Source organism: Ptychodera flava, chromosome 1 (genome assembly GCF_041260155.1).
Source record: "Ptychodera flava strain L36383 chromosome 1, AS_Pfla_20210202, whole genome shotgun sequence".
Lineage (NCBI taxonomy): Eukaryota > Metazoa > Hemichordata > Enteropneusta > Ptychoderidae > Ptychodera > Ptychodera flava.
In genome coordinates, this window is record NC_091928.1 from 35,572,398 (window position 1) to 35,644,486 (window position 72,089).

Consider the following 72,089-nt stretch of genomic DNA (forward strand, 5'->3'; position numbering starts at 1 on the left):
GTAACCAGGGCAGCCTGTTGCTGACTGCATATCAACGCATTATATCATCGATATCAAGACATCAACTGTCAACCAAACGCTTGAACAAACTAACTGCGCATCGACGTAATGTTTATCAGATATTTATCAAATTTCCGGTAACGTTGTATTAGATTTGTCGCTTTGGGTAAATTTTGATGGGGGCAGCTAGCTGGCAGGGTACGCGTACCCATTCCGGTCAAGTGGTACCAAAAGTATTTCGTGGTTCAAGATTACCCCATTGCTTTTGTCATTTTTTGATATATCCCTTGGACCTGGTAAATTTCTTAGTTACCTTGAATGATAATGATTATTGGACCTATTTTGATGTCTGTTGTTTAGTAAATTAAAAATAAACTTTCAGAACCACTTCATCTCCTAACGGAAGCCTGAGTGGTAAATGGACAGACTAAATACACAATTTTTTCTGTTACCTAAAATGTGGCCAGATGTCACGCCCTGCTGTCAAAAGTCAGTGGAGAACTCTGAACAATAATAGTCCTGTTATTCAGATTCTGGATAAAAATCCTAGCGTTAGTAATGTGCCCAAAAATAAAGACAGCTAGGGTGTTTTTTTTACTATTGTCCTGGGACATATACTATTTTGAGATGAGAAATAATGCCTACATTTTAAAGAACAAAAAAAGAAAACTTCGGCGTACTTTTTAAAGAAAACTTGGCAGAAACGTAAAACGACATATATAGCGAAGGAAGGAAATATTTTCTTCTTGGGCGAATCTTCGTCAGAACATATTCGACGGGTTTGGAAATGACGTGAATGGCTCCAGCGGAATCAGATTCACTGACAGCTGAACGATAACGACCTAACGTCATGTGGACGGCAATGAACGACTCTGGACATTTACGACAATACAATCGAATTCCATTTTCCAAATATTTTGTTGCACGGTATCGGCTCTTTCCTTGACCAATTTTCTTTCCTTGACCAATTTTCATTTATGTGGGGAAAAATTACTGAACTCTACAAGTATCTCCATCACAGCGCTGTATCTGAACTGAACTCCATCTTGTCACTTGTTTACGCCCCTGGCTGTCCTTCAGTCTTACAAGATGTGTTCATATTAGCCATGATATCGAATATTTGTCGAATATTATAACAACGAAGCATAAGCTACGACAAATTTTCCAGCTGCTGTCGCCAATCACGACAAGGTAATGTTGGTAAAGGTATGCCAGCTATCAAACACAAGCTCAGACTGTGCATTCTGTAAAATCAAGGGTTTTTGTAGCAGACCAAGGAAAGCCTATGCGAGCCTGAGCTGGCCTGGGGCAAGCCTGTGGCCTGCCTGAGGCTTGCCTTTTGTTGCGTTAGTTCTGTCGGGTACGTATAGCAGCTGCGGTGGCAGTGTGCTTCTGCTGCTACAATACCCCTAGACGTTATAGCCATCATCCTTTCTATAGCATTTTCCCAAAGAATTATGTTTGGCCTAAAGTCTACTGCTTGATGTAGGGGTTCTCGTGTTTAGCCCCTTTATTACATATTTTGTTCTTTCACAAATTATACATCTTTTTCTGATAGACTCCAGTTTTTACACTTGTAGCATCCCTTTGTGACACCCTAGACTCAGATTGCAGTTAATAGTAGATTGAACTGAATTTTCACAGTCAAGTCTACTAAGTGTTTTCTTGTGGGAACACTTTTTCTCCGCAGTCTAGATTATACAATATGTAATACAGTTTCAAATTTGCGAATTTTGGTTGCTTTGAACAAACCTTTCCAAAAGTTGAGTTCCCCGAGCTTATTAAGATGTGAGCCATAGCACCTTAAATGATACGTGGACGTAATATTTGCACATTTTTCGCCCCGCTTGTTTTGATTAACATCTTCTGAAACATCCATTACGTTAGATTTAACAAAATTTTTCACAAACTCAATCGAGACAATGATATTGCGTGAAAAAAGAAATGCCACTTAATCTTTTTTACTTTATTGAAATATATATTAAATTAAAGATTATTTAGGAGGTGGCTAATTGTATTTTAATCACCAAAGGTTAAGTGAATTTCCATGTCTGAAAAAATAAGTGAGTATATGACCGCAAAACCAATAGGATGTACAACAAATGAATCACTCCCTTGGAGTACTAGTGAAGTTAAGTTTCAAGATGTTTGATTTTATTACTTACACAACTCACTTTTCAGTTTAATAAGAAACATCGCATGAAGCTGAATTATTTATATGTTGATGATTTCTTTGTTACTTAATTACTCGGATATTGTATGCGCATGATATGTGTATTTTACATGCCTAGACAAAATTCAAAACTTTCAACAAAAGGCGAATAGATAGATTCAAAAAAGGCGAACTGAAGTTGCAATTCTACTTGCTGTAGCAACATGTGTAACATTGAAACTGACAGTCATTAAATCAGCGCAACTATCTGGACCAAGATATTCACGACACAGCGATCACTTTGCAGGAATTAAGGAGGTTACGCAGTTTTTACCTCCGCTGTCAGTGACGTGGAGAGGTGGATTGTCCGTCGTCATCCGTCATCTATCAACAATTGTTTAATTCTCTGAAACTGCTGGTCTAATTGCTTTCAATGGTATGCAACTCATTTGGCTGAGTTCATTTAGATTTGTTCAAATTATGGTGAAATTTACATCTTATATTTTGGGGCATTCTTCCTTTTTATCAACTTTGAAATGTGTCATGTGGGTTTCTAGGGACAACCTGAGTGAGGTTTATTCAAGTTGAGAAGAAAAGTTTCGTACTTGAAATTGTTGGGCCTTTTTTTCGTTTTTGTTTGAAAAACACAATTTTCTCACAATTATCTTTAAAGGTTCCTAGGTATTACTTCAGTTTCTTCAAATTTTGCTAATACTTGCATATTTATGGTAGAGATGAAAAACAAGAGCCCATTATTATATAATAGTAATACATGCATTTGCAAGGATGTCCTTGTTCAGTGTTCCTAAAATCAACATAAGCAGATGTATCAGTATTACAAAGTTTATTTACAAACAAAACCTGACCTTTTTATTTTTAAGCAATACATAACAGCAGAAGTCTATCGGCTGCTAGGCTTCTTGTTAAAGCTTTTCCCATGTGACCTAAGCTCCGCCCCAATGGAAAATAACAACCAAAAGCATTTATCTGGAGATACAGGGTAGCTCAACATGAAATCCGAAAAAGTGATAGTAAAAAATTGGCCGACTAGCGGGAAATACAGTACTCGTTAAAATAAAGAGCAAAGTTAAAACAAATACAGTAAAATACTAACCGACCAGCGGGAGATAAAACACTTGCAAAGCAGAGAATAAAAAGCGCAGACGTTTCGGGTGCAACCCTTCGTCAGTACTAAAAACTCGCTAGAGAAACGTGAAAACACAAGAAAGAAAAACAGCCAATCAAACAAGGGAACGATCAAACGCGTTAAAATATGCATTCATACCGGCTGGTGCCAGAGTACCGAGTTTAAAAATAGTGGCCTGTTCGAGTTTATGGCGGGTAGAGTCTGTGGTGGAGATTATAGCAGACACTGCCATGTCGGACCGACCGCGGTGGGTGGTGTACAAAAATGCTTGGCCACCGGTATGCGAGCTTGTTGTCGGTCACAGTGCGAAGATGTTCAGCAAAGCGATCGCCTAGGCGACGCTTTGTTTCGCCAAATATAGCATGCTGCAGCGTCTGCATTTGATACAATAGATGATATTAGCCGACGTGCATGTGAACACGCCGGAAACATTGACTCTACCACGCGGGCCCTGAATGAAATTGGTTGTAAAAGTATGTGGGCAGGTGTTACATACTCGACGGCCACATGATGATGTTCCAGTAGCACAATCGTGATTAGGTAAACTGGAACGCACCAGCCGGTCTTTGATGTTCGTGTCACGTCGAAATGCCATGATGGGAGGTACGGAAAAAATATTCTGTGTATTGGGGGAGTTGGTTAAGATGGAAAACTCCTCAAAGATGATTTTACGGATTCTATGATTAAAAGGATGGTATGTTAATACAAGAGGAATGCGATCGCATTGAGAACGGGTAGTTGACTTTAACGCATCCTCCTGCGTTAGTGGTTCAATGCGCTCTTTGGCTTTGTCCACTCCAGAGCGGGGATAACCCCAAGCCGAGAACCAAGTTCTAATAGTGTCAAGCTGCTGCTCAAAATCCTTTTGGTTAGAGCAAATGCGCAGAACGCGTAGAAACTGTGAAAATGGAATGGATTCCTTGCACCGACGGGGTGAGATGAGCTGTATAGAACATATGCATGAGAGTCTGTGGATTTGTAATGTATGGAGATAGACAGCGAGTCCCCATTGATATAAACTGATATGTCAAGAAATGCAACCGATATGTCTGAAATAGTGGAAGTAAATTCCAGTGCGGGGTGAAGAATGTGAAACGAAATCAATAAAATTATCTAATTCTGTGCGTGAACAAGATGCTGCACCAAAGCAGTCATCAATATACGTTTAAAGAGCTCGGGAATGTGACCGGTATATGTTTGTATTATCTGTTTTTCGATGTAACCAACGAATAAACAAGCGTAAGAAGGTCCCATGCGTGTACCCATGGCAACACCGCGAACTTGTGTGTAGAATTCACTATTAAAGGTGAAGCAATTTAAAGTTAATACTAATTCAGCTAAGCGAATTAAAACGTTTGTGGGTGGATCCATAACGTCGCGTCGGTCAAGAAAATATGCGAGGGCCTGGAGACCATCCTTATGAGGGATGGAAGTATAGAGGGCCTTAACATCAAGTGTGAATATATATCTATGGGTACCCGTAAACTTAAAGCTGTTGAAGATCTTGATGGCATGAGATGTGTCTTTGACAAAAGTGGGGAGTGTATTAACGATGCCGGCGAAAATATTGTCGAGGAATGTTGAGATGAGTTCGGTAGGGCAGGAACATGCAGAGACAATGGGGCGGCCAGGATTACCGGTTTTATGGATTTTGGGTAGTAAGTAAAAGCGAGACGTGCGTGGATGTGAGATGATCAATGATTTTGCATCGTCGGGCAGTACTGCTGAACATTTCGACTGTGACCGACAACAAGCTCGCATATCCGGTGGCCAAGCATTTTGTACACCACCCCACCGCGGTCGGTCCGACATGGCAGTGTCTGCTATAATCTCCACCACAGACTCTACCCGCCATAAACTCGAACAGGCCACTATTTTTAAACTCGGTACTCTGGCACCAGCCGGTATGAATGCATATTTTAACGCGTTTGATCGTTCCCTTGTTTGATTGGCTGTTTTTCTTGTGTTTTCACGTTTCTCTAGCGAGTTTTTAGTACTGACGAAGGGTTGCACCCGAAACGTCTGCGCTTTTTATTCTCTGCTTTGCAAGTGTTTTATCTCCCGCTGGTCGGTTAGTATTTTACTGTATTTGTTTTAACTTTGCTCTTTATTTTAACGAGTACTGTATTTCCCGCTAGTCGGCCAATTTTTTACTGTATTCCTTCACACTTGCTGCAGTTTTATCCCTCTTTTGAGGTCATTGTAACAGTTATAGTATATCGGTATCTCTTGAGATCAGACTACTTGTCCACTCGTTGACAAGCTTATAATCATCTCCCACTAACTACGTTGGTCCGACACAGATACTCATTTTTGATAAGTGAACATGTTACTTCAATCATGAAAACAAAAACATAAAACTTTGCCAAATTTTGTTTTTAAACAATCAAACACACTTACGTATATTTGCCTTTTGACCTCTTTTACTGTCGATATGACTTTAGTTGACATTGCTGTGTACTTAGCACACAAAAGTTATGATTTTATAACCATTAATATACATGCAAAAGTATGTCCAATGTCGCTCTATTACTGTGTCTGAAAATGCATTGATGGTTGCTATGATGATTGCCGCCCTGTCAACAAGGTATATGATAAAAAATACTAGTATTTCAAAGAGATCGCATTAGCTCTTATAGCTGACTATAGGTTTTCATGTTTGTATACTTTTTGGTTTGGTAAAGATGTTGCAAAGCTATTTGCAAAAAAATCCCACCTTAAACAATTTCTAAGTTGCTGAAGGCAATGCCTATTGACCTTGACCTACAAATCTAAAGGTCATGGGGTCAATTAAGAAGCAATGCGAACTATTGATATGCATCCTTAAATCAATCAAATATCTTTTGTCTTGTATTTGATAATCTATTTTACATAGTATGCTTAATTTTAATGTTTTTGAATGCTGATTCCACGACAACAATATTTACAATGAAAGCGTATTCAGCAAACTGTCCAATGAAGATTTTCTCAAAATTCAGATTTTCAGGTTTAAAAGGCTGCTTTGTTCCCCACTCGAGTCAAATGGAAGCAAATTGACAAAATTTGGGGTCTGGCTCATAGGCTACATGCATAACTGAAAACACACATATGGTTGCCTTGGTAATTACTCACTAATGACATCATCCCTGATACAAAACATACAAATTTCAAAGAGCACACATCCGTGGCTATTGTTGAGCAAGTTTTTGAGTTTCTATTATATGTTATGTAAACGTAGCAGAAAGTATTTGTGAAAAATGCTTTATTTTACAGAAATTCTGAGATGTTATGGGCATGACCTATTGACCTTGACCTAGAATGTTCAAGGTCATGGGGTCAACTGAAAGGCCATAATGTGAGGTACCAGTATGTGTCATGAAATCATGTAAATATCTTTTGCTGTTCACTAAATAGTCAGTTTTGTATAGTATTCTTAACTTTTAAGATTTTTAGTATGGTTGCTATGACAACAACTTTGAGACAGAAAGCTACTTCTGAGACATGTCCACCAAAGATTTTCAGAAAGTTCAGATTTCGGGCTTTCAGAAAATGTATGGGGGAATTTGCCCACCAAATGGTACCATCGACCAATTTTGGGGGTCTGGCTCATGGACTATATATGTAATATGTCATTGATGGCTACTCATATGCAAATTACTATGACTTCCTACTGAAGACTGACACAAACTGGATGTACAGAAGCGCTATCTTTTGTTACACAACCTGTTTCACCTGTCTATCTTTTATTTCGCATCTTGTATACTTGAAGGAAATATTACAATAAGCAGAAAAATGTCTGTAAAACCATGTACAGTTGCTAGTTTTTCCAGTTTGCTTGTCTTGCTGGACTAGTAAGCTGTACAAAGAGAACAAATATGTAAACTATAGACATAAACATAAGCTTGTTAAACATCTTCATGTACAATACCAAACATTCAACACACCGACAAAAACAGAGAGAAACAGTTGCAAAGAAAGTTTAACTTAATCATACAATAAAAATAACAACGAACATAGAAGAAAAGTAAAAGAAATTAACTTAAACTTTCACGGAAGACTCATGATAATTCATAAAGAAGTCATGAAAAGAAGATTCAAGATTGCACATTCAAAAGAAACAAATCATAGCTGAAAAAATTGCTCGTTACTGAGTAAACATTCTGTGTACCGAGTCCTCACAGCAAAACTTGCACAATCCGTATACAACAGAAGGAAACTGGGTGAGCTTTTCTCCCCTTGTAATGGCACCCTCCCTGGAGAAGACACCATTCTCACAAAGAAGACACCTTCAAAAGGTGAAATACTGGTACATTCCTTTAAATTACTCAAAACATATCCAGATTCCAAAGGTCTTACTAACATTAACATGTATACTAGCACATCTTATTCACCTATCTGCTTAAATTAGATTTTCATACAAATTTCACCACCATACATGAAATACTGTTGCTCATTCCTGGAAATGCTGAATACAGGAATGAACAAATGAGAGGCTAGGAAGAATGAAATGGTCTCCTACTCCATACCAGATTATGATTTGAACAGAGCAGATTATCATTGGGACCACAACGTTCATTGATTCACAGAGGGGTTGCTTTTCATTCAAGAGTTTGAAGCAGGACTATGACAGCTGTTCTTACCTGATATTTCAATTTTACAATCAGAAATGTTTTCAAGAATGTAGTTATATTGCTGTACAATGGATGTTATGTTTGAATTTCACAGACTAAAGCCCAATTAGCTGTATCTGTTTCCATTTTTTTCCACATAAGATAGTTTGAAATCAAATTCAACTTAAATGCTTACCTACGTGTGATCACAGAATGTTTTCCAAACATTGGCAATAATTACAACAACAAAAGTTGTAATACAGATAGTCAACAGGACTCACTAACATGATACAAAGACATCTCTCTCAAAATTGGACGGTATTTTGGAGGTAGGTAAAATGCAAATAGATACAGATAATGGGGTTTTAACAGTAAAAATCCAGATTACATTGGAAAGTCATCTGTATTTCACAGATCAAAAATATGAACTGATGATGTTTACATTTCAACATCTTTATATCATTTTCTCAGAAAAATATGAACATGGTCAAGTCGACGTCTGATACTTATTTAGCAGTAGTAAACCATAAACAATGGTTGCAATATTACAACATGAATGAAATGAAAAGAATGAAATCGCAGTGCCATTCTTTGCGCTATTATATACGGATCTGTATGATACAGGTTTGAAGTTCAATTTGTCATTTGAAAACATGTACCAGTAATAACTTGTTTGATGGCAATCATAAACTCTGTCACATGCATGACTGAACCTCTGTTTCAATAAAATGGAAGGATTACGCTTTTACAGGTTGGTGTCCATGTCATAGTGATTTTTATGAAATACAAGTACACTTGTAGCAGTCTGCAGAAGCAGTGATGTTTTTCACAACTTTGCATTGGTGCACCTTATTGCTACTAATTATGCACACTCCATAAATTAAAATTTGGCCTGTTTTTGACTCTTGTGTATCAATATAAATTTTCTTCTACTTTCGGAAAATTGAAGAGAAAAAATTAAATTCAGCTGCAAGATGCTGCATCAATGTAGAAATAAAGACCACACAACTGTACACAACGGAAACAACTTCTTGGGAACTTTTCAAGTTTTATTTTTGTGCGAGTACAAATTGATGCATGCCAGCCACAGCATGTAGTTGATCAGGTGCAACTATCACTCAAGCCAAAAGCCAGATCTTGTGTACGTTCGACAATTAAATACGGTGTAACCTTTGACCTCAAGTTGGTAGTGCACAAGCAATACATAAGAGTTAGCCTCTATGAACAGATGTGAAAAGGGAAGCCGTTTGCTTCCGACAAAGAAGAAAATGAAAATATTTATCTGGGAAAATAACACTGTGCTTGGAGCAATGTGAAACATTCAAACAGGTTCAGTCATTACGGGTCATGCTGGCTATTTTGCCTTGCACATAAACTTGACTGTTTGTACACTGATGAAAACCGAACATGACAACAAACCACATGCTTTAACTTTACAAAGATGAGCATGTCTGCAGTTGCAAATTGTATAAAAAAAAATAATGACACTTGGCATGTGAATAAGTGAACAAAATGCCCTGTGTCTTTGATTGTTTACTCCATACATAACGTATTGACAAAGAGCATGTCATACTTGTAATACAAATTAGCTCTGGAATGTTTTCATTGAATGGCAGAAACATACTACAGACTATTACAGAATTCCTTAGGTTAACATTTGATGGTTCCTCAATATACCAGTATACTGACCCACTATGGATGATAACAGATACAAAAAGGAGATCAACCTCTATCATACACTGATTATTTTACCAAAAAAAAACAACGGTGATTCTTAATACTGTTAATGTGAATAAAGAAAGACTTCATAAAGTTTCACATTTCATTTCCATTGACATACAAAACATCAAAACTGACTTTGCCCTCTCTCAAACCTGACAATCAAAAACATCTTACAATGTGTTTTTATTGTCTGTAATATTGAAATGCTCATAAAAAATCCAAAGCAAAGTGTTACACCCACTTTTTTCCTGTTTTAATACGGTTTTCCGTACACTCTGTCTTTCTGTAATCTTCATATACATCGTCATCCAAATCACAATATTCTCATATACTCTTGAAGAGTCCTTTACATACAGTTTATTCCATAGAATAACAGGGAACACAAGTCTCTAACAGAAAATCTCCATTATGTCATATCTTGGCTATAGTGTACTGTACATGTAGATAATTCACCTGCATATAACCGATTGTGCTTTCGACTACGTCATCAACACTGGATTGGCACTTGTGGCATTTCAATAATTTTTGCCCAGTTTTGTTGCTTTAGAGATTTTGATGACAACTACCGACAAATTATTACTCTCAAGAACACTGCATTCCTCTTCCGCGATTTAAATATTGTGCGAGTATCATTACTTAATGGGCTATACCACATGAATAACTGCGCAATAAAAATGTCTAAAATATATCTGATTCACTGTTTATGTACAAGAGGTCAATATAAGAAAATAAGTACAACTGGAGATCTATATTGACCTATCAGTATCATGCAACAATATTGCTCTGTTATAAATTGTTCTTGCATATCATAAATGAAAGAGAGTATTGAATTTGTAAGTCTTGAAATTGCTTTGAAAATTTGTGTAAAATTAGCCGATTTGAACTGGAGTACTTGTAATGTTATGTTGGTGTAATATTGAACAATTTTGAGGCCATATATGATAATATTTATTCTATACAACAAAATGTATACTTTCCCTACTGAAGCTACTATTTTCTGTGTAGCAGCTGGAAGTCTTCCTTACCATTTAGTTTCCATGATGTGGTAACATCCACAAAGATTCAAATGACGGGGTTGAATCTATTTACATATATGTATACCACTGTATATGGAGATATGATTTCATTTAAGGCACTGAACTTGAAGCAAATTTACTGTCAATACTGTACATGTGGTTGCAGTGAATGAAAACAAAAATAGTAACTGTTGTTGAGCTGTTGGTAGAAATCCCGGTAAGTATCATCACCACAATGTAGAACACTTGTTGTATTGTGTGCTTGAGCTGAAAGAACTGATAACATCCATCTTCTCTTCCTTGTGAATTGTGACCTTGATAGCAATTTACAATTAGTAATCATTGGTTCATTGTAAAGACAAACAAATGATTGCGTGAATTTTTACAATTTAACAGGTCACAGTGACTTAATGGCAAGATTATCTTACGATGAATAGGATCATCCCTATTTACAAATGGAAGAGCCCATTAGCAATTGAAATTGAAATGGAATTTACCATTAAATAACACAGATATGTGTCCACCTTTTGACCATGATATTGGTGTGCCATTTGCCTTACTTGCTTGCAACAAGATGATTGAAAGAACAATATGATATGTTTTCTTTGATGACTTTCCGACATATCCGCAAGACTTACATGTATCATGGTTACAGGCTAATATGATATCAGCAATGAACTTGGCTGTTGTTGTTGGAAAAAAGCCCTTAATGTCTGATGAGAAGGCACTTTGACCATGGTGATACTTTGATGTGGTTTACGCTACTAGCGAATGTAGTCCACTTTGTTGTGTTGATGAGAGATGAGATGTAGTGTACTGTGTGACAACACAAAAATGGAATGGTGGTTCCTCATTTCTTCAACTTAGCATTAGCAGCCTCCACAACACGGTTACCTTGGAAATGAGGAAAGATGGAAACATTAGCCTATGACGAAATGAAAACAATGAAATATCAACCATGATTAATTACTTGCAAAGCATTTCACAGTGGGTATGATGTTCATAAAAATGTGCTATGCGAATAATAACTGTATTATGCTATGATATTTCTGTACTGTTTGTTCTTGCCAACAAGTGCACCTTTTGTCCATATAAAGTTGTTTGAATATAAAGTATTATCTTTACCAAAACAACCACTGTTTAGATTATGCCAAGTTATTAGCGATAATGAATTCCAGTCTGAACGGAAGTTCAGTTAGTCACATAGAGGTTTTGTTGATAGGATGGCATTTTCACTCAATTTTGGGAGTTGAACGAGAAACTTTACTTTTACAAACATGAAATAAATGCCAAAAAATACATTTAACAGTAAAGGTACTGTAAAAGAGCTATGAAGTTTAAAAAGAGCAAAATTACACAACACAAATGGTTCTGTGTCAACATAAATTCTATCAAAGTCAATTGTGAGACCATTTTGTGTATCACGGTTTTACAAAAGAAAATATCAGAAAAAGTTCAAATCTTAGTATAGTACTGAAAGTTCATAGATGTACCGGTATGCATATTCCATTGTCGGCAACATGGTGTTCTGAGCATTACCAAGCTACATAAGCCGCATGAAATCATTAGATTATGCCATCATACTTTTCACCCATGAGAGAACTTTTCTCAACGTGATTAATAAGATACGATCTATCTGGCTATGTTTTGAAAACATGTATTTATGTAGATCCCAATGACGGTACAGCTATACTGTGTTAGATATGCTAAATGCCATTTACTGAATGACATTTGTGTGACATAACATTCAATAGTTCTTGATTGATGACTTGTAAAATAATTGCGAAATAGCTGAAAAAACTTAAAGTTTCCTCACAAAATGCTGAGATTGACTGAATCACTGGAGCCAATCTATCACCTGCATAATCTAGTTAATATACTATTCTTTGAATATGTTTGGTCATGTCAAGCTTGCAACCATAATAATGGTTCGTGGTGTGGATGAGCAAGTAATGTCGTCATTAATGGAAATGACAATCAGAGCAAAATATTCATATAAAGTTCAACATACAATGAGTTCAACAATCAACAATATCACAAAATCCTGTGTATGATATTTTGTTTAAGCATTACTGGATTATACTGAAAACTAGAAAATATTGCACTTGGAGAAAAACTTCTGCGGATAAATAATTTGATGTGCAGAGGGTGCATAAATATTTGTGGCTGGTTATGACTATAATCTCCAGTCAGTCGGTAATGTTGCAAACCTCATGGATACATTGTACATCCTACATCCTTTTAGGACGAAGGCAGCTGTTGCTGAAATCTGTGTGGCACTGGTGAAACTTTTTCATTCTTTGATACATTTTTAAAAACACTAAATATTTAATTAAAATATACTTAAGTGCACAAAAAATGTGTCAACACAGTGTTGGTATTGTTTGCGTGTAAGCTGTAGGTAGAATATTATCTCATGAAAATCATGACTTTCCCTAATGCTCCAACTACCGTTTAAGGTAGATCGCGCCTCGGGGACAGATATTCTGACTCTCAAACTTTTACAATTCTTTTCTGATATACCACTTGTGAGGGTTCATTTTAAAGCTCTTGGTGTGAGAAAACTTTTTACCAGCTTAGTTTATCGAAATTCGCAGATTTTAGTTTTCTTCATAGAGTTAACACAAGTATGGCGGCCATTTTAAATTGTAAATATCGGTAAATCTTGGGTTGTTTCTCTAGCACCAAAATTTGCAAGATGACCGCCGATTTTTTATTCCTGATTTTGAAAGAGAATGGTTGGAAGATTCCTTAACACTTTCACCGCGGGAAGGCGCATTCTGCGCCAACGGCCAGACTGCGGGAGGCGCGTAAACGCGCCAAGAACGTACGCGTTTACATGCGTTCGATATACGTGGCTTTGTTTGATCTACATCATGTTTGTTGACTATTTCCTCAAGCCTAGCGTAGTATACGAGGTAGAGGTCAAACCTAGATGAGCATGCGCGCCAAATTTGTAAACAAATGCCGCCATATTCGGTCATTTCTCAGCCGTGATTTGTAAGGATCGTGTGATGGGTTGTTGTTTTTCTCTCAGAGGGTATTTCAACAAGTCATCGTTGATGACACAGTCCCCACTTGTTAATAATGGGTACTTTGATTACATGTCCTCAGAGAGGATAGAGTCCTCTTCATTAATTAGGTCTGTGATAAAAATACTTTGATACAGATGGCGCTCAATGGCCAAGAATGAGTTCCATGGTGATGAAAACATAAAACCAATGTAGGCCACCATCCTAAAGTTCATAAAATGAGTCAACTAGGAATTAATCAACAGGGTGTTGCAAAAAATTTTTGCATACAATTCTAACAATTAACAGATTATCACTGGTACCATATTTCATAAAGTTTGATGCAGTATTTACAACACTATGAGATCAACATCTGTATCAAGTTTCATCACATTTGACGTTGTATTAATTTGTGGCTATATCACCCTAATTAGGAAAGTTCATTACTTATGCAATTACAAATTAATTAAAATGACACTGATAAATGTCTTTTTCAATGTTAAAGCAATGTGAGCTTAACATCGGTTAACATCTGTATAAAGTTTCATGAATTTGATGCAGTACATATTTCTTGACATATCAGCCTACTTACGAAAACTTCAATAATTGACATGTTACTGCTACATGACGTGAAACAAATTGACGAGCATATGTATGAAATAGGTCAATGTCAACTTTGAATGATACTGGTGGAAATATGTCTGAGTTATGGCTCTGTACATGAAAACATCGTAATAAAATGGCTGCCTAGCAACCATATTGGATCGTATCACATAAATAATCGACGTACATATGTATGACATAGGTCAATGTCCTTGTACCAACTTTCAATAAAATCGGTTGAGATATGCCTGAGTTATGCCTCTGTATATGAAAAAATCGTAACAAAATGGCCACACAGCAGCCATATTGGATCGTATCACAAAACAAATTGACGTGCATATCTATGACATTGGTCCTTGTACCAACTTTGAATAAAATTGGTTGAAACATGTCTGAGTTATGGCTCTGTACATGAAAAAATCGTAATAAAATGGCTGCCTGGCGGCCATATTGGATCGTATCACAAAACAAATTGACGTGCATATCTATGACATTGGTCAATGTCCTTGTACCAACTTTGAATAAAATTGGTTGAAACATGTCTGAGTTATGGCTCTGTACATGAAAAAATCGTAATAAAATGGCTGCCTGGCGGCCATATTGGATCGTATCCCAAAACAAATCGACGTGCATCTGTATGACATATGAAGTAATCCTTGTACCAAGTTTGAATGAAATCGCTTCTTGCATCTCTGAGATATCTGTGTGAACGGACGGACGGACGCACACACGCACGCACGCACGCACGCACGGACGCACGCACGGACATGACCAAACCTATAAGTCCCCCCGGACGGTGTCCGTGGGGACTAAAAATGGCGATGCGGGCACAGTTTAACACCGACAAAGCCCTTGAGCATGTTTTTCTAGACACTAATAGTGGAATTGTCACTGATCTTGAAACTGAACTCGACGAGATGGCGGAAGTCAAATTTCAAATTACAACTCTAATACAGAACTTGAATATGTTCCCAAACCAGTTGAGCAAACACAGAGATCGCAAGCAAGGCACTGACAGGAAGGTAGGCAATCTGAGCATGCGACAAAGTGCGACAAAGGACCGGTGACTGACATCACAAACGTTGATGGGGTATCCTGTGGATGTTGTACAACATCAATCTATCAATGACAATTACACATCGGACTGGCTATCAGTATATAAGCTTAAATAGAACATAGCTCTCTTTTGAATGTCAGATGATACCTGTTGTTCGAAGACGAACTTGTAATAAATATGCATATTAATCTCATTTACGGGAATGAATTGTTTAGCGTATGAGTTCCTCCTACTGAATTTGAGTTGATAAAACGTAAGTCGTAATTTTAAAGTGTTACGCTGAGAAAAATACATTTATATATTGAAATAACAAAAAATGCAACATTTTTTGATTTTTTTTTGTAAAATCCAATATGGCCGCCATGATCACGTGATCTTCAAGGTGTGTCACATGACCTTTTGTGCATTTTTATGATGCTCTGTCATATTGCAATATTCAATGAAAAAATTGCCCGAATACTCAAATAATTACAAAGATATAGCACATGCATGTAAATCAATATTTATAAGGCCATATACCCATAGAAAACTACGCACAGGAGTGCACGTATAAAAATTAATTACGCAGTGAAAGTGTTAAGGAAAGTTTGAGCAAAACTTCAAGTCTTTCACTTTCGAGGCGCATACTACCTTAATACCATGGTAATGATACATCAGACCTGTTCATGATTTACAAAATCTTTTACAGAACAAATTAGTACGTAAGCATGATCATGTTGAATGTTTGACATTCTTTTTTGTTCTTTTCATTGTTTTTTCCTCATAGGCTGAAATAACTATTTTCCTGTCATGTCTCAAATACTTCATATACACTTTTTCGATCTTTTTCCTGCTTCTTGGCCTTGGCATTGGCACCTTTCATAATCTTACCGAGGGCTTTTACTTTGATTCCAAGCTTGGCTAGAGGATTGCTGGACTGCATGACGGACGACACCTCAGCGTACTCTTGTACTCTCTTGTCAAACGTTCCTGAAAGCACAAACAGTTGAATTTATAGGTTTCATGTTTGAAAGATTTAACGACAGAAATACCACCGATTACGAGTTTAGGTTTATTACTGTCATAAATATAGCATGTGACGTAAGTTTATGTTGAAAGATATTTTGACAAAATGTCTGTTCTACACCTGTGTTGCTGTCACAAACCATTTTCTCTGCCCTTTGACATATGATTTCAATGGCTTTCATCTAACCATTGGTACTGACAAAGTTCTGATACAATGCACCTTGTGCTTATACTTCAATACATGGTCACAGATCCATATTATCTTCAACAGCTTTTTTTAACAAGATCCTTACATTGACCCTACCAACATCATGGTTTGGTCCGATCCAATTGTTTCCTACAGCACAGTTGGACCTCTACAAAAGGAACTGGGGTGAAAGGGTTATACATGGAGGGGTCTAATCTCTCATTTTAATGCAAAATGTTAGAATTTTCCACCACATGTTCCTCGCTATAGAAACTTTACCTGTAGTGATTGCTACAGTGGTTTGTCTATGAGGAATGGCAAAATGTTTACAAACTAAAGCAATTTTCAAATACATCGAAAGTAAAATGATTGTTTTACATTTTCAAACGATGAACCAGCAGAGAAAGAAGCACTTCTCCCCCGAACACAACATAATCTTGACTTAGACCCTTTCACCCCCAGTTCCCTGTATACAGGTCCAACTTTACCATAGAAAACAATGGATTTGGGACAAACCACGGTGGTGAAAGGGTTAATAGCTGCTCTCACCTTGTGTGGATATTTTCATTCTCTCTATTTCTTTCTCCTGAATGAAGACAGAGAACATCTGAGTCTCCATGAAGATTTCCAGGAATTTCCGGATGCTCTTGGAGGGATGAGCCTTCTGAAATGCCTCCCTCTGGAAGTGGATGCTGCCGTTGGGAAACTGTTTCATGTGTTTGCTGTAGTGGCCGACCATTTCCACAAACAAACGGACAAAGGTCTCTGACACCATTTCATCAGCATCTAAGGTGACAAAGATATTGACTTTTGAACTTGATCAAATCTTCATTTTTTAATTACCTTTATACAGTGAAATCTAGCATTGATTTTTGCCTTCTTAATCTGTAATTTCAGCTTTTGAGCAGTATGGCAGTATTTTTCAAAATGATCCTATCGTTTTTCATAGTCTGGTCTGTTTCACTGAGACGTGCGTTAATGGAAAATCACATAAAAAAGTTAGATGAAGCAATTATTCCAGTCACCAAATCTGTTCACCCCCTGATTCGATTCACTGTGACAAGGTCAACAATTATCATTGATAACTACTGAACTGAGAAGATTCTTTTAAAAGACACCAATGTGTCACAACAGTCAGTGTCAGGTCTGTCTGTATAGTCAGCTACCGGTATGTTTATGAATGTCTTTGCAACATACGGTAAGCCAGTGGGAGTCTTGTTTGTGTATTCTGTTTGGGGTCGTCAAATTGTCAAGTTTGTTAACAAACAAAGAGTTATGTGAGATTTTTTATACCATCTCTGGTTATTGTTGATCTTCAATATACACAAACTTAAAGGGACATCAAAGTCACTGTTTTGTGAGCTTTTTCATGAAATTTGTTTTGATATGAAAAGTAGTTTGTGTTGTTGGACTTTTTAGAAACATGCTGAAATACTGGTCAACTGTGCATAACTTCAGCTCTGTGTGCTGCCAGACAAGATTGAATATTCTGTGAAACATTTTAGGCTCTGTACCAAAAATTCAAAGTTGAGTAATCCAAGTTTATTCATTTGACTGTGCAGAGCCATACCGGCATTTTTTATCACTCACCATAGTCATCCTCGTTCTTGTGTTCATGGTTGTCACGGTAAACACCAGTGAGTGCCTTCTCCAGGGCCATCTGCACTTTCTTTGGTAAGATGGTATGCTCATCACCCACTGCTCGCACAAAACTCTGGTCATCCAAATTCACAACTAAGGCCTAATCCAATGAATCAATATGACGTACTGTTAGACAGTGGAACATTTGATCTCTTTCTAGCTTTGTTTTGCAGTGGATATTTAAATAGCAAGCACGTTTTATTCTTAAATCTATACTGATGCAAGAATTTTTTGAATACAATTTTAAATTACAGTCTACAACTGCAATTTTCATCATTACAATCATCTAAATCATATTCAACATGAAGTTTAGTGATTTGGGGATTAAACTCGTCTGAAACTGAACAAGTCTCGCAGGAAAAGGACGGAATCAATTACTTTTCCCACCTCGTACTATTTCTACTTCATCATACTTCTTAAATTGATAACACTGATTGTGATTGTAGCTGTGTTAGCAATACCCACAGGGCAATTGCTGATGTTGAAAAAAAATACCTATTTTGAAAAATACCTATTTTGTCTTTGTGCACCGAGGCCTGTCTTTATCTCTGAAGTTTGCGGTTAGATCCCTTGTTATATGATATTTTATAATATCTGAACAATGGTGGTAACAAACCACTAATAAGTAACAGTGTGCATAATCCAAAAGTTTTATTGAAGTTTTGAGACAAATATTTACTTTTTGCATATTAATGATGTAACTGTGATTACAAATCATGGTTTGAACAAAATTGAAATTTCAGAGTTCCATAGTCACCCAGGCGGGCAATTCAATTCTTATGTACCAGTACTGTATTTACAATATCGAGTACGGTCTGCTTCAATAGAATCAGGACAATATGTATAGCGCCTTGTGTGAGTGATTGTTGGATGTTTCTTACCTCATCTAACTCCAGGTCATCCAGCTGGGGTATACAGATCGACAGCAGGCCAATCATGTAGGGTGTAGGCAGACAGCACATCTCTATCAGGTGGATGGGTAACACTGGGATGTAGGCATGCTGCCAGGTGAACGGATACAGCATGGCAGCAAACGCATGGATACAACCGGATAATGTACTGTAGATGATAAAGGAGATGTTCATCATAGCATAAGTCATGATTTGGACCCCCAAATTAGTGAGACATAACTTTGATGTGTTATGATGCGTCAAGGGAAAATGTCATGAAAAGTTAAGTCTCAACATTTCTACATTTCCCAGCTTTTTACTTTGCCAATTCATCCCTTTCTTGCATACTTTCAAAGATTTTCACTAGTGCAAACAATATGGTTAAATCAGACATAGTAGAGACATAGTGAAATCTGGCTATCACTGGTTCAAATGAGAACATTAAATTACTCACAGAAACAAATGACATTTGGCCACTGAGGGCGCCATACAATCTATTTTTCATGCAGGCCTCATCTGCTGGCTTCAAAGGCACGAGACAAAAACGAAAACCGATTTTGTCCATGAAAAAAGTCTCTCACCTGAGTTTCTTGGCAGTAAAGATGATCCTCCGCTCCAAAATGATGGATGCAAAGATCTCAATGACTTTCTTCACACTTAGGAATTGTAATATACACCCAAAGTCAACCTGAAATATAGGGTCAGCTCTCAGTGTTGCACATATAATTGACACCTATATTTAAGCAATGTACTATAAATTTGTCAAGCTTTTCACAGTGTTCTTCTCTTTCAATGATATTTTTAAAAAAATTATCTTGATGCCAATTGTCTATATTTGACCCTGAAATTATGGTTGGATTCTGTGAAATGGATAAAAATCAAGCAACCTAGAAGCTGATATGGTGCCACTACTTTTTGTTAAAAATATACGTAATCAAATTTGTGCTATTATACAGAACGCTAAGAGACACATATCAGAGACAGTGATTGATGGTGGAACGGCACGAAGGTATTTTTCATAAATAGAACTAACATTTTAGGATGTTTTTGATTTTAGAAGATGAGTAGCTGTAACTTTTGATTATTTTGTCACTGTTTTTGTTTTTTTAATGTCAACGACAGTAGTAGGTGCTTCAACATGCTTCAGGGAGTATGATGAGAACTTGCAATTGTCTTACAAAACAACACCGGAAAAAAAATCATCAAACGTTACAGCAATTTACCCTTTAGGATTAGGACAAGGGTAAAAATTGCACAATGTCATGTTTTAGCAGTTAGATTAGTTTCCTTGACAAGCCATATCTTGGCAAGATATTACATAAGACAAAGGTGCACGAGAGTTTAACTCACATGTTCAAGTCTAGAATCCATCGAACGTTCCAAGACGACATCAGAGCTGTTTTCATCGGCTGGCGAGACGTCTACCTTTATAGTTTTGCCCTGTCAAGATAACAACAGCAGATTAGCATTCACAGCTATGGTGGGGAATGCTGAAAACTCAGCTTGTTAGATAGCCTGATGCAATGTAAGTCACGTCCATCTGTCTCATCTCAAGCAGTTTAAACATTAACCCTTTGACCGCCAAAGTCAATTCTTGTCACCTTTAGAAAGTATACTCCAGTCAATTTTTTCAGATTTTTGTCAAAATTTTGATAACAAATTGTAGCCAGTGAAATGTGACATCAATTTGATTCAAAATGATCAAAAAAGTACCAAAAAATTCATGAAAATTGGTAAAAATGTTGCACATATATGTTAATATGCATTGTAACATCTAGAGTTATCCCTTTGAAGGCCAAAGTCAGTTTTTGTTGCCTTTACAGAATGTAACTCCAACGACTTTTACTCAAATCTTGACAATTTTTTTAAAATTTTCCCAAAATTTTGGTTTAAAGTTCTATCCAATGAAAAGTTATGTCCATTTGAGCCAAAATTATTGAAAAAAAAAATTTACGAAGGAATTCACAAAAATTGGTAAAATGTTACTCTGAAATTCTGGTGGGAAAATTTACAGCTCTAAAAGAATTAATATCGCAGGTATTCAAGAGTTTGCGACTGAAACATTTTTGTGAAATTCCTGAACAGCATGTCTGTGTCACATGGCAACAAATGTATACCATTGAAAGTATTCCATTCGTATAATGTATGAAAGCAGAAATCTTTAATCCTCATTGGAATAGCAGATTTGCTGTTGATCATCATTGATGTCTCTACAGGTTTTGAAAATGTCTTTAATGCTTATCTGTGTGTGTTAAAATACTATGCACCTTTAAAGTGACCAAACCTACACTTCATGTACCTTACATAATGCCTGGATATTATACTTGACCGAACAAAACAGTGCAGAACTCAAGACATGGTTGACTTGTGCAACAAACATCCTGTTAGTTTTATCAGTTCTTTACAGTAACCATTTAGTCAAATAATTTCTCTATGCTACACGCTACCAGAGAATATTCCATTCAACAATCTATGACAACTCACCGGCCTGGGCATAGTCCTACTGCTGACAGCTTTCAGGAATTCATCCACGGATTGCTGTGAAATTTTCATTCTCTTCTCCACCTCATCTAGGATTTGATCGTAGAGGTTAAAACACCCGACTGGGCTCAATATGCAGTAGACTACAGGCAATCGGAGTCCTGTACCCATTGGCTGTGAAAGGAATACTGAGCGTTACAGAAAAACACCGATGTGGCTGGCTCTCAGTCATTTTTTGTTAATTTTTGCCATAACAGATATTCATTTAAGGTATACAGTCACCTGTAATCTAAATATGCCCATATATTGTCAAAGGGGTGTTCCTTGATATTCAAAATGCCCATGTGAGGGCGCTGTTTTTAAAAAGTGGCCACCCGCTTAAAATTTGTGATTGGTTAGGTTTTTTCTTCCCATGGTAACTGTGGCAAAATTGGAACAGGTGACAGTATACCTTTAACTGACACCATGGTAAAGGGCGACGAATTCGGACGCGCACACGCTTTAGAACGTTTCTGCGCAGATTTAACTCCAGCCTGCCGCAAATGGGTTATTTGTAGCGCATGTATTTAACATCACCTGTCATTGTTGAAATTGCGCTTTTACCTGATTTTTTGACCCGTGTCTTAGAAATACATGTGAGCTATATCCTTGTCATATTTTGACCCCCTAGGAAGCTGGTTTTTATTCAATATGAGCGAAAAATTAACATTTCTCTCCCATTTATATGGCGCAAATTACCCATTCACCTGGAGATATTGTAAAAAGTAGCGTGGTGACACCCTTTTATTAAAAGTGTAAACTAAATTGTATTATGTCAGGAGTTTATTCGCCAAGTTTGGTCAAAATGACACCATTCAAAGCGACAGGAAGAAAGTTCGAAAATTATGTAGTGATATAATTTCTATATCGTCATTTTGTAATCGATACTTATGTTAACATTTCTTCACAAACATGAAAACTATACATTTGATAGATATGGACCTTAAGTCTTGGTATTTATTAAAATTAACTCATTTGCTAAGCGTTTGATAATTGTTTTCTTTAGTTTAAGTGAATTATATCATTTTATTTATTTCTAACGACGCCATTTTAAACGTCCGTTTCCATGGAAACAAGCGTGGTGACCCCCATTTTTTATTTCATTTTTGCACTTGCACAACTCCAAGAATATTTGTGCAAAGTTTCAAGAAAATTACACCACAACTTAATTTGACGTAATTGGTAGTACTTCACCTTAACTGACACCATGCCATTCTTGAAAGTCTTCTCAATGTTTTCTCTCTTTTCTGTGGTTAAACGTTTCAGTGATTTCAAATGTTTGTAATATTCTGTGTTTCAAGGTGGGTCTTAAGTCTTTCACTTTAAAGGCGCATACTACCTCAATACAAAATATGTATTTTCTGGGAGAACTCTCTCACCATTAACCTCCTGCAGTATCCATACGTCCTTGATCCGTCCAGGCTAGTCAGTACAAAGGAAAACGTCTCCACCCTGTCAGAATGGATGGGAGCCCAGTTAGCGGCATCTGGAAAACAGAACTGTGGGATAGCTGGCAGTCTCTCCTTGCTGGTACCACTCACCTGTGCAGGAAAATTACGCAGTAATGAGAAAGTATTTGTGAATTTATTACAATTTTAGATTTTCCCTCTTAACATTTTCTTTGCCAAACTTTCATATAACTGTCTTAGTTTACAACAAAGCTTGGATTATAGTCAGTCTACAGTGGTCAACCAAGGGCCAAAGAAAAAGTGACCATTGTCAAAACATGTGTACAGTGGTCAAACAAGGGACCAAGAAAAAGTGACCACCATATGGAGGTGGCCTTCCTATACAGGGTTGATGTGGCAATACAGTACTTTGGGTACACATGGTGTTTCCTTGTGGTGAATTTAGGAAAAGATAACAGCAATAATAAAATTCAATATCGAAAATCTCTAAAAACAATGATATGGTTTGATGCAGCTATAAAATTTTGTCAAAAAGAGACTCATTTCTTGTTTTCAGTTAAAGCACTTGTTGACAGTGGTCACTCAGAGTCAGATTTCTGACCATGTTGTACCAAATTGGAACAATTCTATGTGGCAACTGATCACATAAGAGAGGTTGAGTTGTTCTAGATACGGTAGATGAGCATTAAAGGGACAAAGTCGTCCATTTTTTCATGAATTTTGTTTGATATGAGATACTACTTGTATTGTTTGACATGTTGAAAGATACTGAATGAATGGGTGACCATGCACACTGGTATATCAACCCTGGTTTTAGACACGATACATGAAACCATGGCAAAAATGAATTAATGGTCACGCCGATTATTCATTTTTCGCCATGGTTTCATTAAATTTGTCTAAAACCGGGGTCGAATATCTGCATGGTCACCCATTCATTCAGTATCTTTCAACATGTCAAACAATATAAGTAGTATTTCGTATCAAACAAAATTCATGAAAAATGGGCGACTTTGTCCCTTTAAGTATGTACATGTACAATGCCACAGAACTGTCACAAGGTGACCAATAAGGAGGTGACGCCTCAGTAAGGGTGACCACTAAGACAGGTTTTATTGTATACAGGTACATTAGGACCCAAGGGTTAAAATAAACACTGTGGGTTTACACCATGGCAATTTTCAAAGTTGTAAGTTTGTCCCCTTCACTGGCTTCCAGTAGGTGATATTTGTAACTTCTGAACACTTCGTCTTTAGTTTAAGAATTTGTTGAAATTTCAAAGAGTCAGCCCAATATCAACACACACTTTAAGTACCGTTACAGTTTCCACCAGTCAAAGAGTCTGAAAGTCAGTGAGGCATGAAATTTGCTTCAGGGCTGGGATAATTAAAATTCACACATGAGGAATGACAAATTCACTGCATTCACCCGGGTGTAACTCTACATCAATTATCACGCACAAAGTCTTATGAACTCCACGCCGAGTTACAAGTGTGCCATGGAAAACATTGTATATATGCGTAACACAATCAGTGTTCAAATTTTGCTTTCAAATTGACATATTATAATGATAATAATATTTTATTGCTTGCTTGTAAATATAGGATTTATTTGTTGTTCAAAACCTGTCAGAAGTTCAACCTTCCAATAACCTATTTCAGCAACTGATCTCTATGGAGGGAAGTTCTGATCACAATTTCATTGTGATTGTTCCTCACTTCAAAACTTTCATTTAGAGGAGGGGGTTTCAGAGTTCAAAGGTAGTTTCAAACACCCTGTGGTTTTCAGATTATCCGTGGTCCCTCAGAGGACACACTGCTTCCAGGTCCCATCCATATCATTATTTGCATCAGATTTTAAACGTTTCTATCCCACAGGCTTGTACATGTATTTGTCTACAGTGGCAAAAAATACAGTGACACATTTTCATTGGAAATTACTACAATTACATTATCGTTTTCATGCTTTCACTTTTATTGTTCCTTCTAGCCTTCTGCCAGTTTCATTTGTATGTGTTTTTTTATTAATTTGTAACACTTGACGGTTCCATGAATTACTGTACAATTATTTAAATTAGTTTTTTAATTATTTATTTAACCCTTTGAGCGCCAAAGTCAAATTTTGACGTCTACTGATATATCAAAATATACGGCAGTCAACTTTTTTCTAAATTTTGCTAAAATTTTGATAAAAATCTGAAGCCAATAAAATGTGATGTGCATTTGGTCCAAAATTGTCAAAAAAATTACAAAAATTTCACAAAATTGGTAAAATGTTGCACACTATAATTTTGGTGGGAAAAATTGCAGCGCTCAAAGGGTTAGTTCAGAAATCTATACGGTACATCCCATATAAAAAAATACATATCTTAAAGATACCCAACCATAATATTTTGGAACATACCTCTTTTGGATGCTGCTGCTTAATGACAGGCTCATAGAGTCCAGTGGTTTGTTTCTTCTGTAGCTCTACTCTCACTATGCAGTCAAATATCTGTTGGTATCGCATTCCAGCCCTGATCTTATCCAAGGTACAGTAAACGGCAGTCTCCTTCACCGACTTCACATGTCGAAGTCTCCTTCTGTGATCTGCGGATAAATATTACAGAAAATGTGAACTTACACATGTACATGTACTGTACCAATCGAAAATTCAGGATAACGTGCAGCAAATATATAGTGTGCTAAATATATATAGCAGTCTCTTAATTTTATAAGTTCTTTGATGTTAATTAAAGGTAGAATCACCTTAGACAAAGATATTCAAACACTCACATTTTTACAAGTCTTTCTGATCTACCACTTGTGGGGGCTCATTTGAAAGCTCTTGGAGTTGGAAAAAGTTTTACCGTCTTTGTTTTTCAAAAATTTCATTTTGCCCCGTAGAGTTAGCAAAGGGACGGTGGCCATTTTGAATATCAAATATCTGTAAATGTCAGATAAGTTCTTTCTCTAGTACCAGACTTTGCTCAGTGACCCCTGATTTCTATTCTTGATTTGGTACGACAATGGTTGAAAGTTTCATTTGGGAAAGTTTGAGGAAAAGTTTAAGTCTTTCACTTTCGAGACGCATACATGTTCTACCAGTATCTTAACCCTTTGAACCCGGCTCGGACATAAATGTCCCCATGATGTCATAGGGTACCAGGGAGTCAGGGTGCAAAGGGTTAACACATAGCAAGGGCATTTTCAAAACAAAATTAATGTCTATTTCTCAAATATTAAGAATGTTTTTCCTAAACTCTATAAACTCTCAGAGCAGTGTTCAAGTACAGCCTGGGTCACCGAGAGGTTCGGGTTCAAAAGTTCACACACTGAATCATTTTAAATGATGTGCTTCCTGATCTGCTGAGTGTAATCAATGCCAGTCATGTGGTCTAGAGCCCAATGACTGGTTCCTTGTTGATCCAAGAGCAAGTTCATGCCAGCACATGCAGTAATTGAGATCATTCTTCCGTATCCTAGTACATTTACAATTGAAGTGAAAGTAAATATGAATACACTCTGTCTTGTCCCACTCATACAGAGCTTAAAAAATTATGATTCATGATTGTGTATTTTATGACAGCTAGGCAATACTCTACGTATGTTTTGAAAATGACAATACCAATTATGGTATAACTTATGATACTACCTGCATTTTCATTATTTTTGTTTGTGAAACAGGCATATTTTTCTACGTTTTCTCGCTATTTTTTTGAAATAAAAAGTACTAGACTTGCTAATACAGAATATCTTGTATGATATGTAATGTATTTGTAGACATATCGATTCTAATGTGCTAAAAATCCAGTTGTTCATACATTATGTAACATTACAAACTTGGGAAACTTCACTGCACCGGTATTCTAATTTTGCAACAAAGTCCAAACTGATAGTTTGGCATATAACACACATACAGATTCCAGTATCTTGATGAGTGGAACACATTAGGTTTTTTTCAGTATGATTCAGGAAGAAGAAAAAGAAAAGAAACTACATTTTATGAACAGACCAAAATTAACAGAAAATTCATAAAAAGTTACACTAATGGAGTTCTGACCATTGTTTTTTTTCTCTACCAAATTTTACACATCTTTGATCCAAATTAAAGGGACAAAGTTGGCCACTTTTCATGAATTTTGTTTGATACGAGATACTACTTACAAATTAAATAAACCATCGCAAAATGAATAATGGTCATGACCATTAATTCATTTTTGCGATGGTTTCATGTATCGTGTCTAAAACCGGGGTCGAATATATGCATGGTCATCCATTCATTCAGTATCTTTCAACATGTCAAACAATATAAGTAGTATCTCGTATCAAACAAAATTCATGAAAATGGCCGACTTTGTCCCTTTAAAGTAGGAACATGGCCTGAAAGTTTCATTCCGGTTGCAAAATGTGAGTATCAGTTCAGTTAGCCTCATTCAGATGTTTCAAATGCTTTCAACCGTTTCCACTGTTCAACTGGAACGTAGCAAATCTTGCACACATCCTCTTTGTAGAGTTTTCTATGTCTTAATGAAGTCTTAACATAAAATCTTCTGCAGCTAATACAAATGTATCCAATCATAAACCCTAGATTCCATTTAAACCATATTAGCATCAAATTGTTTCCATTTTTTTACATTAGAATATTCTATTTATAAAGTAATCACAATTCTTTTATGTGCCTGTTACTTCATGTTATGTGACCTTTCAACCTACACTATAGTATTTCATTAATTTGTCCTCAATTTTATACATATTTATTTACCCTGATAGTTGTTCAAATGTTCATAGATTTTTTAATACCCTAATACATCAAGCAATAAAGATTTTTATCTCCAGAATAAATGTTTATTTCCTAAATTTGATCAAAAGTCAACATTTAAAATTGACTTTTCGTTCATGATTGATTTTTAAATGTCTCTGACAAAAAACTTCAAATTCAGTTTTTCTAGACAGAAGAAAACAGTTAAGACAGACGGTGCACAGGAACTTCAGAGACTAAGTTGCATTGGTTGATTCAGCTGGCCATCCAATTTTTCCACAGCTGAAATTTCTGCAAATATCCGAAAACTTTCTTGTGATTTTTGTCAAACAGCTAAACCAAGTGATCCCTCTGACCTCTAGTGATAAACTGAAGTCATAAAACAGAAAGCTGAGAGACGAAATTCAGTTGTCCACATATAGTTTATATATTCATAACATAATGACTGACACTGTATGTCACTGTATTTTGAGTGCTGTGTTTTTCCCACTAAAATTTCAGTGCAACATTTTACCAATTTTTATGAACTTTTCTGTAATTTATCTGATAATTTTGGACCAAATGAACGTAACATTTTGTTGGCCACAGTATTTTATCAAAACTTTAGCAAAAATCTGACAAAAATTGACTAAGGTATATCTTATAAGGGTGACAAAAATTGATTTTGGCACTCAAAGGGTTATGCAGAAACACTTGATTGCATGGTATACTACCCAGTACAAGGTTCATTTGCTAAGCACAAGATTGTCAGACAAGCAATGGCCAACCTGGATCAATAAATAAACTGTAGAGTACAAATTCTGTACACAGGTGATTTCCAAATCAGTGGAGCTGGAACTTCAAAGAATATTTTTCAATCATATACTGACATCCCTGTGAGAAAAATGTTGAAAACTACAGTGGGAAAAGAAACAAATACAGTGAACGCTTATAAGTAAATATTAAAATAACACACAAAAATAGGAAATGTGAAATGACACACAACCAGTTGAAGAGAAACGGTCTGAGACACATGACCTTTGACCCACCTGCTTCTGACATCTCTGTTTCGTTGTCACTATCAGCACTTTCTTGGGACATACTCTCAGCCATTCCGGCAGCATCAGTTGAGCCTTTGTCCTTCTTCGTCTTCTTCAACTTGAACACCATGAATGCGTCGTTGATCTTGCGTTGGATCTGTGTGGAGGAAATGCGAGGCAAAATATTCAGGCATGTGACCCTTAAGCTTGGCTTTTGCCAGGCTTGGCGCCTAACACTTCCCACTCACGGCACATCGGGGATCACTGTGTAGTAGGTAAACACTGCGGTATATGCTAATTGAATAAATGTAGAAATCAAATATGCAAATTGAGAAAAACACACAAAGTATGTCTGTTATGCAATTTTACCACGAGAAAATGATACATTATGAAACATTAACGACAATTAATAGTGAGGTTGTTTCTGAGTGAACTGGCAGATCAATTTTGTTAATTCATGAGTTGGCGATGATCAATCAAGTCTTGTGAATAAATTGATCTGTAGTAGGCCACCTATTTCCAGAATGTATGGCAAACTTCTTTGACATTCCTTTTTATTACTCTGAGAACAAACAAGTACAGCAGGAATGCAGGGGCAAAATTCCCATTTCCGATACAGATTTCCAAAATACAAAGCTGTAAAATGCTATGTTGTCATAGGGCTGATTTTCACAAAACATCCATCATGCATATGAGCCTCGCTCAAGAGTTTTGGAAAGCTGCCAAAACATACCGTGCTGGTACTGGGAAGAAATTCTGATGATTTGTTTTTAATATTGACAATTTCAGATTTGGCACACACTTAAATGGAGGTACAACAGAGAGTATTTTGAGAATCAAAACAGACATCAGCACAGACAGAGGGCACACAATGAACAGGCAGAGAGTTCCCATTGACATATTCACTTTCAAATACCTCTCCCAGCCATCACTTGTAACATACAGCATGGAGGGCTATTGACATGCATGTGTGAATTTCTACAGTTATAGGCTAATTCATTGCTAGAGTCATCAACACAAAAGGCACTGGCCCAAATATAACTGGAATTCAGAGTTGCATAACAGTACAAATATGTGAAGAAGATCTTAAAGCACAACACCTAAACGTTCAAACTATACTGGGATCCAATCACAAACATGTTTCTCACTTGTCCTTGCTTAGTGTACCAGCGCATTCAAGACTGCGTACTGTACATGTATCCATTAATACAGGTACATGCAATGTGCTATGTCGGGTACATCTCCCGAAGTTCAGCTGTATGGTAAAATGTCAAGGTCAGGTTACAGGTAAACTTCCTCTAAAACCAATGTCAACTGTAGTCTGATATGGCACTGAGTATAAACGGTATGTGGCCAGTATGATTTGCTTCAGTCTAAAGTCTAACCCTTGTTTCCACCTCCAAATGAATCAGTTTTAAGTTTGAAAGGAGAGCTAGATCCTAGACTAGCCCGCCTGAGACATCCAAAATTCTGTTCCCTCCAGGAAATGGGAAGGTACATGTAATGGTAGTAATTATAGTCAGGAGCTGCACAAACTGTGCTTTATACAAGTAGATAGTTCACATCTTGCAAGTGAAAGAATTAAACTTTTGATTCAACTTTCCTTTTATTAAAACTTTTAACCATTCTCTTGGCAAATCAAGGATGAAATAAAGTTTGGGACAAGAGAAGCAATGAATCCCTGTGAAAAACAGTCATGCACTTAAATATATACGTAACCTTATATTGGTTGCACTCATCATGACTGTAAATGACTGTCAATTTCCAGAATTCTTGTCCTTGGTCAAACAAAACATGTTAAGGTAGAATGTGCCTCGGGGACAGATATTCAGACTCTCAAACTTTTACATGTCTTTTCTGATCTACCATTTGTGGCAGTTCATTTTAAAGCTCTTGGTGTAAAAAAAAATTTCAGCAGCTTAGTTTTTCGAAATTTGAAAAGTTTATTTTTCTCCATAGAGTTAACACAGGGATGGCGGCCATTTTGAATTTTAAATATCGGTAAATCCTGAGTTATTTGTTTCTCTAGTACCAAAATTTGCACAGTGACCCCCAATTTTTATTCTTGATTTTGAAAGAGAGTGGTTGAAAGATTCCTAAAAGAAAGTCTGAGCAACAGTTGAAGCCTTTTACTTTCGAGGTGCATACTACCTTAAAAGTTTGTGAGACAAAAAAGTATTGTATTGTGTCGGATGTACAAGAAATCCTGCAAAAGGACTGTATTTAACACATGCCGGTAGATCATATTGCAGTCTACCACTTCCTGATATTGATTAAATATCATGTGACACATCTGTTTTACAAAATTTATAAACTGCACCTTGGTCACGAGAAAATGAAAACATGAGCACCTACGGTAACGAAAGGCAAGCAGTTCAAATTTTTAAGTAACTGAAATTTTTGATAAAATTTTTGATATTTTTGATCTTAGAAACAAATATTTTCTTTACCCTGAATCAGATTGAATTCACAGTATTAAATTTGTTTGTATAATACATTATGTACAATATGAAATGTTGACAATTTAATTCTCTAGTCAAGACTAGATTTAAGTTGTCCACAGTAACTATGGACATTTCTCACATACTACAACGTGTAGGCTGACACCAGTTCAACATCATTTTGAAGGTATTATAAGAAACTGCATTTGAAACACAGATCAACAACTACGAACAACTTTAAAAATTAAAATGCTATTGAAGCTTCCATCTTTATACTGCAACGTTCATCATGTGCTGCCATCAGGTAAAACATGTGAGGCATACTATCTCCCGTTTGATGCATTTTAGTGAAGATTTAATTTTCCCACCAAAATTTGAGTGCTACATTTTACCGATTTTTATGAATTTTTCTGTAATTTTTTTTGATAATTTTAGACCAAATGGACATAAAAGTTAATTGGCTACAGTTTCTTATCAAAATTTTGGCAAAAATCTGAAAAAAATTGACTGGAGTACATTTTGTAAAGGTGGCAAAAAATTGACTTTGCTGCTCAAAGGGTTAAACATTTGAAGATCCTTGAAAACAGACACACTCTAAACATGGCTTTTACTGACTAAACCAAATGCAACATATTTGTTTACCATACCATGTACATGAAGGTGAGAAAACACACAAAAGTTTTTGTCAAAAATAGCCTTTTGCTGACTCGGTAGTTGGGGAAGTAACAGGTCTGTCAGAACAAAGGTTAATTGTTTAAAAAAAATTTACAGCAGTTGCAATGCAGTACATCGGTAGAAGCCAATGACTTCACAACATGTAGATTTTAGAATTCCACCATCAAGGGACTCAGATCAGCATTATTAAAGGTAGGACTAAAACTTTTGCTTATACCCTTTTTCTGAGCAAAATTCTAACTGTTCTCTTTCAAAATCAAGAATTAAAATTTGGGAACCGTTCAAATTTTGGTAATACAGAAACAAATCACTGAATTTCTTTCACTGACATTGAAATTTCAAAATGGCTGCCATGGCTGTGTTAACTCTACCGGTACATGGGCGAAATTTTCATTTTCTATTCTGACAAACAGAAGATGGTGAAAATTATTTTTACTCCATGAGCTTTAAATAGTACACCAATAAAGTATTGTAAAGCACTGGGAGTCCGATAAATTTCTGTTTCTGAGGTGCTCTCTCTCTAACACATGCAAACACATGCAAACAGATTTCAAGAAAGTTTAGAATTAGCTTTCTGGCGAGGATTTTTTTTGTACTTTCTGTGACAATATTTATGGTGCCTGCAGGTAACTTTGTTCCAATTTGAATGTTTCATCTGTTCAACCACTGCATAAATTTCTAGATCTGCCATATTCAATACTCACAGGTTGACAGACTTACTGCAAAGCTAGTATTTCAGCGGCCTTTGTTGACAACAATGCTTACCATTTCTTCCTCTTTTAGCAGAAACTAAAAATTATCATTCAATTGACAACCTGCTGCATTGTCTGCCCTAAAGTTGTGATGGCATAGGTTTATTTACTCTAAGGGTTATTTAGGGAAGTTGACATTCAAGCGTTAATGAAAGGTGACTCACGCACCATATTGTCAAGTTCAAGGAATTTTGAATCTTCTATTGATGAGTGACAATGCTAATTAGCAGCCAATCATGACTTTCCCTCAAGTCAAACCAGTATAGGGCGTCCAAAATTATTACTATCAGGGAGTCAGGACACTGAGATAGTCTACAAAAAAAGTGCAAATCTTTCACCAATGAGAAAAAAATTCAACAAGAAAATGGGCAGCCGAGATTGCTCCTAGTCAAAAGCAAGTCAACTCTGTCCCATGTCATGTTAAAATGAAACATACTATCCGCGTGATTGTATGTTCAACAGAGGTGAGAGGATATTACTAACTTACTTAGGTCATTTACAGTTCAAAAACACAGTGACTCAACAATTTCAAGGTACATGAACATCTCCTTTTCTGTTGAAACAGTTCATGGATGTTGGACTATAGGTAAACCTACCACAGTACAGTGTATTTGCAACAGATTGGATGTACCTGTATGTAGCGGTTTAGCAAAGCAAATATGAAATATCACTCAAATACAAATACACTGAACCTCTAGGACAGAAAGATTAACATTTGATCTCATGAGAACACCAAGGAATCAAAGTACTGTGTGGATACAAACTATGTCTTTCCTACATACAGCACATGGCTATACTGAAGACATACATTGTACAATGGATAGAAAAAGAAATGTACCGAGTATATACATGTACCTACATGTATATGCTTCGTGGGAGATCGTACAGTGTTTGTTAACGATGACATCCAGTCTCATAACATATGGTACAGCTTGATAGGAACTGAACTAGCACTCACTAGACGTCTGATTTATGTGTATATCCCAAATGAATGACGAGGAAGTTCAATCGACAACTTTTGACCCTCTTACCCCTGTTGGCTGAAAGATTGAACAATCCAACCCACTAGAAAACAATGGGTATGTTCTAAATTCAGCCAGTTGGAGGGCAAAGTGGCACAGGTACTTACCTTCTTGACATTACGATTCACTGCCATCGTGTACATACAGTTTTCTCACAGCAAAACGATCACATATGATCTAACAGCCAAGATGTTCCACTCAAATCAAATAAACCAACTGCTATGTGACGTTCAAGAAACTTGATTCCATCGTGTGAGTTTCAGATGAATGCTCAATGATAATAAATTTCACTAAAACTAATTTAAATCAAATCGGTTATCACAGGTCCATACAGCATTGGGGAATGGATGGGAAATGAAAACCGTATACAATCTAATCATCAGGTATCACATTACAAGCTTTCTAACTTCCTGTTTCCGGGAAAATCATTACATAGCATACAGAAAAATACGTACATGTCAGTTTCTGAAATGCACATATGATTGGCTAATATAGCAAGTCACATCTGGCGCTATACATAAAAAAGAAAGGCCATAAAAAATCTGATTAATTTCAGAGTGTAGTCCATGTTACTTCCAGACCTGTGCGTCATGTATATTTTTCCCATTTTTGCCATGTGGAGAAAACAGCAACATCATATCCTCAACTCAAACACCTACCTGAATGGCAAGGATGCTTGATGCTTGAAACCTGATACCCATTACACGTTAACAAATAGACGAGAAAGTATTTTGCTAATAGAGGAATACATAACTCTCTGATATGGAAGTGATTTGAGAACGAAGAAAAAAGAAAACTGTATTGCTTTATCTGCAAATGTTGGGGGGGGGGGGCAGAAAGCATTTTTTCTCAGGTTACACAAGATATGAAGAGGTGTATTATTGATATCAAATCAGCCATTTGAAGTTATTCCACAGGGAATGCTGGGAAATGTCTGACACAGATTGTGGAAACATGTGTAGGAGAGCAAAGTTACACTGTATGATGTCATTTCTGCTTCCGGACAGGAACAGGACAAGGTCAAGCAGAACTGGAGTTGGTCTCTGACGTGAATACCTCATATATTACGGTAGTGACAAATCAATGAGCTCTTGCTTTTGATGTGTTCTCAATTATGTTGGTTGCTTGTGAAATCAAATATATTCCATTACTCCATAAGGTCATGCTGAAATGTCTTCACAAGTGGTGGTCATCTACCGGTAGTCAACAAAACCTGGGGGGTGTGTATTTATACACATTATATTTTCACGACTGATTATATCTAGGCTAGAATTCATTTGACAGCAGTAAGTTGATATTGTACGCAGTATCATGGGTTTGTAAGGCTAGTACTTCCTTATTTAATACTTTTTAAGAAGCAGAATAAAATGAAAAGGAAATTGTTTTTCAGGTTTTTAAAAAAATCATGGAACTGGAACTCGTAGTTGAAAAGTTATAGTGACTGTCCTTGAAAGCACACTGCACATTTGTACACTATTGTTCCTGTATTGGTCAGATTCCGGTATTGGATACCATAGTTGTACTGGACACTCGACCAAAAGTCATATTTCACATCGACACATACTTCTTCATTGTTATGTCACGGTGATAACTATATAAGGAAATCATTTTCATCGTAAAACAACCCTGAGAAGACTTGCAGAAATGTTTTTTCAGTATTTTTATGATAAAAGTCTACGAAGATTCGGTAAACAGCTAGTACCGGTACACACAATGTGTCACTGTACACAACTTATTCTGAACATTGAATGTACCGTATCTGTCAGCCATACCGGTATATACTGACTGACATATGCACATTAGCACCTTGTAAACCACATGCCTACATACCTGCCACTTTGGGAATTGCATGTCTTGCTGATATGTTCACTTTGAAATTATTCAGACAGGAGTACTCCCTTTTCCTGCCAAGTCAACACAGTTCACAGCAGCCAAGCAGGAATGTAAACGAAACTATGCCTTTTTTTTTAATGCAGTCGCAGATTTTATAAAGTTGCCAACCTAAAATGTCGGCTACATGTCCAACTTGGTTTGATAAGTCATGTGTAAGCACGTGTTTAAGGTCAATTACACCTTGGGGACAGATATTTAGACTCTTATTTACCCCATTCTTTTCTGATCTACCGTACTCCTTGGGGGTCTCATTTTGAAGCCCTGGGAGAGAGAACTTTGACCATCTTAGTGTTTTGAAAATCGACAAAATTATTTTTCCCCATAGACTTAACACAGAGATGGCGGCCATTTGGAGAAATCTTGGTAAATCTTGGTTAATTTGTTTCTCTGGTACCAAAATTGCACAGTGACCTCCTATTTTTATTATTCTTGTTTTGAAAGAAATTGGTTGAAAGATTCCTTGGGGAAAGTTTGAGCAAAAGTTTTAAGTCTTTCACTTTAGAGGCGCATATTACTTTAAAAAGACAGACCATAACTTTCTATCATTATCACCAATTTTCTCAACTTGGAAAAAACAAAAGTATGATAAATTCTCTTCACAGAGGGCAATATTCAAGATGTCATATGAAGCATGAGATTGAAATGAATGTAGGGAGCCAATTCATAAATGCATAGACATTAACTTTGTTCCATCAGTACTCACTTTCTTAACTCTTGCAAGATATCTAACTACAGGTAATTTTACAAAAACAAAAGTATCACCAATTCTCTTTACTGAGGGCAGTATTCAGAATGCAAGAAGGAAGTCCAGAACAAATATGGACGTACATGTACTACCAATATGAAGAGATTTGAACTGGGATAGATAGAAAAACAATAGGACATTAGGAACATTTCTCATCATGATTCCAAAATATATATTTGTTGAAGACATACCCATGGGAGCTTTTTCTTATCACTGTCATCCTCCATCATGTCGTGATTTGTGGATGCTGGGTTGTTTTGTCCGTCGAGAGAACTGGATCGTCTTTGCAGTTCTGAATGAAATTTGACTGAACCCTGCGCACAACAAGATGTCCATGTTATTCAGGATTATTTCAACAACAAGAAAGGCAACTCTCACATGGCACAATATCTTCTAGATATCCACATTGCAATTTTCTTAGCTGTGTTCACTCTAGATTTTGTACTCTTTGTATTATATTCTGTGCAGGTCATACAATCATCAACCCAAAATTCTACCCAGATGCATGTGCATGTCTTTTAAAAAATAAGTCACCAAATTTATGATGCAAAAATCTATATACCAAGTATGTACTAAAATTTTTCAAACACACAGATTTTGTGCGTTGCTGATAGTGTAAATGCTTACAGGAAGAATACTCATTTAACGTGGTTAGTAAGTACATGTATGATGTACAGTATATCGGGTATGCTAGCTCATGCCATATGTCTGCTTTGTACCGGTACACAAACTGTTTCTGCAACTTTTTACTTTTTTTACAAAATGATCACAACAGAACATGTGCATGTAAAATTTACAATATCAAATATGAACACAGTTTGAAGTAAGCATCTACATACATCTGACCAGATCGTGACCTATTTGTATATATTTTGCCTGAATACACATACAAATAAATAACCAGAATCTCTAACTGGGTTTCACCAACACTACAACACTTACAATTTAATAATTTGTGTCTTTACCGAACGTCATTCAGACATGCTACGTTTTGACTAGCTCCTTACCGTAGGTTTCATCGTTTGCACCCTTCTTCTTTGGAACTCGTCCCTAATATCCGCTGCTATTTGATGCTGCTCATAGGGTTCAGAGTACACATGCTCCTCTGGCGAAGACGACATTCTGTAACCCATAGCAATACTTGGTTCCGCATAGATGGGCTCCTCGAAGTAGCTCGGGGCACCAGTTGCGATAGTCTTGGGACGCGTTAAAGTGCTGAGGTCTTCACTAGATAGCGATCTCTGTCTAAAACCCCTTTTCTCCGGTGAAGATGGGTATTGCCTTCCGTTTATCCAGTCAGACACATATTCATAGTCAGAGGCCGAGCTCCGATCTGATGCCAATGTACTTGACCGCATCCAAATTGGAGACGACATTTGCCTCTGCATTGGAGACGGCGGATGCGACGCTCTCCATGCTGACAGCGGTGGCGGTGGTCTCGGTGGTGCTGGTTTGGCGGCCGATTTCTCAAAACCCTGAATTTTCCCTGAGATTGCATTTTTCGTTGAGTCCGCCGCTTTCTGGTTTCCAACAGCGGCTTTAGTTTCCATGTAAATGTCATGTTCAAAAGTTCGTTTTGGCTTTGGCGGCGGTGCCACGGGCTTGTCAAATTTCTGTTGGGACTCGGTGGCGCCACCGTCTCTGTTCATCATGAGGCTTCTCCGAGGAGCCGCGACTGGTTTAACTGAACGCTGAAATGGATCGGTTGTATTTTGAACACTTGAATTGGAGTGAATAGTCGCCAACTCGTCAAAAGTCATAGGTTTACTGCTTTGTTTTGATGGCGGTGGGGGCGGCGGCCTATCAGGTTTTTGACACTTTTTGTGTCCAGTCTCTTCTGTAAGTGCGTGAAGTTTGGGACCTGCCAGGGCCTCTGTCTGTTTCACTTGTTCTGGCTGCTGAAATGCCTGCAATTTTGACTGAAACGAAGATTCGTTTTTCACACTACAAGTGGCATCACCTTGCTGCTCAAAGACATGTATTTTTCTCGACAGCATTGACTCGTCCGAAACTCTCCTTTTCGTCATTCCAAGAGGCACAACAACATCGCGCCGGGGAGATGGATTCCACGTGGTTCTCCTTGGCTTTCTAGAGTTTTCCTCAGGATTTTGTTGGGCATCATTTGAAAGTCCCTTTCCGGGGCCTTCTGGCTCTTGAGTTTCAAACTTTCCCAGGATAGCAAGGTTGAGTTTTTTCACTTCGCCGGGTTTGGCAGCCGGATCAGTATTTTTCAATTCGCTTGGTTTTGGCGGCGGGACAGGCCTGGACATCGTGTTACACTATACCAGACAGGGGAGCCATGTTTTGAACACTACAAAGTAAAAAAAAGAAAGAGATAAAGTATGTTCAAATGCCAACATGAGAAGTGCTGAAAACAACAGAAACTTGTCTATCCCGTCTTTCACTTCCTGTGCACGGTAAGTGACTGATAATGTCAACAACTCTAACATAATTCCTTACATTTTCAGCAGAAACAGTTTTGTGAAAACGTGAACTTTTAAGCAACATGAATTTTGCAACTTTTGATGGAATATCCATGGAAGTTTTTACTTATTACAGTCCCTGATCTCACGTATGCTTTCATTCTTTTGTGGAGTTTTCTTCACAGAGACAGGATGAACAATAATCTTCCCATTACTTTCCCAGAGTAAACATAAGAGTTATGAGTTTTGTGCTCATTTCTCATGTCTATCTACTGTACAAGACAGCATTCAAGAAAAGAAGTAGTGCGTCACAACAGACTCACTCACAGCCCTTACTGGCGCCCTCAACGACAGAGCCGAGCAAAGTGCCAGCTTCACTTTGCTTGGCTCTGTCGTTGAGGGCACAAATCAGAAGGCTTATTAAGTAACAGGGTAAGCCTTGAGTCTAAGCATTGTAATTTTAATGCATTCACAGTTACATGTATGTAGATTTGTTTTATTTGTGACTATGTTGAAATAAATTTGTCTTTTTCAAAAAAAAAAGCCTAGAGTCTATGGTATATGATGCAAATGGTGAGAACAGAACAGTGAGGAAGAGCAATGGCTGCACTTTCTGCTTCCACATGCATCCACCACCATCTGATGTCATCAGTCTGTAGCAGTAGTGATTCTTCCAGGCTGCTGAACACAAAGTTTGAGATACTGTGAAAGCATTGGTTTAATTTCACTATTTTTGATGAACGAAGAAACCAGCCAAATCACATCCCAGTGAAAAGTACAAATAATGACACATCCCATTGTCTTACTGATAAATCCATGAATTTGAGTCCCAGCGAAAATTAATGATTTTAACAGCATATGGATTATGCTCATGTACTTGAATAGAAAAAACAAAAAAGATACTTCCAGTTCTATCCATTCATTGAAAATCTCACTGCTCAGTCCTTTAAAGAAACTAATACACAGATTGGGATATATGCTTAATCGATGAAAACACAGAAATGTCCAAGAAAATTTATAATATAATTACGGGTATATAAAAACTCGACAGTGGTATATTGAGAATTTATGGCTGTCAACCTGATTTAGAATCCTAAACTTATCAGAAAGACACAGCTGCTGTGTCATACCCAGTACATTTATCACTGCCTGTACTGGTTAGAGATTTTTAAGTTAAACGGCCAGTAACTGTAACTTTTGATGATATTTTTCACAGAATTTACTTTCAATGTCACTTTGAGTTTCTTGTTCTACTTCCCAAAGCGTGTTTAGATACACAGTATTCAGTTTGTCAACTCAGCCTGTGCATGTATAGAGTGTAATTTTACTGTTTACAAATGAATTTCAGTCCAGACTTAAAATCAAGTCTAAACAACATCGCATTCTACTGGTACCTGTGAGTGTATAGACACTTTGTTGTCAAGTCAAATAGCAGGTTTTTCAACATGCTTTGGGGAGTCTAACGAGAACTTGCCACTGACATACCAAACAAAAATAGTTATAAAAAATCACCAAGTTACAGCCCATGGCCTTTTAAAGGTGGAGCTTCCCTTTAAAAGGGCGCGAAGCTACATGTATGGCGGAGTTCATTGTGTAAGTGGACACCAAACAGGCATCACACAGGCACACGCTCTAGAAAATTCCACTTTTTAGTTTTTTTCCAGCCGCAAAAAACGCAGACAGACTGCCAAGCGGTCAGCGCAAAGCTGCTGCCGATCGAATTCATTGGTTATATTCAAATTCTAATGCGACTGGAAGACGATTTTTTAGGAAAATCAAGCGTTTGTGTGGAAAATCAATGACCGTGGCGATTTGAACCGACCGTCAATCAAACGCTTACATAAACTCTGTTCAATCAATTAATTCATGTTATAGAAATCAAACATTGTACTGGCCAAGTGTTTGACTGGGAGGAGAATTCCACTAATGCAAGAACCAGGGATTGAAAATTGTGGCTTTAATAAGGTAGAATGTGCCTCGGTGCAGATATTTGGACTTCCAAACTTTTAGAAATCTTTTCTGATATACCACTTGTGGGGGTTCATTTTAAAGGTCTTGATGTAAGAACACTTTTCACTGAAATCGACAATTTTATTTTTCCCCATAGAGTTAACAAAGGGATGGTGGCCAGTGAATTTCAAATGTTCGTGAATCTTGGATAATTTTTTTCTCTGGTGCCAAAATTTGCACGGCGACCCCCGATTTCTATTTTTGATGTTGAAAGAGAATGATTGAAATATTCCTTGAGGAAAGTTTGAGCAAAAGTTTACGTCTTTCACTTTCGAGGCGGAAAACCTTAATGGAGATCATTAAAATTGAATATCAAAAGAAAAAGTTTGCATGCATGCATGTTTGTATGCATCTGCCACTTTTTGCAGGTTAATGTGATTTCATACCTACAAACAGTTCACGGTATACACGTATGATTCAATCACAGCTGACAGGTATTGTGGGCTCACATAAACACCTCAAATGATTTTAAAACCAGGAAACTGGATAAAAATAGACATGTCCTTGTGTCCACTCATGATTTCACATCAAAGTGACATAACACTCTCCCACACACCCTATGTATATACATTGTATTCACCACAGTTCACTAAATACTGATGAATTGTGTCTCTGTATTGTATCTGTCCATCCATGTAATACAATACAACAATAGATTCCACTTTCTTTCACTGACCCGGATTTTGAAATCGTGATCAGAAAACTGTGGCACAGAAACGTTCTATAATACATATAACACTACAGCAATATTAGAGTACAACAATGTGTCATGCCATAAGTTAAACTTACATTTTTACATTCAAGAAAGTTTTAATTTTAAGGTAATACGCACCTCGAAAGTGAAAGACTTAAACTTTTTGCTTAAACTTTCCTCAATGACACTTTCAACCATTCTCTTACCGAAGCAAGAATAAAAATCAGGGGTCACCGTGCAAACTTTGGTATTAGAGAGACAAATAACTTGCGATTTCTCGATATTTGAAATTCAAAATGGCCGCCATCCCTGTGTTAACTCTATAGGAGAAAATAAAATTTTCGATTTTCGAAAAACTAAGACGATGAAAACTTTTCTTTTGCCAAGAGCTTCAAAATGAGTCCCCACAAGTGGTAGGTCAGAAGAAAATTGATAAAATTTGAAGGCCCGAATTTCTTTCCCCGAGGTGCGTTCTACCTTAATACCAATACCGCATGTTCATGGTACGTGTACCGAGAAAGCTTTATATACAAGCTCCAATAAAATTCCAGAGTTCCAGTTGCAATACTCCTAGAATCCAAACACTGCCAAATACTGGTACAACAACTACCTACAAGAGATAAACTCTTTTCACTTTAACCTTTTCAACCCAGCAATTGATAACATTGGGTTTGAGCCAAGACATTGCGGAAGGGTTGAATTTCAGCAAAGTACACTTTACAGGAATACAATTAGGCAGATTCTGTGCATATTTGTATTTGAATGACCAATTGAGCGATAAAGTACAAGCAGGTCATAAAGCACTTGCGGAAAATAGTAAAATAGTTTACTTTAAATTTATCAGGAACTTTTATTGTCCTTTCAAGTACCAGTAGTTTTGTTTTATCTGTAAAATACAGTTTCTTGTTCTACTCCCTGAATCATACCAGGTATGCAAATGCCTAGAGAGTGTTTAGCTTGTCAACACAGTCTATGGTATATGTATGTGTGTAAACATCCAATGGTATTGTTGACAACTAAATTTTAGTCTAGAGTAGAACTCATTTGTCAACAATAACAAACTGCATATTGTAAATAACATATTTACTTTGTTCACATGGGCAAATTTGGCCAGGGCTGAAGTGGTCCGACATATCAGCAGCTCAAAGCCTGAATTTAGTTTCTGATCAGATATCATTACAACTAAAAACTATGCACTGGCATAACTTAGCTACATGTGACCTCTGACCTTTCAAAATAGCAGGCTCGGATAACATCATGATGTTTATGCTGTTCATGTTTTTTGTTTGCGTTTAAACATTTGAGTGCCGTTACTTTTCCCACCAAAATTTTAGTGCAACATTTTACCAATTTTCATGAATATTTCTGTATTTTTTAATAATTTTGGACCAAATACACATCATATTTCATTGGCTATAGTTTATTATAAAAAATTTTAGCAAAATCTGGAAAAAAAAATTACTGGGAATATTTTATAAAGACAGCAAAAACTGACTATGGCACTCAAAGGGTTGAGCACGAGAAAGGCTAATATGACTGCCACTGACTATTTTAGCCATCCAAGACAACTTCAGTATATCTTTGCATCTAGCATACGGGCTGGGATGAGGCGTCAGTGATGGAGAAATGTACATGGCGTTTTAACAATGTTGTGTACGTGGCATTTTAACAATGTTGTGTATGTGGCATTTATGTTGTACATGTGTGTCTCTCAGTTGAACCATGGATATACAGCACTGTGTAAATCGGATGACATGGTGTCCTCAGCAAACTTGAAATGTTGTTCATACATGGGGACGATAAGGACTGGATTTAAAACTTCCGGTAAATGTAAACTTGACAATTAGACCATAAGCTTAGACCCTGGCAAAATGTCTATGATCAAACATGGCAATCACCGCACACTGAAATCTGCATGGGCGGACTCGAACTATGAGAAGCCCTATAGATTCCCATCAGGACAAAATTGATCTGACTAGTACTGTGGCCAAAGCCGAGCGTTCAGACAGTTAATAACTAAAATATCATAAATGTGGGTAGATACTTCTGTGCCCGTCCCATAAGTCTAGTGTATTGTGTGCAACTTACACTGATCATACAGAACATTAGATCATCAAATCAGTACAAAGAATAACTGCAAATATAATGGTATATGTACTGGCATTAAACTTCTTGATTAATACCGTACCAATCCTATTTACCTTAATGGTTCCTATCATATTCTACCCTATTTCAATACACATGCTGAATTGACTTATCTGTACCTGTGTGCTCCACGAGTACATGCAAGTGTAATATTACATCATACATGTATGTGTACTTTATCAAGAACCGATCATACTATAGTTTTGAAATACAAGCTCCTCAGGCATTTTGCCAACACTGTGTTACAAGCATGGAAGGACTTTGGTAGAAATTCATTGCATTACTCAACATACAGTGGGACAGCAGCAATACATGTACCTAAACTGTTTCAGAGATCTCTTTGCTGAATAATATTGCATTTAGCTATATACATGGCACAAAACAGAGAGTACTTTTTATGAAGACATTTGCAGCATGACATGTCAATCAAAAATATGTCATAAAACGTGGCTCAAAACTGAATAAGTGAATTTACTGCGTAGGAATAACGTGATAAACACAAAACAGGAACTTACAGCTGTCATTATGGCCATGCATATTTCAGTACAAATCCAGATGTAAGCAATCAAAAAAATTTTTTTACATAAATTGCTACGTTGAAAGTATTTTTGTTATACATCAAAGGCTATATATAAATACAGAGACTGTGATGTGAAATCAGAGACTAGTACTTTGGTAGATAAAGGTGTATGCTACCGGTATGTAAAAAGTTTCTTACCCATTTGTACCTAAGAATGTGGGTGGTAATTTTGAGTCAGGGAGAAAGTGAAAAAGAAATCTACGCCATACACGTTACCAATTTATCTGATTGGACAATTACAAGGCTCTTTGAAAGAATTACAGGAAGGGGCAGATTTCAACTTCTGCCTAGAGTAAGTTGTGGTGAGTACTTCACAAGGTTACATGGCCATTCTCAATCAAATCTCATTACACACATGGTACATTCAGTCACTCAACTTTAGTTCAATTAAACTACATGTATTGTGATTCAAATAAAGTTGTTAAGCTTTGTGGAAATTTATGACACACTTTACCTGGTAAATATCACCAAGTCTTCAAAACCTTTTGTCAGATCTGAGAGGACATAGACGCCAACTATGGGAAGTGCGTAAACTTTTCACACGTATTATGCAAGGGTATCATGTACATGTACAGTACCACTACCTTGACCTCCGACCTAAAAGAGACTTGAACTCGTCACATTCTTCCTGTCAGCCACACTTACATTTTTTTTTGAAGTTGTACAATTTATGCCCCATTTCAAATTAATTTTCATACTAAGAGACATGCAGCTTTGTGTAATATTCAAAACTGATAATTACTGGTAAAACAATTAGGGAAATTTCATGTCAATTGATAAAGAAAGAAATTTGACTGTATCTTAGTCTGCCTGAAATGGCAAACCTGAGTAAATCATCACCCTAAATGTATGGTATACACTACAAGCATAGGGTATAGGGTAGTACATGAACATGTACTATGAACTTTTCAACAGCTACATGTACACACAATTGTTTGGGGCAAAAAAACAATAAGAGACAGGTAGATACGTAATGCACAGTGGTAAATGCACATGACCGATGTAGAAAAATTCTAACAAGCTATTCACAATGTTGTACTACAATAGGAATGAATATTTCTTTCTACCTACTGTCCTTGGCTTCTCCACACGACCTGGTATCTAACATGCATGAAGTATCGACAAACCAGTCCTAAACACCGTGTACGTACTGCTGCCAATATCTCAAAACTGTCACACCTGACGACAGCTGCATGCACTGATATCCCACTAGGAAATGACTCCTTGTCACAGATCTGACAGAAATAGACCAGTGAATCACAGTCCGGCTCTGATTGTGTGGGTGTCTGTACACCGACAATGTCTTCTCACCTTCAATGAACCCACACATCTACCATACACAATGAACGATCCTCTCATGATCTACCGTACAATACACTGCAATTGAGATATTCTTGTCTTTTACTCTCTGAATGAGACTGTATGTACAGAAACATTGTTTTATGTTAGACAGGCTATTTTACATACGCATATACTAAGAAAGTGGCCCAGAATGTACTGGAATCTTTGAGTAATTATTTGAAATTTCTAAAATTCTTTATATTGGCCTCATACATGCGCTTGCCGGTACATTATGTAGTGCATTAAAGGAAACTTTCTTGATTCAGTAGCGCGTCAATTTGCATGTTATGTATGTGCATGTAAGTCTCTGCGACCTTGAAAATTGTTTTAATGGTGTGACCCAAAAACAGTTGTCATCATCAATGGTGATTGTGGACTTGTTCACAACGATTTGGGGGATGAGGGGGTGGGGTGGAAAGTATGATTCCAATGAATACCATACACTGCTGTCCCTTAATAACAAGTATTTCACACTTTCAGTTTCACCACCAGTCATGGTGAGTGTGGACCAGTAGTGTAACAGGAAGTGGAATTAAAGTACCGTACAGTGTAGGTTAGATGAATCATGAAGTTAGAATGCCAATTGGCACACAGGTATTCCTACTCTCAAACTTTTACATACATTTTTGAATTATCACTCGCAGGGAAATTATTTGAAGCTCATGGAGTAAAAAAGTTTTCATCAGCTAATTTTTGTGTCAATCAAATTTTTTTTTTTCCCCAATAAAGTCAAGGCAAGGATGACCACCATTTTCATAATTTCAGTTTCAGGTGTCAGTAAATATTAGATAGTTTGTTTCTCTAGTACTAAAATTGTGTATGGTGCAACCCCTGATTTTTTATACTTGATTTCAAAAGCGAAAGATTCAAAGTTTCCTTGAAGAAAGTTTGAGCTGAAGTTTAGGTCTTTCAATTTTCAGGCACATACTACATTACATCAAAGTTCACCATAGCTGTTAAAGCTGGCATGAGATGGGGGGTATGAGATGGGGGTAGTGTTTCCCTTTGAAAAGTCAGTCCTCAATCCCTGGTCTAGTTCTCACATTAGAGTTTGTTCACATGACTATTTAGGGGAGAACCATTTGATTTCTGGGGGGGTATGGAGGAAATGGGTATGGGAGCAAATTTTTTTTTCCTGTCAGAGTGACAGCAATTTTTTTTTCTACTGTCTGACCTGCATCAATTTTTTTTTTTCAAATGGAGTAGCAGTGCAAATTTTTTTTTTATTGGTCATCAAGTTTGTAATGCGTTGTATATAAGGGAGCTGTCATTATTTATGGCCTGAAACTCCAAAATTTCAAGTGACCCCCCCTCCTCGCCAACCCTGATGAATTTGAGTAACCTCCCTCTCTAACTCTGAAATTTTGACTGACACCCCCCCCCCCCCACTTAGAAAAGTTAAATACCAATACATGTAATTGTAAAATTTACAAAATACAGCAACAGTAAAGACCTTTCAAATCCTAATGTACCCTGCTACACTATCATCAGTTATCTCATGATGGTTCAAAAAAGGTGAACACATCAAAATGAAATTCAAAGTCAAAATAAAATAAAGATATAAAAGCTCACGCAGTATCTAACAATATAGTATATTGTTTGGTTTGGATGGTATTATGACAGGGTTTTCACTAGGATATCTGACCGGGCAGAATTTGAAAGTACAGGGGGAGAACATGCGAGAGGCTTAGGGGAGAGTGTCACAGGGGCTTTCCCCTATCTTGCATGGAAATTTTTAAGATATTGATGTGTGCAATGTGCAGTCTGGTGCAATCGGAGAGGTGTTTTTTAATTTTGTTACTAAGTGAAACTGTTAGAATACCCAAGGGGGAGAGCAAACAACGAGAGGGGGTTCCCCCTCTCGTATTGGAAATTTTGAGAAATTTATGTGTTTAATGGTGCAATCTGAGAGGAGTTTCAGTTTATTTTGCACTTGGTAAAACTCTTTGAAAATGACATTGAACACTGATATTTTTTACATTGTCATCGTCATTCTTGTGCCAGATTAGTTATTGAAAAGTTCGCCACTATTGACGGACTCTATAGTGAGCGATCCGGCGTCTGGTGTCATATTATGATTAACATGACCAAGCATAGATGTAAGTTCTCAGGGAAGATGTTATCTTTTGTGGTCAGAGAAACAAGGCTCACACATTGTATTTCATTATATTTGTTGTTTCTCAATTTTTCATTGTCAAGGTACATCTTTCTAACATATTTATATTGAGAGAATAATATATTGGTTTTAACACTAGTTTATTGACTCCTGTCTTGTGTTTTAAATTTCACAATTTACAGAAGTCAAATGGTCCCCTTTAGATAGTGCCTATGCCATTGAGATATTGCAACAGAAGTCCTGAAATATGACTTCTTGGGTCAGAGAAGGGAAGGAAAACATTGAGTGTACTGAGGTGTAAAGTAGACCTATGTAGTGTATGCTTATATCATAAGTGCTAGGAAAAAAACAACATAAGAATTGCTTGTGGTAAAAACATATGCGCCGCCTATGGCGGCGCGCCGGCAAAGAATACATGAGAATATGGTTTCCAAATTTTGCTAATTTCTGGTGCATTGTGACAATTTTTTTTTCACTTCTGTATGTTATGACAATTTATTTTTTCTCAGGCCATGACAGGATCAAATTTTTTTTTCTTCTATCACACCTTGCAACAAATTTTTTTTTCTCAAAATCCTCCATATCCCCCCCCAGAAATCAAATGGTTCTCCCCTTATGTGACGTTAGTCCTTCGTTTTCCATTGACAATTATGTCTAGTTAATAGGCCAGCACCGGTATCTGTAACTTTTCACGATTTTTTTTCACTACTTTGGTTTTGTATGTTGACTGCAAGTTCTTGTTCTACTCCCGAAAGAGAGTTGAAACACCTACATCTAGCTTGCCAATGTGGTGTCTTTACTTGTAGAATTCATCATTACTACTGTGGACTGGTTTATTTTCACTTGAATAATTTATTTGAGCTGAAAAGAGATTTTCAATGTTTCACTGTGATCTTATTTTCACTTCATATATCTAATCTGACTACATGCAAAGTACCGTATAGAAAATGAAAATTTTCACTTTTATTTTAAAGGAAAAAAAGGTCCAGGGCAAATACAGCGAAAATAAATTCCAAGTGAAAAATGAAGTATTCCACAGTATTTACATTTGAATTCTAGTCCAGACCAGAGTTTACTTGTTAACAATAACAATGCAACTCGATGTATAGGCCGAGTTAACTAGCTCTATATTGCATATATCTCTAAATGCTTTGGGGGCAGAACAAGAAACTGCAGTTGACATTAAAAATAAAAATTGTGAAACAAAGTCATAAAAATTTACACCTTCCGGCCCTTTAATCAATTTGTTCAGTCATAAAGCTGCTAAAAAACCTGCCACTACAATGAAGCGACTGACACACAAGTATGCCACCGTAAGATACCTGTTCACTGAACACCCTTAAGGTAGAACGCACCTCGGGGACAGACATTCGGACTTTCAAACTTTTACAATTCTCTTTGATATACCACATGTGGGGCTTCATTTTAAAGGTCTTGGTGAAAGAAAACTTTTCCATAGCTTAGTTTTTTGAAATTCGAAAAATTTACTTTGCACCATAGAGTTAACACAGGGATGGCGGCCATTTTGAATTTCAAATATCGAGAAATCACAAGTTATTTGTCTCTCTAGTACCAAAGTTTGCACGGTGACCCCTGATTTTTATTCTTGCTTTGAAAAGTTTCATTGAGGAAAGTTTGAGCAAAACTTCAAGTCTTTCACTTTCGAGGTGCATATTACCTTAAGGTAACAACAGGGTTTTCCACAAGGGGGACTTTGAGTGAGGGGTGGGCCACCTCTCTGTTTTGCCAGCAATGTATTCATACATGTGTGCATAATAAACCACACAAAAGAATACAATTTCACAACAGAAGAATATGCAAATTATAAATAATTATGTAAATTATGCAAATTATTATTGTGGTATATACAGATAATAAATTATTATGTAAATTGTGTAAATTGGTCACTCCTCTGTTTTACCAAACCGTGGAGAACACTGAAACATGTACAGTACACCAATTTTCAGAAATAAGTTCCTCATGTGACTAGTCATGTTGTATACTTTGTTACAACGTGTATTAATTAAAGTTGCTGGAAATATTACCTAATTCAGACCTACTCGCCACTACAACAACACAAAAATTATCAGGACAGCAATGTCTGAAGAGCCCAGAAAAGAATTCAGAAATTTGCCTACGCAGCAGCCAGCTGGGAAAGACCTCAGTGTAATTTGTATGCACTCACGAAGGCATAAGGCTGTTTGATTTATCAGTATTACCCCCCCCCCTTTCAAACTGTGCCTGGGGAGAACAACTGCCCTTACTGTATCACCCTGGAAACAACTGAAACTCTGACATTTATGTAAATTACATAAACATCAAATTTACACTTATTTTAGACTGTAAGTGAGCATTTGGGTAAACAGACAAAACAATTAATTACAAACCAAATTTGGCGTCTACTCTCTACTTAGGGAATAACATGTCACTTCACCTACCGGTTATACTTATCTCAGAACACAGACCATGCACGTACAGTGAAAGCGGAATCAGTAATTAACCAGGTCCTGTTTTGGCTGAAACTTAATTATACGACCAGAATGCTTCTAAAGAGATTTACAATAGTGGAGTATGCAGAAGTTTGTAACTACAAACAAAATCTCATAAAACAGGGATGGGTAATGGCTGTATATTTTAAGATTTTTCAGTGGCAGTCGGTCTGAGAAAAGTAATCTTGTTATACTCCACTGGTCTTAATTTTACAATAATGCGTTGTTGTTGTGAAGAAGTTTGCTCTGTATATTGACAATTTTACAATGCCTATTTACTGTCTGTAAACAGTGCTTTCAACACTGATGTACACAGTTAATTCACATTCTACACAGAGATCCATAATTCTGTCACCATTACTGGTACAAAACTTGACAAAGGCAAACGTACCGGTACATGTACAGTTGCCCGGGTACAGTTGCATACTAAAGGGCATGTCGTTTTTAATTTCTCAAAGTTCCACCCCATTTTGCACTACCCCTTGTACAAACGTCTCAGCTGGTGAATGGTAAACCTGTTCACCCCTAATTTGCTGTAGGCAGGTCCACGGTCACCACAAGTAACAATACGTTTGGGTCAAACCATGGTGGTGAAAGGGTTAAGGAAGTGAGTGAGTTACATGTAGGTCATTTCTCAGGTACGTGTACTGTGATATGTCCATGATACAATAAAATCTTTTCAAAACGCAAGAAGGGTTTCAACCAAAAATGCAACGCTCAAACTGAATTTTCCTGAAAAGTAAAGTTGCAAAAACAATACTATAAACCCATGGAAATATGGACAAACCATAACAGAGGACAGAAGTAATGCATAATTCACCAAAAACAATGAGATACCCGCAGACAGTTATTTTCAAAGGGCGGCTAAATTAATCTATTGTAATTCAAATGTGAGCAAGTGAAACAATTGCCCACAGTCAACAATTAATAGAGACCTCTGGGAGTCGACACACTTTTATTGTGAGTGACTTCAGCCATCCTGTTCCAACAGCATGGTATAATCCGATTCCTGTGGCTATTTCCACTGCCACTGTTCCTCCACAAAACTACATGCAGCGTGACTTTTCAGTGAGAAGGTGTTAGTGTCAGCAAAGACTGAACAAAGCTTTGTCATTTACAGGCTATTTCCAGCTGACTAGAGACCTCTTGGCTCTGCAAGTTATCTCATGCATGGGTCAGGAAGGTCAAACTCTCTATTGATCATATTTATGCAGGAGGTAAAGAAAGAGACCCCTGCTATGGTACCTCCATGATTTATGTGATCTCAGTTAACTGTTTCACCAAATTACCCTGTATGGGTCCACACACACCTTTGAAAACAATAGACTGGGGCCAAGCCTAAGAACAGGTCAGCATGTTCTCATCATTGCCTGTTTACTATGTTGGTATTCAACACAATACAGGGAACACACAAACCTTAAAGCAGAGGTGGGCTCAAACCACAGTCCCTCCATGGCAGTGAAAGTTTCTTTTCCCACCCGAAATCGTGTTATGTGCTTGTTTGATCACGGTCTTGATGTACAAGTTCCAAGCATTCACTCTACAGGAGCTGGAAATGTCAGTCCACAGCTATATCAATTTCTCTTTCATATCAAATGACTTTATCTCAAATCAACTGCTGTGTTTACGAGAATAACACAGCACCACCTGTTGTCTGTCTCAGTCTCCAGTATGGTGGTTTTCAAAAACACCATTAACCCTCAAATGATACCATATTGTTATTACAGTCAACCACATAAAATGTAACCTACTACTTTTATTGATAAGATTAATGTTGTCAAACATTTATTATTATAAACCAACAGATGTCCTATTTTCAAAGAAACAAATAACACTGAGACTTTTTATAAATATACAAATTAATTTAGTGGTTTGCGAGACACATAAGGGAACACTAGCAGTAACTTCTGATGGTACTTTCACTATATTTCTATTCATATATTATAAATATATTTTTTTCATTCTTTTTCCTGGAGAGTATGGAAATACCACGTATTTTCACATGCACAAGCCAAGTTTGTCACTTCTGAACACAAAACATCTGAATTTATACTCTGGTTGTATTACGTCATGACACTCATGTCTGTGTCATTAATTTCAGTGCGTCAGAACTTTTTTAGCTTCGATCTTTGATGTGCTCATCAGTGTAAATAATGTCACTAATGCATCGTGGACATGTTCAATGATAGAAAGCTCACAACAGTTCAACATATAAAGGATGACCTGTATGACACACACATGAGATATCATAGAGATTAAAATATTGGTAGAATTCACGACAACCAATCCTTTCATAAATAAATGTAGGGTCCGTATTCTACACACAGGGAAATACTTAGCACTGATATCACCGACCTTTGACCCCTATCCACCGACAAAGTTGCCATGCTGACCTTGCAAGTTATTTTTTAATTTACGATTTTGAAAACAAATCCGGTCCTGAAGCCAGAATGCAATTAGGCAAACCATTCGATAAATAGTTTGTCATCAAGTTTCAATAAGATTTTCTTGCGGATTTATTGTATGCATGGTGTGAAAAGAGTCTACGAGTAAGACCAAATGATTGCAGAAGTGCATTTTAAATTTACACTGTACTGATTGAGCCCAGAGATAATTAATCTTAATGAGATTACGGAATTTGTTTGTTCAAGGAACAGCCTACAGGATGTAGATTGCGTGGAAGGTGGGTGAGTCCTTGGCTTGTCCATTCCTGACTGGTACAAATAAAATAGCGGGAGTCATGAACCATCTGGAAAAATACTTAAATATGGGTAGGTCCATACAGGTCGGTATCTGTATTAAATCCCAACGCCAAGCCATCATGGCACGGGTAACTGGGTTATATTCCGACGTAGTTCCTGGGTACATAACCTATTCCCTAAGATACTACAAAATAAAACAGGCAATCATATCTGTTGTTTGTTTAATTTTTTCAATCAAAGCGGTGAAGCCTAATCTCATTATTGTTCAAATCAAAGGAGATTGTGAAACTTATCACAGGGCATGGGGGTAGAGGGATGGGTTGAAATGGTTAATAATTCTTCACATGTATCACATAGTTAGTTGCAATGAAAGGGACAATAGCTGTAAAACTTTTGATATATTTAAACCTTTGAGCGCCAAAGTCTATTTTTGTCCCCTTTATAAAATATACCCAAGTTAATATTTCTCAGATTTTTGCCAACATTTTGAGAAAAAACTGTAGCCAATGAAATATGATGTCCATTTGGTCCAAAATTATCAAAAATTACAGAAAAATTCATAAAAATTGGTAAAATTTTGCACCAAAATTTTGGCGGGAGACAATTACAACACACAAAGGGTTAATGATTCAGCTCCGAGAAAACATGGAGGTTTTCTTCCCCATGATACAAGAAACGTAGTAATAGCCTTTTACACTCAACACATTCAATAAAATTATGCCACACTGTTGAAATATGAATTCTTTGCATTATTTAAATGTTGATACTAATATCATCATCAGGGGGAAATCCTGACAGGTTGAATAAGCTAAACTTCAACTTGATTTTGAGAGCAGAACAAGAAACTGTATTTTTGAGACACGTCAAAAATCATTCAAAACACTTCAAAAGTTATGGCTGATTGAGCTTGAAGAAAAGGAAAATTACACATTTCATCATAGAATATATGCAAATTAACTAACACAATTGCAATCAACACTATGTACGTTTTCATTTGTATGAGAAAGTACAAAAGGCAGGTGCTATGAGGCTTCACTAGTCTATTGTTCTTGCATCAGCTGATCAGTTATATGTAAACAGTGTCATTATATTACTACATGTAAATTTATTTTTACCCCTTCACATGCATGGAGCATGGAGGTAAAAAACCTGTGTGAATGGCGAGACTCACTGTTCACAATCATACCATGATTTTAAAGTGAAAATGGTGTTACTACACATATGATGTACGTCTGATCAGAGTATCTACTGATTTGGAAATCAACATTTGACTAGCATTTTCTGGGCCTTTGTCAATCATACTGAACTTCTGAAGTGGTGTGAGGTATTTAAAAACATCAACTTACAGTATACCTAATTAACAGTTTTTTTTCCTGACGGGCAATGATGAGCTGAAGTAGGACTGTTCTCGCTCACCTAACTACAGTCTTACAGTTCACGGTAAAGCGGCAAGCTGGAGTTTTGGTGATTTTGGTCGAGGTTCTATGGTTTGGGGCACACGTTTTATCAATCAGTTTGGGCTGAAGATCGAAGTGTCCGTTAAACAATTGCTCTGGTATACACTGGGCGTTCAACTTGATGGATAAAAATTGCTGTGGTCCGTGTCCCTACCACTCCTTTTCAAGTATTTTGAAGCCCTTTCCATCACGGCAGTCAACCAGTGAAAGGTTCGGGCTACAGATCGTAGCACGTTACTACGGAGAGCGTAGCGCGTACTCCCAAAACGACGATGCAACCATGACTGCCCTGCAGTGGGCGTGATATGACAATGACTGAATTGTTTACAGATTATCGAAGTCGCAGACAGTAGCGTCAACAAGTTAATCAGCAAATCTAAGAAAAAGTTTTCATTGACGAGAATCTGTAGAAGAAGAAAACGACAAAACCAGTCATTTTCAAACAAGCAGTCTTTCAATAACGGCTCCACTCAGACGAACTAAAATGTCGATAATCCCGAACGAACGAACGTCGACATCACACTATTATTTCTCGAAAGTGATGAAACATTATCCTGTGGACAAACTCCAACTCTCAAAACTGACGGTACACGAGAGAATCCACTTACCAACAAGAAAATAGTTCCGACAGGGGTGAAACGGTGACACTTTTTTAAAGTTTGAAACTTTTCAGTTTGTGCTCAAAGTTTGCAGCTTCCGGGTTTCTCCATAGCACCAACCAACAGAGTGTTACGAAAAAAAGGGTAGTATAGCATTCGTAGTACGTTGATACGTACAGCAAATATTGAATCTCAAAATATTTACTATTATCTTTTACAAGTAAATCAATAATGCAACAAACATTATTTGATTATTGTTTAAATGAATTAAATGTGATAGAAGCACTTTTATTCCATGGTTATCGAAATTAAGAGCAAAGTTATACCCACGTACACATTGAACGAATATGGGACTAGCATCCCTACTCACCTTCATCTCCGTGGAATCGTTGGCGGCGCTGCAATACAATATGCGTTGGTTGGGTTTGTTTGAGTTGTCAGTGTTATCATGCACCTCAGCAGGGGTCTTTCAGAGTTTTTTTCTGCGGAAACTGCTGTTCATTAATAGTGGTTTAACATTTATGTATTTATTCATTTATTTTATTTGTTTGTTTGTTTCTATGCCCTACTATATGACAAATTTCCCCAACCTCTTTTTTTCTGTGAACCGGGACAATGATTCCCACACACAATGCCCCCCCCCCCCCCCAACCAGTTTCCAGCGGTAGCGCTTTTCAATACAAACCATACAGAAATATATATCTAATTATGCATTAACAAAAACCAGAGGGCAAGTCATGCTGTAAGGCAAATAAATTCTTAATTGCGGCTTGCAATATATAAACAAGCTGTATCGGTTTTTATGCTGTCTGTAGGGCCTAATGACATTTTTTCTTTTTCTTTTAAACACAGATATTGATGAAAACATAGGGATAATAGTTTTACGGGAATTAGGCGTAATTATAATGTTAAGGTCCAAATATGCTGAAATTCATATGAATGAACGTAGTTTATACGTTCGATTATCATACTGAAGTATGTAGTGAGTATATACATATACATGTCGTATTGAAGATCAAAATTGGTTTCTGGAATTTTGATTATGACTATCTCGCCATCGTTTTTAGTTTATATACTGTTTCCTAAATTTGACCATGCGTGGATGTGTTTCCTTATGTTGACAACAAATGGACGCTTTATTGTTTGTTGCTTGTTTTGTTTTCTTTAGGGCATCACGTAACGGGGCAAATTATAAGTAGTTCAGGTAACGTTGTTAGGAAATGATGATTTAGGCCTATTTTCCATGCGGCCCGCAAGCCACGTCATCAACCAGCTCTCCTCGAAAACAACGAGATGTTGCGTATATTACGTATGTACCATGTACTAAAGAAGTGTCGTATCTTAAGGGACTGGTCAGTTTCTTCGGCCTGTAAGGGGGGGGGGGGTGGATTATATTTTGCCGATGTCAAAAAGTGGCTGACCCCCCTAATCCAAATTTTGAAAACAGGGTGACTCCCCCTATTCCAAATTTCGAAAACAGGGTGACCCCCCCACCCCAACCCGCGCGACAACGGTAAAAAAAAGGTGTACATAAATTAATGTATATATATATATATATATATATATATATATATATATATATATATATATATATATATATATATATATATTACATATATTTTAAACAGTCATTCTGTGTTTTAATGAAATTGTTAAGATAGGAATTTCAAAGTGTCAATCTTTAAGTTTGAATACAGTACATTTTGAATGAGCTGTGAATGTGTTTCACACTTCTTATGCTTTTGTCCTGAACCGTTGTACAGAAATGGATGTCAATCATTAATATCAAAGAGGAAAAAGCAGTAAATCAAAAACTTTGATGGGTGTTAAGACTTGCCAGCCATCCAATTAAATCTCCTGAGGAGCCAGGTAATTTAGCCAAATCTGATGTGTACAGTGTCTGAGAGGACCTTTCCTTTTAACATTGAAACCATAAAAGCACGGCTAATAATGAGAAAACTGCCTTTTTAACTGTTATTTTGGTCATAAAAAAGCATCTTCCTACAGAAAACCTGAGACACAAAGGAAAATTGTTGCATCAATGAGAACGAAAGATATCTTGTCATTTTTCTATCTCTAAAATAAGTCACTGTATCAAATATATATTGTGAAATATTTGTGCATGTTGCTTTCTCATACTGAATTCTCATAGAGAAAACAGAAAAGTATCAGGAATTTGTCATGCTTTTCATATAAACTTCAGATTTCATAATGGTACACTTTCACGTAGCATACATCAAGATATCTCTGACATATATCTCTGATTTATCAAAGTATGGCGCCCGAAGAGCGCGCCGAAAAATATGAAACATCCTGATATCTCTGATATATACGGTATATCTTGCGTATTAAAGTCATGCACCGGAAGGACGTGCTGAAAAATGCCTGATATATTAAAGTAATGTGCTCAAAGAGCACGCTGAAAAATATCAAACATGCAGATATCTCTGATATATGTATGCTTGATATGTTAAAGTCGGATGTGCTGAAAGATATGTCTGATTATAAAACTTACGCGCCCGAAGGACGCGCCGAAAAATGCAACTGAATGATGAAATTTGTGGCTTACACGATGCATTTTAGGCAATGATGAGTCTGTGTCGAAATTCAAAAACACACTGACCCCCCTATTGGGCATTTCAAAAACATGGTGACCCCCCTATCACCATAGTCAAAAACAGGGTGACCCCCCCCCCCATGAATCCACCGGCCCCTCCCAGGCCGAAGAAACTGATCAGTCCCTAAGGAAAGAAGCTGGAACTGACGACGAGTGATGATGCAGAACTGGAATTTATTTATTGAATACTGAACTGTGGCTAAGGCCTCACGGCCCAGCCGCTGATACATGAGTCGGTGAACCTGCAAGTGAGTGTTGCTGCTAGAGTCGGTCGTAGTTAGTCCCTGAGTGAATGTACTGTCTCGGTCACTCCACAAGGAAGTGACCGTGGTCTTGAGTGTCTGGGTTCGTCCCTTAGTGAATGACCCTGGGTGAATGTATCTACCTAAAGGTTATATTAGTCAATCCATTTATACAATATCTTGGCTATGTCGGATACCGACGCCATGAAGAATACAATAAGACACGTAAAACTTCGATTTATACCGACGATAGAAAAGATACAAAAGCACAACTTATCACTTGCCCTTGTTGGCATGCTACAATTCTTTTGTTTCAAATCCACGCCATGAATAAGTTAAAATGATATTATGGCAGCCAAATATTACAAGTAGTTGAAATACAATAGAATATGGGGGTAATACGCAGAATACCTCCATGAAAAACATAGTTACTGGGTGAATTTAAAATGTGTGAACGATTAAGGCTATGCTGTCGATACCGTGCTGGTATTTCGTGGCGCCAGTATTAGAGTCCAAATCGAGAGGAATTACGTTGGATTTATCGCGTCCAAGGACGCTAATGTATCATGATGCTGAAATACTAATTTCCTTTGCGCATATATGGAAGATTATGACAGAAGCAACAAGTAAAAAAAGTTTGGTATAAACAAGTTGAAGGCTCACCCATAACTAGGTAAGATGTTGTCATTTTGAGTTCTATAACTAAGGCAAATTGTACATGAAGCTAACAAATACATATTTACCAGTGAAATCCTACTTACACAACAATGCATATCTTACACGTATTGACAAGAACTCGGTCGACTGTCCTGTTTACGGTAGAATGCGCCTCGAGGACAGATATTAGGAATCTCAATTTATACATTTCTGGTCCATTACTGGGGGCTCATTTTAAAGCATTTGTTGTAAGAAAAACATTATATCAGCTTACTTTTCAGGTAATTTGTTTTTCTTATACCAATCTTTGCATTTGTTTCTCTGCTACTAAAATTTGCACGGTGATGACCTATTTTAATTCTGGATTTGGTTAATTCTTGATTTGGTTGACTCATTCATTGAGAAAAGTTTTTGTAAAAGCTTAAGTCTTTCACTTTCGAGGCGCATACTACCCTGAGTCAGCATTTCTCCCAGTCATGTGTTTTCTTCAAATGCAATGTCATGTCAACGTGTGGCTTTCGTTGAAGTGGAAAATTAGAGTCCCCTCTACTGTTTTGGAAAAAAAAGAGTCACCCTTGGCATCCAATATGTTGCGTGGTTTTCCCACTCTGCCATGCACTCAATGGCAAGACCCAATACATTTTATCTTAATTTGCGGTGTAAAATTCGTAAACGTGATAGTGATTTCGATCAGTTTTACTCTAGATGTGTTACTTTTGATCACAGAAGAGATGCTGAAGCGAATTTCCCCGGCCTCGCAGAGTGGACGATGTGTGCGAAATCTCGGTGAACCAAAACAGAGTAAACGCCTCAAAAGTCTTAAGGAATAAAACACGATTGGAACTAATTTGGGACGATTAGTTCTTCATATTTTTCAAATTTCTCAAAAGTGTTAGGTGCCTAATAGCTGAATGTTGCAATATGGCAAATTACTCATAAAAGCAAGTGTATAACTTGAAATGAAAAGCAGATGAGCTTGCATTTGCAGATTAAAACGACCTTACTTCACATCCAATTATCCCAAATTAGTTCCAATCGTGTTTAAAGGAATAACCTTAACACCTAATGTGTTGAAGAAATACACTATAGTCCATACGACATACGACTTATTTATCCTCGACACATGTGCATCAAGACAAAAAAAAAACATTCAAGCACATTTTAAACGTTGATTCGTAAAATGGTACACTTATACACCTCTACATATATTAAAAAGCAGAAAGCAGTAAATGTTCTCCCTCCCAGACGGAGCGAATCATCGTTTGCATATGTGTACGGGCCACACATACATACATCAACGAAACAGCACAATAAACTAATCCGTGGCATTTTCAGGCCAACCATATTTCTATTTGGAAATCACAGAAAAGACATAGAAAAGTAAGTCCACATTGCATTTTGTTACGGATTTCGGGCCAAAAGATATCACGTTTTAAGGTAATTTTTACAAAATCGCTGCGAATTTGTGAACGAATTCGAAAATTAAAATTACGCGAGGTGCGCGATACATTTTGCGGCCAGGCATTTTTCTAGTGTGGAAAGAGATAGCATTTTGTGTGTAATCAGCTTTAAATTGATGTTTAGGAGTGTTGAATAGCAATATTGCGCATGAACTAGTTGTAAAATTTACACAAATACAGCAAAAGTAAAATAGTAAAGACCTTTCAAATCCTGAAGTACCCTGCTAGATTATCATCGGTTATCTCATGACGGTTGAAAACGGTGAAACCAACAAAATGAAATTCAAAGTGACGACAAAATACAGACATAAAAGCTCACGCTATAACCAGTATCCAACCATATGATATTGTTTAATTTGGATGGGTATCATGACAGGGTTTTCACAAGGATGTCTGACTGGGTAGAATTTGAAAGTACACAGAGAGAACACACGAGAGGCTGAGGGGGAAAGTGTCAGATGGGGTGTCCCCTATCTTGCGTGGAAAATTTTGTGAAATTGAATCGATGTGTGTAATGGTGCAATCTGAGAGTTGTTTCAATTTATTTTGCACTCGGTAAAATTGTTTGAAAATGACATTGAACACTGTATTTTTATGACATTTTTGCATGATCAGTGTTTGAGTCACAATATTCAACAACGAAACAATGACGATACATTTTGCAAAAAACAGTTCTCAGCTTCCCAGAGATTAAGACCAAAGAAAATGCAGGAATGGAAAATCTGTGACCTCCTTGAATTGTGTCATTTCTCTAGCTGCCAGCTTCTAATGAAAAGCCTGAAGTCGATTAAAACATATGTTTCTGTGATAATAAATGATGAATTCACAACAGTTCAATCTGAGAGGTGTTTTTCGATTTGTCTTTTACAAATAAAACTATTCGAACACCCAAGGGGAGAGCAAGAGAGGGGGTGTTCCCCTTTCCATCGAAACTTTTAAAAATTGATATGTGCAATTGTGCAATTTGAGAGGTATTTCAATTTATTTTGCACCAAAAATTGAGTAACCCCCTTCTTCCTCTCAACATTTTGAGTAACCCCTTGAAGTTTTCAATTTTTTGAGTGACCACCCCCCCCTCACATTCCTCTGACCCCCAGGCCGTAAATAATGACGGCTCCCTTAGGTATTATGATCGTATGCAAGATGTCTTTTTTTAATTGAGCTGAAAATTGAAAATTGAGTTTGCGAGAAATGCAAAAGTACTACTTGGACAAGGGCCCCAGTGGCAATTTCGTACGCATGGCTGGGACCGTCATTGCCATTGTCATCGTTGACACTGCGTTGAATTACAGGCTTCAACGGATGGTCATTGTGTGACATATGTCAACTTAGGCTGTGTTCACATGAAGTAGTAAGAAGGGGCTGGTGGAATCACGATTGAAATCTTTTTTCAGACCCTCCCCCTCAATACCCTAAAAATTATCAAGTTACCCCGTCTATGTAATCAAATGTTTTCAGGTGGTCCTCAATTATCATAGAGCCGCATATTTATTAATGATGCAGGCAAAGAAAAATGCTTATATATTTGGCAGTTCTACTCGAAGTAGTTATTAGTAGTTTGTAGAGCCATATTCCTATGCCATATGCCACCATGTCATCTTCGACGTTCGATTTTACTGTGAAAATTAGCAAGGTCATCTATCATGTAACCGTCGATTGTTCCCTATCATTCTCAAAATTCATACCTGATACTTAATTTTCTTCTTCTTCTCAGGCATATGTTCTCACGTCTACGGGCGCATAGACGCACAGCGGAATAGACCACAGGGGACTGTGGCGCCGACTACTGATTCACTGCACATTTCCCAATTTCCTCAGTCCCCTGACATACTCATTTCGCATATATAGCTTTCAGTGGCAGTCGATTTTACCGTGGACGAAGATACATTTCCAACAGAGCGGAGAATTGTCGTTTTCGTCCACGGTACAATTCGACATCTGAAGACGTTTTAAGATTCATCTTGGCAAGGGGCCAAGTACTTTGCAGCGCCCTCTGTGCACACAGGCTACAACTTATAAATTTATTACCATACCATAAGTCTACGATAACGCCTTACAAGGAGATGGCAAATATGAATAAAACATTAATATTCATTTCGTTCTGACCAATCAGTGACCGTATACCACGAGCAGTAAATGCACACCAGCTACTTCCGGGTTGCGAACGTCGATATATTCGTACTCAGAGACTCAGAAGTCGTTACTATGTAAAATTTCAATAAAGTTTAGCATGTATAATGTGATATTAAGTCTTTTTTGATGTTTTCGACTTAGATAATGATAATATATCGCCAAATAAGGGACTGGTCAGGTTAGGGGGTTCACCTGTTTTCAAAATTTTGAATAGAGGGAGGTCAGCCACTTTTTGACATCGGCAAAAAATAAAATCCACCCCCCCCCCCCCCAGGCGAACGTGTACTATGGTATAGCAAAAGCATGTACCGTTCATACCGTTCATGGTTTTGTGGAGTGTAGTTATCAGACTGTTGTAAAGGCACTTTTAACCCTATAGTTGATCGGTACCATGGTTGTTTGCGCTAAAACGGCCGGTAGCACGTCTTTCAGACTGCTTAGAGCCTGAATGCAGAGGTTGATTTATCAAAATCAGCGGTGAGTTTCAAATATCTCATCACCCAAATCTACAATAGATCAACCATGGCAATCTGTCCAGAAAGCTAACATGAGAATCTTAACAGTCAACTGCAGAAGTGTAATCAACAAGCAATCAGAACTAGCTGCTATGATAAATTACACTAAGCCAGATATAGTTTGTGGAACTGAATCCTGGTTAAAGGGAATCAAACCTGGTAAAACCCCAACAAATGATGCAGTTAAGTCAAGTGAAATCTTCCCAGATAATTACAAAGTCTACAGAAACGACAGAGGAACACTTGGAGGAGGTGTGTTTGTAATGGTTCACAATGACATAATATCAGTAGAGCAGCCAGAATATGTTACTGAATGTGAAGTCGACTGGGTCAAAATCAAGTTAAAAGGAAAGAAAGATCTCTACATTGGTTCCTACTATATGGCTCAACGTAACATCAAGGATATTGGTGAGCTCCAAAGATCATTAGAATTAATAACAGGAAAAAAAGACCGTCATATTATCCTGTGTGGTGACTTCAATTGCCCAGACATTGACTGGCAGACATCCACTGTGAACCAGGCTGCACCAGACAAGGCAGTACAACAGGCCTTGATAGACACCTCAGTCACATTCAACCTTACACAAGTAATTGAGGCACCTACAAGAGAAAACAACTTACTGGACTTGGTATTTACTACAAACCCTTCATTCATTAAAAGTTCTATCAGTATACCCGGCATATCTGATCATGACATTGTCATAACAGATTCAATGACAAAGCCTCATTACATCAAACAGAAACCAAAGAAGTGCTATCAATATTCAAAGGCAAATTGGGCTGAACTCCACCATGATGCAAGTAAGATCTCTGATAATATCAGCCGTAAATATCAGGAAGGTGCCAGTGTACAATCGTTGTGGTCAACCTTCAAACAAGAACTCACGACATCAATCAATTTGCACATTCCATCTAAAATGAAGCACTTCAGACATTCACTACCTTGGTTTAACCACAAACTGAAACGACTCAGCCGACAAAAGTACAGGATATACAAACAAGCAAAGAAGACAGGAAAATGGTCAAACTACCGACACATACAAAAGGTATGTAAGAGAGAATTCAGACGAGCAGAATGGTCATTTGTCAATAATATCATCGACGATGGCCTGAAAAACAACAACAGCAAACCCTTCTGGAAGTTTGTAAAATCTAAAAAGCAAGAAAACATTGGCACTGCACCACTAAAGAGGAAAGGACAGCTAGTGAGTGACAGCAAAACCAAAGCGGACATACTTATCAACCAATTCAGCTCGGTCTTCACCAAAGAGACCAGTGAAGATATGCCTCAACTAACATCTGAGAGAGCACCAGACATAGGCCACCTCAAAATCACCAAGGAAGGGGTGGAGAAACTGCTTAAGAACATAAATCCGAGTAAAGCTACAGGACCTGATAACATCCCTAATATGGTCTTGAAAAACTGTGCTGCTGAGCTGTCACTAGCTTTGGCATACATCTTCCAAAGCTCCATCGATACAGGTGAACTCCCCAGTGACTGGAGAAATGCAAACATCACGCCAGTGTTCAAGAAGGGTGACCAGCATGTACCAGAAAGTTACAGACCAGTCTCTCTTACATCAGTCACAAGTAAACTTTTGGAACATCATTTGCCGACACATCTTAAGCCATCTAGAATATCACAATATACTCACGTCATTAAATCATGGATTTCGCTCTGGCTACTCATGTGATACACAACTTCTTGTCACCATAGACGATCTAATGAAATCCTATGACAAGAATTTACAGACAGATATAGCCATCCTGGACTTCTCCAAAGCATTTGACACTGTCCCACACAAGAAACTATTACATAAACTCAATCACTATGGCATCAGAGGCTCACTTCATGACTGGTTAATTTCTTTCCTGTCCAAACGTCAAATGCAAGTCGTCATCGAGGGAGAAACATCTAGACAAGTACCAGTCGGTTCCGGGGTTCCTCAAGGCACTGTACTCGGTCCACTTTTATTTCTCTGCCATATAAATGACCTCCCAGGTTGTGTTAAATCTCAAGTCCGACTATTTGCTGATGACTGTTTACTGTACAGATCAATTAGAACACAGAATGACCATAACATCCTACAGAATGATCTTGAAGAGCTAGAGAGATGGGCAACAACATGGGGGATGCGTTTTAATGCTAAGAAATGTTACATCCTTAGTATTAAAAACAAAAGTTCACATTTCTACATGCACAGTTTAAACAGTCATATCCTCAAACAAGTACCACACAACCCATACCTCGGACTCATATTATCTGAAGATCTCAAATGGAATATACACATCAACAATCTGTCAAAAAAGCAGCATCTATTGTCGGCTTCCTGAGGAGAAATTTAAAACACTGTAGCAAATCATGTAGGAAAACAGCATACATTTCACTTGTCAGATCAACCATGGAGTACGGTGCAATCATATGGGATCCTTTCACACAAACCAACATAGATAAACTAGAACGCATTCAAAGACAAGCCATCAGATTCATTACTAGAAATTACACATCAAGACAGCCAGGCAGCATCAGCAAAATGTTAGCAGAAAATCAACTTCAACCACTACAAGAAAGAAGACAACAACTCCGCTTGACATTTCTGTTTAAAATCACTCAAGATCTCATACCAGCCATTCATCAGGATACATACCTCATTCCACAAAAACCAAAACGCGCAGTTAAACCTCGGAAATTCACAGATTATCATCACAGCAACCCAGTAACTAAATATGCATGTAATAATTCAAAACCATTCCAAATACCACGATCAAACACAGACATTTACAGGAACTCATTCTTTCCACGAACAATCATAGACTGGAACAATTTAAGTGACTCGGTTGTAACATCAGCATCGGTAAACATCTTTAAGGCAGCTGTCCAGTGCGATTAAGCACCTGCCTCTTCCCCGTTGATCATATACCAGTATTGGTGTCTTCAACGTATTTATTCAGATTCAGATTCAGATCGAAGGTCAAAGCATGCATAGAAATACATTGTGCCATTTTCCACCAATCAACATGATCGACAGAAAGACCTTTCTGGAGATATGTGTAAAATTGCATTAGAGCTTCCAAAAGCAGTTCACTGATTGGCTAATAAGTTAACTCATGAATATTAAAGTCCTCTCCTTTTATGGCGTTATCGTAGACTGATAACAGCAATTTCAACTGTCTAAAGTGGGCTTTTCAACTGATATAAAGCGACTATCCGTGACTTGATAAGCTGACAACACGCATATATATATATATAGGATACTACATTTTCTCTTGCCAAGGTCTCTTGTCCGGGCAGCTGAATACTCCCCAAAATACTTTAGTCAAAGTAACTAACCCGTCCGAGCTGACGATGATGAGGATACTACAGATGAACAAACCGTCAACACGTCTGCTTTTCTCATTCTCTCTGCCAGCCCTGCAGCGTTCAAGAAATAACGTATTCACAAGAGAGCAGGTTTGTATGATGTAGGTATCTACCATTGTATCATTTTAATTAGACTGTTTAAAGTCCCTTGCCTTTACTGTCTCTCATTGGTGTAGTATCTCGCACATACGGCGGTGGGGAACCAAAAGTATACCCCTCCTAGGGGACATATTGAGGACACGATTGCCAATCTGACGTCACTGCATTTCCCTGTGGTGCATGCAACCCTTGAATAACTCGATCTCCCACATTAGCCAACAATCGGAACGCGGCGTGTACGGCTACAATTCACATAAGGAGACATCATGTTCCCTGTCTTCCTACCTATTTCGCGGGCCGTATTATATCCATTGCTGCAACGCTAGTGACGTTGCAAAAGTATACCCATAATGCATTGGAATACGGTGATTAATGTGACTATGATAATGACACATATTACACTCGAGGATATTTCAACATGATCGTGTCCCCGATCTCTGTCCCCGAGGCGCATTTTTTGCTCACGTGTGTAAACACGGGGGCTAATGTCATAGCGATGTCTGTCTGTCTGTCCGTGTGTGTGTGTGTGTGTGTGTGTGTGTGTGTGTGTGTGTGTGTGTGTGTTAGTGTGTGTGTGTGTGTGTGTGTGTGTGTGTGTGTGTGTGTGTGTCTGTCTGTCTGTCTGTCTGTTTACACGATAACTCAAAAACGCCTGTACGGATTCAAGTCAGATCTGGTACACAGGTACCATATGCTACTTGCAAGAACTGATTAGATTTTGGTTAGTGTGGCTTGCATATTAATGAAGTTATGCAATATCGTTTTTTTCCGTACAATGCTTTGCCTATGGAGACGATAATGACAGTGTAGACATATATCAAGAAATACTGCACAAAATTTCATGAAACTTTTCACAGATGACAATCTAAGAACATTGTGATGATACTGTGAGTGTCATGTCAATTATTTTCTCATTTGCATATTTAATGAACTTTTGTTATTAGTGTCATAACTCTGAAATTCCTGCACCAAACTTGATGATACTTACAACAAATATTGATCTGATATATATCTAATTATACTTAGATGCATTAGGCAGTGTCAAGTTAATAAATAGCTCATTTACATATTTTATGAAGGTTTGTAATTAGTCATATAACTCCGATATAACTTCACCAAATGTGATGAAATCTGCTGCAGATACTGATCCGACTGATATCTAACTGTAGTGTAAAGCATTTAGTAGTGTGAAATTAATTAAGGGTTCATTTGCATATGTAATGAACTTTGTAATTAGGTATATAACTCTGAAATTACGGCACCCAAATCAGTGAAATTGGGTACAGATATTGTTTTGATAAATATCTAGTTGTACTGAGAAGCATTTGGCAGTATCAAGTTAACAAATAGGTCATTTGCATATTTTATGAAGTTTAGTAATTAGTGATATAACTCCAAAATAACTACACCAAATGTGATGACATCTGCTGCAGATACTGATGCGACAGATATCTAATTGTGGTGTAGAGCATTTAGATGTGTGAAGTTAATTAAGGGTTCATTTGCATATTTAATGAACTTTGTAATTAGTGATATTACTCCAAAATGACATCGTTAAATTTGATGAAACTTGCTACAGATGTTAATCTGATAAATATCCGGTTGTACTGAGAAGCATTGAGCAGTGTCAAGTTAATAAATAGCTCATTTATATATTTCATGAAGTCTTATAATTAGTCATATAACTCCGAAATAACTGCATCAAATGTGATGAAAACTGCTGCACATACTGATACGACAGATATCTAACTGTGTTGTAAAGCATTTAGTAGTGTACAGTTAATTAAGGGTTCATTTGCATATTTAATAAACTTTGTAATTAGGTATATAACTCTGAAATTACGGCACCCAAGTCAGTGAAATTGGGTACAGATATTGTTTTGATAAATATCTAATTGTACTGAGAAGCATTTGGCAGTGTCAAGTTAATTTAGGGTTTATTTGCATATTTAATGAACTTTGTCATTAGTGACATTACTCTAAAATTATTGCAATAAATTAAATAAAACGAGCTACAAATGTTGATCTGATGGATATCTAATTGTCCCGTAAAGCATTGAGCAGTGTCAAGTTAATTAACAGCTCCTTTGCATATTAAATAAAGTTTTCTAATTAGTGATTAAACTCTGAGAGTACTGTGCGAAGTTTAAAGAAACCTGCTACATATAGTGATAACATATATCTCATTGTTCTGTGAAGCGCACTACTATTAATGAATCTGTTGTAAAACACGTGAGCATATTCAGTTCATATCTGGTATCTTAATATCTGTAATGTTCGCAGTCCAGAAAACAAACACCGCAACTGAAGATAAAGGGTTTTATTCTTGTCAGTGATTGGCTGTAACGCAGAAGCCCAACCTTGCAAGATATCGGATTGTTGACTTTGTTAGTGGGTATTGTTGAGTTATAACTAGCCGCTGGTCATAAATTACAGTATTGCTTTCGGAGTCAACTTAAAAGCTCATATTTACTCCATTATTGCTTTACAGGTCAATACTAAACTCACCGAAAAGGTTACTGTCTGGAAAGAGCTATCTGCATGCTGCATCAAACATTCCACTTACTGGGAAAACATTGTGTGACGCACTCGACCAATCAGCGGCCAAGTTTCCGGACAGAGAGGCGTTTGTCTTTGCTTCGAAATCTAAAAGACAGCGTATCACTTTCAAGCAACTTCGAGAAGACGTGGTCAATTTGGCTTCAGGTTTGGTTCACTTGGGTCTCAAGCCAGGTGAGCGTGTTGGCATATGGTCAAAGAATCGCTACGAATGGGTCACATCCTTTTATGCGATGGCTTACGCCAAGCTGGTGTGTGTGCGAATACACGCTGCATACAACGATGCGTACTTTGAACATGTAGTGAACAAAACAAAAATAACATCTCTGATAATCGAGTCCGGGGATCAAGAAAGAGTTCTGTTGAACGTTGCACGGAAGATGGCAAGTGAAACAAGCAAATACAGTGTACCGAAATTACCAACCTTCCACACAGTGATTCACGTTGGCAGTGAAAGCAAACCGGGGATGATTCGCTATGAAGATGTGATGAACATGGGAGATGAAGAAGACTTCAAACAAGTTAGAAAATTACGAGAAAGCGTTCATCTGGATGATGAAATGATGATGTTATGTACGTCTGGCAGTACGGGCATGCCGAAATTGGTAGTGAGATCGCATAGGAGTTCTCTTGAGAATGCACATGTGTACGGTAGACACTTTGCAGAAATAGTAAAAACGGACATTCGATACATGGCTATGAACATGTTCACTCATGGGAGTGGCGAACTGTCCACAGTTGGGGGTGTGAGTCATGGTTACACAGTCGTTGTACCAGATTCAAATTCTGACACAGAAACTCTTTTGTCTTTAATAAGGGAAGAACGTGTTACAGTAGCGTCTCTAACGTACCCGTCTCTCTTAGATTTTCTTAAGTTTGGGAAGTCGGATATTCTAGACCAAAGCCAACTGCAATACCTCATCACATCTGGAAACAAAATCCCAGCTGAAACTCTTCAAAAAGCGAGACAACAGCTAAACTTCAACATCTACACTATAGCTGGAGCAACTGAAACTGGTTTTGTGACCGTAAATAACAACAGGGAGAAATTCGAGAAAATTGGTTATCCTATAGATCACTACGAAATCAAGATAATCGACGACTATGGTCACATTGTACCACGTGGTGTCACCGGTGAATTGTGTACCAGGTCACCTTACACAATGCTTAGGTATGAAGAAGATGAAGAAGAAATGAAATCAACGGTAGATCAGTGTGGCTGGTTCTATACAGGTGATATGTGTAAAATGGAAGAAGACGGCTGCCTCGATATCATGGGGCGAAAAAAAGAAATCATCATCAAAGGGGTAGACAACATTTATCCAGTTGAAGTCGATGAAGTTCTTGCAAGACACCCCAAGGTAAAGGAATCGAAGACCATTGGAGTGCCAGATGAACGGTTCATTGAAGAAGTATGTGCCTGTGTTTGTCTTGAAGAAGGAAAAGCGATCTCCTCAGACGAAATTTTGCAATTTCTTGGAAAGTATTTGCCAGAACTTCGTGTGCCAAAATATGTCTTGTTCTTTGACTCGTTCCCAAGTAGCCCGGTCGGTAAAATACTTGCTGGAGAACTGAAGGCAAAAGCCATGGAGAAGCTTGGAATGTAGATAAAGAGGAATCTGCATTCTTACCTATAGACTGCTGCTATAGTATGACAATGACCAAAACAGTGAGACTTATCCTACAGTTCATTGTCGTTCTATCAACTATTGATAAATACCTTCTTGAAGAGCGTCAAACGTTCAACTGAAAAGTAGTAACGACCTTAAATAAGAATCTGGTTACAACATTTATTATAGATATAAATTGGCCGTTCCACGAGTCGTGAATGATTTATTTTCAGGTCAGAATTTTACCAAACACATCTGGATGAATCACAGAATGACAACATAAACGTTGACATTAACATTGAGTATTTTATGATGACTAAGTAGTTTATATCTGGTGCTTTATTGTATTCTCTTATAGCGTAATCGCTTTGCTTGTAAGGAAACCAAGTATGCAGAATGGCTTTGCGAATTTTTTACAAGCTGTTCTTTGTTGTTTTGACACCTTGAATGTGTATGGGTCTAAGTAGGGGGAAATCTTGGTAACTTTGTCTGACGAACGTCAATTTTTTCAAATCTATAGGTTGTATTTGTTTCATCGAGAACATGACATTTTGGAAGGTTATAGAGGTGTTAACTGTACCAGTTTAGGATTAGACGTTGTTTACTCCATTACATGTTATGGGGTATTTTTCAAAACATTGATTATGTAATTTTAAGATTTAAGACTTTAAGCGTTTAATCTATTGTTAATCCGGCATGATGTCATCCTGTGCACCCAGTATGAGAGATGTCAATTTGATGTCAATTCTGCATAGAGGTCAATGATAAGATTAGGAATTGTGAGTGATGTTCGATAGCAATATGGACTGTGAGAAATCAAACAAGTGAATAATTGTTCTGGCGTTTATAATTTTATTTATAGCATTAAAGGATCGTAGTTTGTACGTAGTCTCTCAACTCCGGAGTACAGACTGCAGCGACATGTAGCTCTGCGTTGCAGGGCTGTGTGTTACCAGCTATTGGCCTCTCACTACACTGGGAGGTCAATAGCCGGTAACACACAGCCCTACCACGCAGAGCTACAGTGACACGCAAATTACAGCTGTCTCGCTGTGCCTGATCGGTTCTATACACAAGATAGCCCTGTGTCAGGCTATGAGTATGAATAAGATTATCCAGCTTTGGCTATGCCATTTGGGAGGTGGCGTAGCCTTAAGCCGGACACTTTCGCCATACTTGTAGGGTTATACACAAGACAGCAAAACATAAAGTACAAACTACCATAAACTAAACGCAAACAACCAAGATATGAACCCGTAGCCCGCAAAATACCGCAGCCGTGTCGTTGAAGACGAGCCTCTACAGTGTTTCTAACTATTCTCCAAAGAGAGACAGTGACCTGTGTTCAGTGATGGAGAATCCGGGTACCTCTATAAATAACCACTTTATAGATTGTATATATAAGGTGTCTTTACGAACACAAGCACTTGGGAGAAGTGACGAAACCCAGGCAATATTTAACATCCATGTATAAGAAATAAACGGTGTTATCATGGAAGATTTTGAGCCTCTACTCTTTTTAATCCAGACGACCTCTCGCTAGCTATTCTCCGAAGAGAGACAGGGAACTGTAATACATGGTTGATAATCCGGGTTCTTCTATAAGTAAAGACTGTGTAGATTGTATATATAAGGTGTTTTTACGAACACAAGCACTTTGAAGAAGGGACAACACATGGTAAAATGTAATATCCAAGTGTTAGAAATGAATGGCGTTATTGTTAAAGACTTTGAGCCTCTACACTGTTTCTGTATGCCAACAACCCCTCGTTTTTGTGAAAAAATGTCACATCAAGTAAAATTATTTGAATTCGCTGCCATGTTCGCTAATTGTAAATCACAAACTTCACCAATTGTATTGGGTCTTGCCAATGAAAACCTAACGAAACAATTTAAGCATTGGTTAAAACAAAGAATCCACATATCGATGACCAAGAGCACGCACGAACTTTTGATAAAAATTTAATGGTGTCCTCTTCCCACTTGCGAATATTTCTGTAACAGGTAGCTTATCTTTTCGCAATAAGATGTTACATAATGTCGA

At 37.3% G+C, this 72,089-nt stretch overlaps 2 protein-coding genes across 5 annotated transcripts; one reads left to right on the top strand and one right to left on the bottom strand.

Moving 5' to 3' along the window:
* Positions 1–7,004: 7,004 nt before the first annotated feature.
* LOC139136110 (DENN domain-containing protein 2B-like) lies at positions 7,005–54,932 on the bottom strand. Of its 4 annotated transcripts, none has more exons than XM_070703888.1 (14): positions 54,802–54,932; positions 37,244–38,547; positions 36,428–36,550; positions 28,718–28,865; positions 25,353–25,537; positions 22,920–23,081; positions 21,505–21,675; positions 20,371–20,460; positions 19,602–19,708; positions 19,012–19,189; positions 18,080–18,230; positions 17,039–17,275; positions 16,168–16,266; positions 7,005–11,520 (listed from the first exon to the last, which is right to left on the bottom strand). In XM_070703888.1, the coding sequence occupies exons 2-14, from the start codon at positions 38,504–38,506 to the stop codon at positions 11,477–11,479; spliced, it is 2,958 nt and encodes a 985-aa protein (XP_070559989.1). In that variant the 5' UTR covers positions 38,507–38,547; positions 54,802–54,932; the 3' UTR covers positions 7,005–11,476. The 4 variants fall into 4 exon arrangements, with proteins under 4 accessions (XP_070559989.1, XP_070559993.1, XP_070560003.1 ...); XM_070703892.1 differs by lacking the exon at positions 54,802–54,932 and adding an exon at positions 45,156–45,263; XM_070703902.1 differs by lacking the exon at positions 54,802–54,932 and adding an exon at positions 45,160–45,218.
* Positions 54,933–58,196: 3,264 nt separating this feature from the next.
* LOC139136039 (medium-chain acyl-CoA ligase ACSF2, mitochondrial-like) lies at positions 58,197–70,926 on the top strand. The gene is made up of 3 exons (XM_070703855.1): positions 58,197–58,324; positions 65,692–65,878; positions 68,368–70,926. Exons 2-3 carry the CDS (start codon positions 65,763–65,765, stop codon positions 70,040–70,042), a joined length of 1,791 nt encoding a protein of 596 aa, XP_070559956.1. The 5' UTR covers positions 58,197–58,324; positions 65,692–65,762; the 3' UTR covers positions 70,043–70,926.
* Positions 70,927–72,089: the final 1,163 nt, after the last annotated feature.

Bases quoted from the DNA above. Each gene is read 5' to 3' on its own strand.
- LOC139136039 (XM_070703855.1), top strand. From the start codon at position 65,763: ATGATGAGGATACTACAGATGAACAAACCGTCAACACGTCTGCTTTTC. The intron at 65,879-68,367 runs GTAGGTATCTAC...ATTGCTTTACAG, and splicing joins AGAGAGCAGGTTTGTATGAT to GTCAATACTAAACTCACCGA.
- LOC139136110 (XM_070703888.1), bottom strand. From the start codon at position 38,506: ATGTCCAGGCCTGTCCCGCCGCCAAAACCAAGCGAATTGAAAAATACT. The intron at 19,709-20,370 runs GTGAGTTAAACT...CCTATATTTCAG, and splicing joins TGGATTCTAGACTTGAACAT to GTTGACTTTGGGTGTATATT. The intron at 16,267-17,038 runs GTGAGAGCAGCT...TTGTGCTTTCAG, and splicing joins AATGAAAATATCCACACAAG to GAACGTTTGACAAGAGAGTA.